Here is a 72089-nt window from a genome sequence, read left to right as displayed (position 1 = left end):
TCTACTCTTGGCTTCACTTCTCTATCCATATCCACTACAATCCTCGGAGTTTTATCGAGCCGATCGCACGTTGCAGATCGCTTGATGGAGGCCTTGTGCTGGAGAAACCGTCGGATGCGATTGAAGAAACGAAGCTTGGTGTAGGTTATGAACCAAGGAGAAGAAGAATCAGACATGTTTGGTGTTTTTGATGGAGACATGTAGAGAGAGAAATTTATATTTTGATAGAAACTTTTTTGTGCTTTTTCTTTGTCTTGCTTTTATAATTCTGTTTTTGTCTTGCTTTGAGAGAGAGAGAGAGAAATGAATCAATCCGAGAAGACGACTTTGTGGGCAAGACAGAGAGAGCCGAGAGCACATGCAGAGTAACAGAATTGTCTGAAGTTTTATGGTATGACAAACTGTGACAAGTTATATATATTAGAAATATAAATTAATTATTGGGTCGGTATCTCCATAATGGCCTACTGTTCTATACATATTTACCAAAATGCCATTTTTACACTGAATTAGTGAAGCATGACATAACGATAGGATTTATCATCACAGAGTCAAAGTAAGCTATGGATTGCGATGAACATGACCTACTTTTGGTTCACTCTATGGGACTAATACTATTATTAATGTGTGTGTAACTGTGTATAATGTTTATAGACCTAACCGTTGCAATTCCGGATATTGCTCGGAAGGATCCAAATCGGCCGGTGATGGACCCTCTGTTGACAAATCCAAAATTGAAGCCTTATTTTTAGGGCATGCCACAACGTTTGTTTTCCATATCTCGATTTTTTAATCTTAGTTGATCTTTGTAAAATATCTATAGGTTTTGAACTTTTGATGGACTATATTAATGGCATGTGGGAATCAGGAAGCATCATTTCCTATGCACCCGAGATGGAGTTCTATATTTTATCCTACACGTGGCATGCATGCAGTGGGATCCGGTTTGAATATTTTCCCATTTCTAATAAACATTCAATTACTCTTTATTGTCAGAGAATAATCACTTTTTATTTGATGATGTTGCTATATTATCAGTCGTTTTGAGGTTTTCCATAAATTTTCAATAAAACCAGTCATTAATTTATATGAGACATAAGGCACATCAATTATTATTATTATTTATTTATTTATTTTTACAATGAAAATAACACACTATTTGAAGAAAAGAGTTCAAACAAGGCACCTATTTGATGTATTTAAATGGAACCCAAATGGAAATGGACCTCACCTAAACAACCGGAAAGAGAAGAATGAGAAGTCTTGATTGGCTTTTCTCTCACACTAAGTAGAGCATTTTTAATACAAAATGTTATTTTTTCGTGTCAAAGTTATATTTTGAGAATAATTATTGTGTTAAAATGTTATATTTCAGTAATTATGTTACAATAGTGCATTTTATTCAAAATATTATTTAGCGTGTATTATTTTCATCCACTTATTATACTTTGAGAAAATACATCTTATGAGAAGAAAGTGACCTCTCAAAAATTTTTGAAAGCGGCTATACATGGCAATACTTTTGACAATTTCAAAATATGAGAGATCTTTTGAGAACCCATTAAAATATATTATTTTCCTCCACCTACTATACTTTGACTTTGAGAGAACATAGAACACACTGGGTTGATATGTGCCCTTAAATTTGGTCATAAGTTTACTTATGCCAAAAACAATTAAATAACTAAAATATTTTAACACAAATAAATAAATAACTAAAATATCTGAATATTTTTGTACAAAAGAAAGAGAGGATGATAAAGTTTAGTTTTGTATAGTTTTTATTTTTTATAGTTTGGTGACTAGTCGGGCAATATTCCGTCCAAATCTATTTAAAGCTTTTGGGATGTTTAATAAGTGTATGTCAGTATGTGTATACATAGATGCACATATATTGAAAAAGTGACACTACATTATATAAAAAGTTTGGGACGCCAAAAACTTTAGGGCCAAAAGTTTTTCTATACATACCATGAAACGAAGTTAGAATTGAATTTTCAAGTAGGTAGAAACGTCTTTCTTTAAGGTGGTGGAATCACAAGGCCAACCATTGAGGAAAAGAATGGTTGAATATATGAGTTATTTGACCACAAGTACCAAGGAGGAGATTCCTTTATAAAAAGGCTTTCCAATTTCCATGACCAAACTGCATTACGTTATCCATGCCGCCATGGGGCTCTTTTAATAAATGTTACAGATTAGGCAGGTTCAGGGTCATAGCACACCTCATTTTCATCTTCCATCTGGTAGTATGAAATGACTTGTCTATACATGTGGTATGGGATGGGGCTCTTTTATATATATATATATATATAATATTGTTAGGAGCTTTGAACTCTAGTTTTAAAGACAAACTCAGACAAAAAAAAAAACAAGGATAACTATTACCGCTTTTTCTGATAACTCTCTCAATTTGTACCGAAGGTAAGGGAAACCATTCAAAATTACACCCTTCTTCACTTTCACGATCTATTACTAATTTGGCCGTTGGAGTAGATCTGGTCAGCACCAAATCGTGCTCAATTACTATTTATTATTTTAGGTCACGTCAAAAACATTTATTAATATATATCATAAAAGAGAACTTTCACAATACTCTTGGAAAAACTTTACACCCTCCATCATTCGATTTAGAAAAGAAGATATCACTAGCAAACTTGTTTTGATATTGTGCCTCGAATATTCTAATTAGTCTTGGGAACTAAGATAGAAGGAGGGTAAAATATTTTTTGCGGAGCGATCTTCAAAATTGACCTCCCTAGCTAACATATATTATTTTGGTGAAAAAGTATAAGTGGAATTGCATTAGGGGGGTGCCTTTTGTTGGCAAAACCATTTCCATGTCAGATTCCACTACAATTTTCCATTTTGAGCCAATTTTCTCACATGTGAAATAGTTACTTGAGCATGAGGCTTGTGGACAGAAATGTGCAAGAAGTGAAGTGCTTGTGTGAGTTGTACCACAAACCATCCTCCAAGCCCAAGTACTAACATATTGATAGCAATTAACAACCATTCACCTCTACCTCTAAAGCATTTATCTTTATCTCACCTCTTCTAATGCCTCATTTGATTATTAAATTGGCTTCTAAAATACTTTCTTGAATTCTCTGATTGTGGCTTGATTTGAATCAAATTTCATGCCATAAGACAAGTTTCTCGCTTACAGTTGCATTTGATAGTTCATAAGCTTAGAGTTTATCCCACTGGCCTAGTTGGTTAAGCTTCCAACTCTCTGAAAGGGTGTGCCTATGTTTGAATCTCCTTCTCCTTAATTTATCCGAAGAAACAAAAAGGAAAAAAATATATTAATGGGACTAATTTTGAAATTATAATAAACTGCAAGCTCCGTACCCTGGATAATAATATATTTATATATTAACAATATTAAGGTTCATGTATTTGTATTTATTACGAGCGTCACCCACATTTTACATTAAAACAGATGCATGCATATTTTACTTGTAACTTTTTTATTTTACTTTAATTTTTAGAGTTCAAATCATGGTTCGTCAACTTGGCTGGTCCTCAATAAAATTGACTCTAACAAAGCTGAGTTAGGCTAACTAGACACGACACATAACCGAATTGTAGAGGAATTAAAAGTGAGTGGTTGAATTGGCGCAAATACAACTATGAACAATTTAAATTGACTTCGTTATTGAAAAAAAACAAATTATGATTTAAATTGACTTCGTCATTGAAGAAAAATAAATAAAAAACTTTTTGACTTCTCTTATCCCACACGTGAGGTGAGCATTTCTCAAGTATCAAAAATTTATTGACACTTGATTAGAGAAAATTATAAAAATGGAGCGTGTGTAGTGCCTGCATGTCATGTCCAAGGGTGAGCAAGAGCTAGAAAGATCTTTCGAGCGGCCGTGGTTACTCCTACCCAAAACACACACAGGAGGGCACCAGTTCAGACACGTGGTACGGCCGCAACCCATGGTGAAACCTGCAACACGTGAATCAGATAATGGAACTCAAAATGGACATCCCACTAAGTAAAAATAATTAAGCTGTTGTTGATCATTTTCATTTTTCAATTAGGTTATCATGTCCACAACTACCAAAAGCATTACCAAAAGTTGAAATTGATGATTTGATTGGATAAAAACCTCCACAATTACATTATGACACTGACATTTTTGTGACTTCCTCGAAAGATATTAATTATTGGTAATTTGTTCCAATCCTATGCCCATAAAGGCCCCCAACTTGCATTTTTTTGAATGGACTCTGAGGATTCTTCACAGGGGGACTTCCATAGCTGGTGGGATTTTGCAATCTTGATAGCTTTTGAATGGGCACTAAAAGTGAAAAGGCCACCATGGACCCTTTATATTTTGGAAGAAGACTTGGCATTCAGAAAGACTTCTCATCAGGAATAGCTGTTGCTTTTTCTGCCTTTAAAAACTCCACTTGAAACTTTTAATTAATTTTTATAAGGAATGCACACGCGTTATGCACGTGTACTTGTAAGAGAAATTCTAAAATTATCGATTGACAACAACCTATCAAGAGAAAGTTACATTTGCATCTCTCTCTCTCTCTTAATCCGTTGTTGCCATCAACAATTGTAGCATGATTGTAAATGTATCTACATAGTGTGTGTTAGGATGGAAATAGACGCAAAAGGCGTTTTCCATTGTGATTGACTTGAACGATGAAAAGTTTAGTGATAGATAAGGGAAAATTCGTGGGCTGCCAACTTGTGCCTAATGTTAGTTGAAATGGTTTGTGGTCAGATATGTTGCACTGCAATTTGTGTGATCGATGGACTTGCTATTTTACTTTATCATATTTTTTGCAATTAGTTTTCGTGGACTGTTTGTTTGCAAGGATTAGATCTGGATTGTTGGAAGGAATTCAACAAATAGTAAATCGTTCTCTTTTTGTACTTGTGCTACTTTATGTCCTTTGGTACTTTTTTATATTATTTTAATGCCAGCCTTCATTTTCAGATTGGTATTTGGTAAGTCGTACCATTTTTTCAGACAGTTCCATTTCCACTAAACACTTTTAAATCAGTGGCAGTACCCTTCTTTATCTCCGCTCCTATTTTACAAAGCATTCTCATTCTCTCCAAAACCGTTTTGCCTCATTTGTGTTTAACTTCTCCCTAATTATGCATAAATAGAATTAAGACTTTTAAATAACAAAATGATATATTTTAAAAGTCTATTTTTTAATTTGATTGATTTAAACAAAATAATTACAAATACATCAAAAATTATTATTAAAGTCTCAAATATCCTCTTTATAATTGACATTTTTTTTTTTTTTTATATTGTCAAGAGGTATGCCTCTTCAATTAGAGTTCGGTGCCTGTTTCATTTTTTAATAAAATTGCTTAATTATCAATATATCAAAGAAAATTTTCCCAATTATCTTTTTAAATTGATTTCATGTATATTTTGTAGTGAGACTAGATTCACAAAATTATAAAATAAAATAAATCAGTAAAATAAAATAAACATATCAACAAAAAATTATATTATTTTGCTACAAACACAAGAGGTATCACACTGATCCCAACAACAACATCTTTACTATAAAGCCCAGTAAAGAACGGAAAGAAATATTATAATACACTAATAAGTCATATGCCTAAAATCTTATTACAATTTTAATATTCCAAAGATTGTTTTGTGTCTTTAATATTATAAACAAGGATAATGACAATGATAAAGGTAACAATGGATAGAGGAGAAACCCCTTCAAGTTAAAAAGAAAAACAAGATTTAAGGTATGACTTGGACACCATAGAATCAAAGAAAGTTTTCCAGTAAAATTTTTGACGGATGATGACTATGATAAAGATTACAATGGAAAGAGGAGAAACCTCTTTCAGTTAAAATTGTCCACTCATAATTTTACACCATAATTTGGAAACTTTCTTTGATATATATATGTATAACTTTGTTGATAATTAAGTAATTTTGTTGATAATTTTTTATGTATTTGTAATTATTTTGTTTAAATCAATCAAATTGAAAAAGAGACTTTTAAAATAGATTATTACTCGTAAATCCACTCATAAGTCATTTTTACTTTAATATTCTGTTAATGAAATGAAATCCATATGAAAAATCAAAATAAGAAACCAAAAAACTCAATTATTATAGTATTTAATAAGAAACTCAATTAATACATTGTACTACTCTTCATAAAGTATTTGAGTATCATGGTAGTTGGTAACATAAACAAGACTGGGGTTACATTTCTACTTTGTCGCCAATGCCCAACTCAATTTTCAACCCAACCACGCTCAGGTTGAAAACGTGTTAGTGTTATTGAGAGGGGTTGACGGGTTTAGCAATACACTGAAGTTGGGCAATTGATTTGCCATTGGTTCTGGCTATATTATAGGGCTGGGATTAGGTTTTTTTTTTTTTTTTTTTTTCGATAATTTGATTAGGTATTTGTTGTGTGGGCCTTCATTAGTTTTTAATGACAAAAAAATAAATAAATGAGGTTCGAGGATGACATTTGATTCATACATTATTTGTTTCTAGCTTTAGTTTTTAATGACAAATACATTAATAATTTTTTTTAAAAAAAAAGAGCATTTGAATAAAAAAAATTAACAAAAATGCATGCACCAGCCGGGAATCGAACCCGGGTCTGTACCGTGGCAGGGTACTATTCTACCACTAGACCACTGGTGCTTTGCCGTTAGAGTCTTTTTTTACAAATTATTTATTGTAAACAGTTATACTACGAATATTATCCTTTTTCATTTTTTATTTAGCTTGGCATATTATCTCAAGTGGTAATATATAATCTTAAGTAGCAGTTTTGGGATGAGACCAAACCTATAGGGATAAAAACCTAATCACCATATTAGAACCACGACTAAAAATAAACTCAATCCAACTACTAATAAAAATATCAGAAATTCGACAGACTTCTTGTAGTACTTAAAATGAGGCTCAAAATGATGGAATTTAAAGAAAAAGTAACTCAATATATGGCAGGATATTTATGAACAATATAGGTCCTTAATATATGGCACGATATAGTATAAAATTAGTTACTGAATCTAAATAAATAGAATTGCAGCCAAAACTATATACTAATAACATAATTAAAAAAAAAAAAACTATATACTAATAACATACCAAATCACGTCTCATGTTAATCATTGTGAGGCTTTATTTCGAAAAATGTCAATAGAATTCCTACAAAGTTTCATCCAAACATAACATGGTTGAGGTAACAAGTAAACAATAATTTTTTTAAGCAAACAATATTAATATATATATATATATACACACACTTGTTGGTGACATTTTACAAGGTGATACTAGAGCTACACATGACAACCCACATACTCTACATGTCCATGCATATGTTATTCAAATTAATTACATGATATTTACATATTGATTAATGTAACACAAACAATCATATATCTAAATTCCTTCACGCAATCGGATAAGAAGATTCCATTGCAATCCCACATAGGCCTTCCTTGGCAGCAACATCTCTCTGCATCCTTATATATCCACCCTCTCCCCATCCACTCCCCCAAGAATTCTTCACAAGCCAATACTTAGTCCCATCAGTGGTAGCGCCATATCCAACCGCGGTGACACCATGGTCAAGGCTAGTGCCACAGGTCCCGGTGAAGACGCCACTCGAGTAGAACTGGAAGTCATATCCACCGGAATCAATGGCAACAGAGACGGGTTGTTTGGCCACGGCTTGCAGTAGAGCCTGCTCTTTGTTAGCTGGCACGTCCTGATATCCGGTTATCTTGGCTGCGGCCAATGCTGCCTTCTTGGTGTTGCAAGTGTTATCACTTCCCATGTATGGGTAATTAGCTTCTGTTGTAAGGCCTTTGTTTTGCTTGATGAATAGGAAGGCATCATCCATGAGACCTCCATTACAACCTTGGTCCTCGCCTCTAACATCGCAGTCCACCAGCTCTTGCTCAGACAGTGATACTAATTTACCAGTTGTGAGTTGGGTAATGCCTTCTATAGCTGCCACTGCTGAAAATGCCCAGCAACATCCTAAATATATGTATATGCCATTGATATTGACAAAAGGTTAGTATCAAACAAAAAAAAGAGAAAGAAAAAGAAAGTTTTCTTTAAAAAATAGTCAAAATTAGCCCAATGCACGAGACTCCTGTCATTGTATACCTACGCATATGGGAAGACTTCGTTCTTTAAGAAATGGTATCTCAATCTACTAAAAGGGTGAGCACATGGTATGCAAGTGGGACATTTCATAGAAAGCAATGATCATTTACTGATATATATATGTGTGTGTGTGTGTGTTTATGTAGATGATGGGATTTTAAGCCTATATATTGTTCTTTCATATGGTCCATTGTGATAATTTTATTAATTGATATAATAAGACGCGCAAGTCAAATTAAAAAGAGCTTGGATTAATAAATGGTACATATAGATAAAATATATATTAATGTTTACCACATTGTCCTTGGTCCTTGACAGGGGTCACTGCACCTCTCTTTCTCCAATCCATAGTAGATGGCACAGCACTTAAATTTGCGTACATAAAAGATGTTGGTTTTGAGGTGGACATCACTTGCAAGGACTGCCTCTTGTAACCATTGCGAGAAGCTGTAAACTCCTCATTTGTTAGATCAGCAAATTGATTCACACTTAGCTTGTATCCTCTATCCAGGCCAGCATTAGATGCCTCGATCCATTCCACGTTGTCCTTGAATATCTTAAAACGTCTCTGCTTCTCCTCTGCATCTGTATAAACACGCCCATGATGAGCCATCCACTGCTTGTGCCTTTCTAACATATATTGCTCGTTTAGAAGCCGCGACGAAGCTTTAGTAGCCCAAACTCCCAAGAAGAAGAGTGCCAAGTACATGAATTGGTAGTGTTTAGTAGAATCCATAACAGTAGACAGTAGTACTAGTATTGGTGGTTAATTAAGTGAATGTGTTGATAGATATAGTCCTTAGACATGCATGCAAAGGCTTTATATATAGACAAAGTTTCCCCATAATTTGTGCTCCTCTTAATAATACTAGCTAGACAGAGACCTTCCTATCAACGTGCCTTCCAAAATGTTCTGATTTAGACCGGCCTCCTAATAATTCAAACACTATACAATCAATAAGTTATCTGCTTTTTTATTTGTGTGTGTAGTTTCACCATGGTAATTCATTTATAGGTGTGGATTGGATGTTTCATCAAGAATGGTGAATGGTTTTGCAAGTTAAAACTTAATGATAGACAACACATGTAAGTCTTTTTACGACTCTGCGTTCATGAAGTGTTATATGAAGCTAGGAAAATATGTTAGAGGGGCTGGATGGAGGAAATGAAAAATGAAATTGTACAAAAAGAATAATCTTTAGATACTGAAATATGTTAAAGCAAGGTGCAGGGACGGACCTAGAAAATTATGTGAGGGGGCGAATCTTTAACAACAAGAACAAAACTTAAAACCATTGGTGAGAGCAATAGTGGTTTTTTATTATTATTTATTTATTTATTTATTTGGTAATTTCAATAAGGGCAATATTCAAAGGTATATAATTCAGAAGAAAAAAAATAAATAAAAAATTAGTAGGTATAAAATAGTGAAAAAAAATAAAATTTTAGTGAGGGCAATTGCCATCATTGGGCCTTTACTAGGTCCATGTCTGCCAAGGCTTGTGGTTTAATAAAATCTCTCCTTCTGAAACAGATGCGTGTGGTAGAGGGTTCAAGTCTTCCCGAGAGTATGTAGGAGTTATTTAGTAATAAAAAATAATGTTAATTAACACACCAATTTGGATTATTTTACCTTATTTGTTTATTTTTTGTTTTTCATTTCAATATGATACGAATTATATATATCTAAGTACAGCAATAAACTGCCCCAATGCATGCTTTGTCATCTCTTGTTATATCTTCAAGCATGAAACAGTCCTGTTTGAGGTGACTACATATATGTCTTATTTTGAATATTGCTTTCAGGTGATTTCAACTTCAATGAGACCACACCAAAGAGCCCCCATACATCCAAAAAAAAAATTTATTTCTTAATAGAGTGACATATTTTAAACATGTCAAAATCATGAAAATACTAATTAAATCAGATTCAAGAAGATTCCAATGCAGATCAAATATATATATATAGGAATCTATTGCTCAGCAAAACTTGGATTGACTCAGAAAGTCCAAATCAGAAACAGTTTCCTTAGTGATGGACTCGTACAAGTCAAGCCTTCTCTTCCCCTAATAAACACTATAATTTTTCATGTCACTTGGGGAAGCAAATTTTTCTACGCAAAAGAGATTATTAAAAGTTTGGACTACTTGTCAGTTGTCACTACATTAAGAAAGCTCAACAATTATATTTGACTGGCTGAAAATATAGCTGGTATGTTTCAGTGACATTGCATGTGTATTATATATTGGGAGTTTTTGTTTCTCAAAACATGTGGATGTTATAGTTTCTTATAATTTGGAACATTCAATTAGTAATGGCTAGTTTGTACACGGATATTGCCCCTACTGAAATTACAAAAAAATCTAAATTAAAGAGCGTAAGGGATTGTGTAAGACCATGCTATATTAATTAAATCTAGTAGAACTACGTACGGGTATAGTACTATATATACGGGATATATACTGAATTAGAATTTAAAACATGCAAGACAAATAAATTGATATCTTATATGTATTGTGATATGATATGAGGTGAATATTTGCCATTAAACAACAAATTATGAATCCAATTCGAGCTACTTTGAATGCAAGAACTGTGTTTTTAATTTGTTTATTATCTTGTCAAAACACTATCTCTAGCTGTTTCTATTTAAATTTATGTCAATTCAGCAATTCTTAGGTAAATAGTAAGACTGCAAATGAATCGCACTGTTCACGAATAGTGACGACTTGGCTCAAACTTGTTCGCTAAGCAAACAAGTCGAGTTCGAAGTCAATTTTTATATGTTTAATAAGTAAGTCGATCCCCAGCAATATCGAACTTAGCTTGTGAACATGAGCTCGTATAGGCTCCTACGTGTTTATAAACATGAGCTCATGTACACTCCTATATGTTTGTGAACATGTTCAAAAAAATAAATTTGTATAGATTCACGAGCATAGACTTGTGTAGGCTCGTATAATTAAGTTTATGAACGAAGTAAAGTGATTTTGAACAAGACCTCATATCGGGCCCAAACGAATTTCATTATTACCCAAGCCAAGCCCGGATTCTTCAGAATAATAATGAGGCGAGCCTAGGTTCAACTTTTCAAACTTGTCAAGATCCCAAACAAGTCCACAAACGACTTTTGCAGCCCTAGTGAAAGGCAATTATTCAGGCAAAACAAAATAGGAAATCCAAATGAAAAACAAGGGAACCAACAACAAAATAATGATGCTTGGTTATACACACTACCAAGATCGACTTCAATAGAAATCCAAGTGTGAACAGATGACACCAAAATGGATAATTATACGTCATCAGAAAACCATTTGATTAGCAATATATCAATTATATATATATATTAAGAGCTTACTTAGTTTGTCAAGAACATTTCTCAAAAATTCAAAAAATAGAAAACTATTTTAGAGGACTATAAAAAGACTATCTCCCGAAAATAAAAATTTATATAACTGAGTTTTCAGAGCAGAATTTTCTACAGTTTTTTGATTTTCTATTCTTTGAGAATAAAAAATTTATTTTTTGAGTGACAAACTAATCAAGCCTAAACTTTTCATTCTTTTACCATAAAAATTTCAAAATTGGAATTTTAAAGTTCTCATCCGCTATAAAAGCTATCGCCAAGATAATCCCAGGCTATCGTTGCAAGTGAGGTGTCATCCTTTGACTGACACATACATGACTTTCTAGGTTTGTTTGCACCTAACTTGATAGGTTGGAAAGCTTCTTCGAATTCAAGCACGTGTTATTTCGTTTAGGTCACTTCACTTAATATGTTTGTCGGTTTGATGGAACAGAAGTAGATGACTCCGCTCATTGCTAGTAATAGTCTCGCCCTTTCTTCAAGAATACACTGCGCTCGTCTGTCTTACTACGACTGGATTGGATATGCATCTTTCACCTTTTTGCCGACTTATACCCCTTTCTTGACGACGTTGCACTTAGGTGGACCAATTAAATGCCTAATTTGAGTTTAAAACACCTAATTGAAATAAAAAGCTCTACGACAAAAAGCTCTATTTTAATGCATAAAATTTAGACCATTATTCAACTTTGTTATCAAATAGATTAAAGAGCGTAAGGGATTGTGCTATATATCATTTTAAACTTATCTCCAAAACTTGTGGCTTAAATGACACCTCAAAACCAACCTAGCTTCGTTACTATTACGACTAGGTTCTAGTCTGCCCAAAAGTATTGTGGTAGTTTCATTCCTTGAATAAATAAATAATAAATAAATAAATAAATAATTAAATTTGATTGTCAAACCATAGGTGGTTATGGTAGCTAGCATGGTAGAAAGTAAGATTTTATTGCAAGGTAGAAGAAATAACAGAAACATGCTGCAGTAGGCAAAGCACAGGCCCTCAAAACGAGCCCAAAGAATATAGAAAGAGTACCGGCTGGAAGGCCCTAAGAAAAAAATGAGTTTATCTTCTTGATTCGAGGAACATTACAGTTTTGAAAAACCAGATATGTCTAAAACAAATTCAGTAACCGCTTCTACTTATTTTGTAATATTATGTATAATAAAGGACTAAGATCCTTTGAGTTAAAGACTCTCTACGTATTTTAAGTTGTATCACTCATACATTGATACATGACATTCTAAGTAAATCTACGATAAATATTATTATAATACATCACATCCTCTAATTTAATAAAACTTCACCAAACACTTTTGCTATCAACAAATAATTATGTATATATATATATTATTAATTATATATATATACACATTACTTATTTAAGACCTTTTGAAAAAAAAATTGAAAAAAAATAATTCAATAATGAAAGGAAAAAATAAATTAATTTTGGAAGCACAAATAAAAATACAAACAATTAAATTGATAATACATGATTATATAAACAAGTAATTTACAGAAGAAAGAAACTCTATTTTTCAATGAAGTCCATCTAATTAAGTGAAGATGAAGAAAAATAACTAATATGAGTACGATAGGAAAGTAATATTTAAAGTGCACAATTTCAATTTTTGCGAGAAAATAGATTTTCGTATATTTTGTGCGCCTAGAGAAATAACTGTGATCTAAATTTCAGAGGTATTTAATCATTTGATGGCTTGTTTTTTGTCCAGTACTGAAACTGATTCTTAATCTCCATAAAACAGTGGGTCCGGTATAACACAAGATATTCCCTTACAAATTTTTTTTGAAGTCGATCATTCCATATTCTCAAATCACCCTAAAAGGATGTAGAGAGAGAAATAGAGATGATGAATTGTGATTTGTGTGGGTATGTTTTGATAGAATGTGAGCCTTAAAAATTATGGCCATGCATAATTCCCCCGGCCTAACTCGCTTGAACCTTCCATCATGCTCCTTTACATTTGTCATTTTCTCAGTCCGGTGGTTGAGTCTTCAAGAAAGTTGTTTAGAATTGTGCTTATTGGATGATTTAGCTAGAAAGTTGTAACAACATTCTAAAAGATAAATTATAATATAGAGTTATAAATTTAAAAGAATATTCTAAAGAGTAAATCCTGATAGTTGATTGTAATGCATTATTATATAGGTGAGGAAAGGATTTCTATATAAAGGGTGATCATGAAATTAGTTACCATCCAAATAGAGATGATAAATCAAAAGGGAGTAGAAGAATGGGAGAGAGAAGAGATATTCAATGAACCTGAGAGTTATGCGACACCATTTATTACCTCTCCTTCTAAGGAGAACTTTATCTGAATTCCAATTTCCTTCCGTATTCAACATCAAGTTCTCTATTATCATCTTCATCCCATCGTCAACCATCTTTGTTCTGAATAGAGTGGCCAAGGGTTCTGAGCCTCCTAATTTTCAAATTTTGTATAACACCCCTAAAAAAGGTTAATTTACAAACAAAATTCACTTTTATTCCAAATTTTCATTCAATTGGCCCCAATTTTTTTAAAAATATATATTTACCCCAAAATAGTTAGTTTGAAAATAAAATTAACTTGTGAACTTTTAACCATACCCTTAAGAGAACAAATCTTGTGAACTTTTTTTATTCAGGTTTCTTGCCAAAAATTCAAAGTAGATGGGGTTTTATACAATTTGCCTTATATAAGTGGAATATGGGCATTTTCGTCTCTTTCTTTTTTCTTTTTCTTTTTTTCATCCACTCTGTTATCCCCTCGGATAGTTGAGGAGGGGTTTTTTGTTAAATAATTAGTCTAGGGGGGTTTATTGCAAAAGGCAAATAGTAGAGGGGTTTATTGCATTTTGCCCTTTAGTAAATAAAGACCATTATAAAGGTCAGCAAAGTCATTTCAGATAAGGAAAAAAAAAAAAAAAAAAGTCATATCAGATGGAGGGAGGGCATTTTGGTTGGATCATCCATTTTTTTTGGACATAGGGGGTAATAATAACAAGTGAGAACATTGCAAGATTTTTAAAAAGTTTCATCCGAGTGTAATTAGGTCAAATATCGGGAGAGGTCAATGTATTTAACCATTTTTATAATATTTATATTTTTTTTGTATTTTTATTTTGAACTACTTGAACCCGAAACAAAAATAAGTGTTTTGTTGTAGATTGTTTTGAATAGTAATTGGAAGTATGTTTGGTAACGTTCATTTGTTGCAAGATTTTTGGAAGCAAAAACATGAAAACAATATTTGGTAAAAAAGTATTTCAAGTTTGAATAATATAATGCTTAGTTTTAAAATGTCATTTAAGTGTTTTTTTTTTTTAAAAAAAAAAAAAAAAAATTATTGTTCATCACACTATAGTGCACAAACATATAAAAATATCAAATTGGTGTTCAATTTTTAACTACTATTTACGAAACATTTCAACACGGTATAAAATAATACAATTTTTACCAAACGCATTTTTTTCACTGTTCCTACTACAGTACTCAACAAAAATAGAACACATACCAAACATGCCCTAAATGACCATACTTGAGTCTGGATCTATGTGCAGCCAATTTATGCAAAATAATTTAAATGCACATATCCATTTTTCTTTGGTATCGATTCGAATGTTAATACCCGATGGACCAAAAATATAGATATTTTAATGCATAAAATTTAGACCATTATTTAACCATGTGTTTTTTTGGGTAGGTTTTATTTAACTATGTTATCAGATAACTTAAATCAATTTATAAATGAAAGATATAGGATTAAAGTCTCTAAAGAGTACTTTAAAGTTCCTTGCCATGAAAAATAAATTAAAAAATAAAATAAATTTAATACTTTAGAGTTCTTTGCCTTGAAAACATTCTAGCATCATAATAATATTCTTATCATAATATCGGACAGATATTCCCACTTTATTTTTGTACTCTTGTAATTTACTTATTTAAAAAATATATATATATTTGAATGACATAATTAATCCTCACATACGCACACAGATCAAGTCCTGGGTTTTGCTACCTAACTTGAATAAATTGAAATTCCTTATTGCACAATATGCAATTTAACAGATAAAGAAAATTGGTGCCTTACCCTAGTAATATCAAATTAAAAACATATATATATATATAAATGCATTCCAATAAGGGATGCCACAGCCATTTCTAAACTTGACAGATCCCAAACTAGTTAAAACTTACTGGTGTAAAAGAAAATTATTCAGTAAAATAGTGTCATCAATGGAAAAAAGAAATTTATTGTGGATCATATAAATGTTGTCCATTGTACAACTTTCAGATTAAATGAACTGAATACATTTCATAGCAGCTACAAGCTAGCAGCAATAAATGAGGAAGATTCTTGTTGTTTTTCTTGTTGCTTTAGGCTGTCTGCTACATGGGCAATCACTCCAGCTCCAGCATTATGAAGCCACTCACTCTTCACCTGTGTTAAAACAATAATAGTAAACAACTAACGAATATAAACAAGGAGTCAAAATTAAAATGGAAAATTCATAGAATTCGGTACATGAATGTTGTTGTGAGCAAAGAAGGGCCAGAATGCCGAGTGAAAGCTCACGTCAACTTTTTTCCACCCCAACTGTTGCAATCCGCGTATCATTTCCTCTGTTGACAAACAGAAACCATCATTACTGTCTTCTTGTGGGACAACAATTGAAGTTCATTTGTACGACTGTCTCATCAGCAGTTTCAGTTGGCAGGAAAATTACCTTCCATAATCTCATGATACTCTACTGTGTTCTGTGGGTTGGGTGTTTTTTGTGCTGCTTCCTTTGCTTTGGCTGCTTCTGGAGGAAAATGGGGACCCTCAGATGAGACCGGTGGGCAATACTCAACGTCTACAACATGCTTGTAACCATCCAAAGATCGCCGAGGGGGCTGCCAATTTTAGTAGGTAATATCAAAAATAAATACAATAAAATAAAAACACAGGAATTCAACAATATACTTCTGATTGGAATAGTATACTAAAATATAATATAATCTAATTTGATATTTTTAATTTCAATTCTTACTGTTTACTTTGAATAACTTCGACACTGCTATTTAAGTTGAACACAATGCAATATTGAGCCAAACCTTTTAAATTCCCAGTTCACCCAACAAATTTAATAGTTTATAAATTATAGGATCTTAAATACTAGAACTCCTCCAATTTCACTAGCAGCTGGACCACCATAAAGCCAAAAAAACAACAAAATGACTTATAGGTTCAAGAAATATCAGAAGTCCAAAAAAACACTCTTATTCAACAAGCAACAAAGAATTACACACTGGACACTCATCTTGTCATAACAGTCCGCATCATTTCCCCTAGATGACTTTAAAAAATATATATTCTTCGTTTCACTTTTTATATTCCCATTAAGGTCTAATTGTCAAGATGTTCATTAATTTGCAGCATCTTTTCATGACTCGTGCAATCAAGGCTTACACTGAGGAGAACATTATATTTTTTATTCAGAACCTTCTAATTAACTAGTAAGAGACTAGTTAGTCATTTTATAAGCTAAACAACAGGGTTGAAACTTATGCCCAAAAAAAATATCTTATAAAACAAAAGATACGAAAAAGGGAGGAGCAGCACATCTATAGAAAGTACAAGAAACCAACATAGCCACCAAGGCCACCAAAAATATAAAAAAAAAATTAAAAATAAAAAAAACACAGCAGCAGGAAATATTTTAGTTACTTCCCTCTGAAACCAAGAAAGGTCAGGAGATGAAAATTTTAGGTGCAAAAATAGAATTGAAAATAAACTCTTGAAGATGACTTCTCAAGATTATAGCAACTGTATAAACTGGGCGGTTCATTCCTGAATTTGCCGTATTAGGAATTATGAAAAACAAAATCAAATGTCTAAAATCTCTCAAATAGTGTGATGATTAAAGTATATTTTCCAAATCTCCCTTAACCATGATAAAAGGGAATTTTCTTCAGCGTATTAAATCCCCAACAGAGGAATAGATTAATCTCCCTCAACCAGTTTGTGGGAAATTCCCTTTACAGTTGTTTTTGTGTAATCTTGTGTTCTTTGGCAACTTTCTTAGATTAATATTATTAATTACATTAATCAATGTTAAGGCTATCAAAAGTGAAATGAAAATAAGTTAGTCTTTTAAAAAATTATGTGAAATAATTTAAGGATAACGTTACTTGTAAAAGGTCAATGTCTCTTAATTTTGTCCTAAATAAATAAATAAAAGGTAGCTTCTCATCTACGTATTTTTATATCTCTTTTTGATAAATTTTAACCCTCACAAATCAGGACACTAAGCAACAGTATTCATTTTCCTTCAAACACCTGAAATTATTTTTAGACCAACAGCTTGAAGACTTTAAGAGTGTAACCAAAAGTTTTATAGCCATCAAATGTTTAAATTCCACAACTCCTCCCATCTGGGGTCCAAAACACACCCAAAAAATTAACTATATAAAGGAAGATCTTTAAAAATGAATAAAATCATAAACAACTCTTCCAAACTAAAACCAAACGGGAGGTGACTGAATTAGGATTAAGACAAACACAGAGGGAGAAAAAGAGATCCACCTTCTAAATCAACCATAACACTAATCATAAAATATCTTGATCATTGATATGTGACTCGAGACCTTCTATCAGATTCTGCACACTAATCATAAAATATCTTGATCATTGATATGTGACTCTCAAGACCTTCTATCAGATTTTATATTTTGAGAAAGTCAAAACTTTAAGAAACAAAATAGTTGAACTGACCACAGTAATTGGCAAACACTCATAGAATAAAAAACCTGATCCATGTAATGAAGTTTGTTAAAGTAGAAGGGACCTGCCCACTTAATTAAAGAAGGAATTGTTTAAAGTACCCTTGCTCTTCGAAACTGGTACTACCATTTGAAGAAACAACATTCATTATTCATCATCCTTGTAAATCCCATATTTCACAGGCTTATTGCACAATTTTGAATCTCCTTCAAAATTCCTACATGTAAAAAACTCAAGGTTCTTAAAATACCTTCTAGAAAGATCAAGGCCTGTAAACGATGTGATTGATAGCATCTAAATAACTTCAAACTCTGCAATGATACTTGTTAGACCCTGCACTGGTAGTATTAAGTCTGGCTTCCCAATATATATATATTCCTAGATCTCCCTACCATTTATCATATAGGAACCTTAGACCGGGACCCAAAACTTAGTTACCAGAGGAGCAAATGACTAACAGCTCTATTTGGTGTCTTCTTACATATTTCCTCAAGTGAATGCTCATATCTAGAATACCTATTGAATGAACGTTTAATGACGACTTGGCAATTTTTTTAAAAGGAATAAATAATAGTGATAATAGAATGGTGTAACCATCCATATATACCCATTCAATTTCCCATCCGGATCCGATGTAGGACAAATCCCACTTGTAACATTCCACCCAAACTCGCAACGCCCTCATTGCGGTTGGGCCACCCTGCCTACCCGGGAGAGCTCACTCGGACGCCTCCAGCTCGGCGCTTAGCGTGGCACCAGATCAAGGACTGCGTCTGGCTCTGATACCAATTGTAACAGGCGGATGTTTCCGATCCAACACAAAAGCTTAAGCTATTAGGTGGAGCTAACAGCCAACCCATTTATACCCATTCAATTTCTCATCCGGATCCGATGTGGGAAGTCCCACTTGTAACATATGAGCATATGAAGCAGTTTAGAACAAGAAATCACTAGATCACCTTAACTAGTTCTGTCTCCCTTCTTACGGAGGATGTGCGCCAACCAACCATATCTGGATAATGTTAAGGCATCAAGAAATAAATTTACCAGAGGAACATCAAACAGCCAAATAGGAAGAAGCAAGCATGACAGGCTAGCTTTGCTACTTAAATGATAACATGTTGCAGGATACGGTCGTAAGAGACATTTGCATAAAGAACACGACACCTAAATGCACCAAGGGCCGATCTGCAAGACAACAGAAGCATGCAAGTTTAGGAGGAGTAGCAAAGAGGTGTCACCTTTGAAAATGTAAAAGAGCCTTCTTTACTCACATAAATTGTCCATCTTCACAATCAGAAGCCATTCTTAATAGAAGAGGCGGTTTGTCAGGTTTACCATCAGTGAGGAACAGCTGACTACCAGTTCGGCCAACAAATATGGGAGCAATTGGTGGAGCAAGTTTTTCTAAGATGGGAACCCCAAAGAGAATTGGAAGCTGAATCATAAAAGATAAATTAACTGTCTGAGGTCAGGTTCCACAATTCCAATCACTACCAACAAAGATGTAATCTTCATTAGAGATGTATGCTCAAGAAGCATGAGTGTCAGCAAGGGATTTCTATGTGTTAGAAAGGCCATTCCTGAAATGCCATGCAAAGTAATAATATACGGATAACCACGAAAGATGTTTTAATAAGTCGCAAATGACTGGAGTAGAAAAGTTTGCCTTTCTCCATTTTTCAGAGAAAGAAGTAAAGTTCATGTATTTTCACCAAAAGTAGGTCATTGTGGAGTTGCTGCATAATAATGGACGTTACCCATTAAAGAAGACAGATATCAGCACCTGAAATAAATAGTGCAGGAAAAAGTCTGCAATAATTATCAGTAATTTCAAATGTATGATCTTTCATTCTTACATGCAGAATCAGTTCTATAATACATTCTGGAGTCCATATATGCAATGTATGATAAGAGACCCTCCTTTTAGTTATCATTAATGTATTTCCAAGGCCAGCTTCCAATTAGTATGTCGTGTTACCAACCACTAAACTTGATGCCAAGATTCTTACATGGTCACATTTTCATTTTCTATGACAACATATAATTCATAATATTTTATCCTCTATCTAAAAGATTCTGGAAAGAATAAATGCTATTAACAATCCTCGTATTAAAGCTTAAAATGTATCATGTTTACTAATTCATTTCAATGTCACATCACCACAACTGTTGTATGTACTTTTGCATATCAGCAAGATCTTAGCCCTGACTCACACCCTCAATAGACACACATAGCAGAGGAACCTTGAGGTTTGTTCCAGGTCTGATGTCCAAAATGTCTTTCACTATCTCATCACGAATGGGACTACATGAGATGCTATTGACCTGAAAATTAATACGCACTATATCCATTTTAATAGATACCGACTTGAAAGGATCTTGTGAGAATTTTCAATCCTCTTCCTGACATTGTATATTTTCAACATTATATCCAGTCATAAGAATATTCAATAGAAAGTCAACTTAGCATCAAAGCAAACTGCAGATTAAAGTCAAGGAATTAGCAAGCCGATATTCAGTTTTTTAAATGGAAAACTAAAATATGCGGTAATTTGGTAATTACACCGATTGCCGAACATAAAGAAACTGATGCCTCTGAGTGACAACTTACCAGCAACTTTAAGTAGTTGGTAGCAGATATCCGGATGCTATACCATCAGGAAGCTTTTAAAGGAGGCATAAAGAGACTGATGCCTCAGAATAACAACTTACCACCAACTTTAAGGAAGTTGTGGGTAGCAGATATCTAGATGCTATACCATCAGGAAGCTTTTAAAGGAGGGGGGTTTGTTGTCAGAGCTAATTTCTAACATCTCACTCAAAGCAGGGGAAGACTTGGACTTATAAAAAGCACCATTTATTACATAAACATTTTATGCATAATTAATTATCTAGTAAAAACTTTGCAAAGATTTTTCCAGCTATTCCAATACGTTAGTCGATAAAAGAAAAATCACCACTATCTCCTTTCTCAAAGATATAGTGGGTGAGGGATTCTTAAATAGGTATCTTGGGGAACCACAAAAATTATAGTTTAATTAGATTGTAATAATGACAAAGAGAGGTGAAATTACAATGTAGAGACCCAATGTGAATTGGAATTATAGGAAGTGGCCCTCTCCTCGTAACACTCTTCCTCTCTCTATAGCAACACGACTCATGGATTGTTGAGTGAGGCCATCACATATTGTCCTAGATGCTACCTTGAAATCAAGTTGTAATTGCACTAGAGCAAAGCATATGGTATAGCAATGGGGATCAGGGTTTTATGAGTTGTGTGCACACACACGCATGACAGAGAGAGAGGTAAGTTTCATCAGGTTTTCAACAATGGTATTCATGATCATAATCTCCAATTTAGAAAAAAAATTCCATTGCTAGTACGCCCATGAACTTTGGCCAAGTACCAATGTACATCAATCCTTGTCTCGTTGATTGTGATTTGTGGTTTCGTTCCTTTACATTCCCTCCATATTAGGGTACATGCTTCCCCATGGTTCTCCACATTTGAATGCACAAAAGAATAACTAGTCCACAAAGAAACCTAAAAAACCCCAAAATGCCATGTAACTACAACCTTATTCAGGCAGGTCCAGACTCCAAACACATATCTGCTAATGTGTCAACATGAAAAAGAAATAGGTCCTTTTTTCATAAATTGTAACTCTACCCATATTCATGAATTAGTGCAAGTATTATCGTTGAGTTGCCGTTTCAAACCTTATTCCCTGCTCTAACTTCTCTCTTTCATTCTTCTGCCCTTCCTAATTTATTTTCTTATACCCGAACACAGTGTGTTTCGAAAGAAAACTGATACCAGCCCTTGAGTAAGTTTCTCGTGTAATTATCTATGAGAGTGATTATCTTAAACTATGGAACTATGGCTCAACCTGGATTATACTCTGCTACAAATATCATAGTTCATTACCAGTCATTTGAGAATACTTTTCACCTTAAAAAATATATATATATATGAGAATACTTTTTACCAGAGACTTATCAAAAAGAAAAAAACAAACAAAAAATAAAATAAAAAAGAATGCTCTTCACCAGAGAGCAACAGGAAGCTTTAAGACTTCATATTCCTCCTCCTAAATTTATAACCTAGCAAAATGAAGAAGCATAAAAGTACAAAAGAAAAAGATCATACAAAAGGTACAACAATAGTGGATGCCAAAAAAGCTACATCAGAGACGATTGAATAAATTTGAAAATATAAGATCTTTGACCAACTAAATCAATTAACAAGTCACAATTAGCCACGTATTGGAGGTGAGATTTTATAAGCCAATAAAAGAATTTCTGGTTAAACTACCACGCCACTCAAACCACGTTAAACCACCTTAGTTTCATTAGAGACAAAATTCACCTGGCCACTAGCTAGCAATGTCTTGAGGAGAAATATAACTCCCATCAATTTAACAGAATGGAGCCAGCAACAAACTGCAACTTTGTTTTTTTCCATTGGAAGCATTCAAGTATAATGGAACACCTATGTCAATTCGGTCAAAATATGTATTACACAGATAACTTCAAGAAAAGATGCAAAAGTGGACCCTGAATGGTGTCAATGTTAAAATAAACATAAAATAACAAATTAAGACAACAAGCTATATCGATGAGAACGAACCTGCTTCTTCCCTCTCACTCCTAGATGTGGAGTTGCCAAGGTTATAAAATTGATTGGCTCCAACCCAGCAATCAAACCTCGTCTCGAAGAGCATGCCGTTTCTGGGTTTGCATTCATAGAAATGGCTAGATCATCAAACTGATTATGACCTGAAGCATTTGGTGAATAAAGGACAGCAATTGCATATCTCGCAAACAGTCCACCAAGAGAATGGGCTAAAAAGGATATCCTTTTTAGGCTGTCTTTTTTTTTCACAACTTGCATGACCTGATCATAGCAAAAGCCAGCCAAAGTACTAACAGGATTTTAATAAATTTCTTATGAAAGCTATAAGCTACACTATAGGATTTGAAAAAAGGTCTTTGTTTAGTGAAAATCCCCCTGGAATGGGTACAGACTTAACCTCCGGCTTCCGCACGAAGTGCCTACCTCACTTCAAACCACAATTCCACATGACAGCCTAGGCTTTTGCCAGTGCGCAGGTAGTGGCAGCTAAGCAACATTATTATTGGCATACATACACATATATTTCAATACTCACTTCATCTGCTAATCGTTTTCCAGCTCCATCAATGCCGGTGAAGGTTTTAGTGTAAGTGTTGCATGAACTTGCTGCACACATAAAGCAGTTAAACGTTGAAATGAGAACAAAGTTGAGATCAGAATAAAGTAGCATATCTTAAAATTTATATCACATAAGATTCCAGAACTATAATCAATTTCACAGACTATTCCAGTTTCATATTTGAAAATTTTTAGGAGGAGGAGGAAACACGTTGCACAAGTAACAAAACTGAACTCAGAATAAAGTTACATATCTTAAAGCTTATGTCAGAAACAAAATATTGCAAAACTATTACTAATTTGACAGACTATTCCAGTTTTATATCTGAAAAATGTTTGAAGGAGGTAACGCGGTGTACAAGTATACTATCATCGTCATTTCATGTGCCTTATTTCAACTCTTTTCATGTCATCAAATGTAAACTTAACATGGCCATTGTCAATCCAAACCATGTCTTGAATTTGAGAACAAAATCAAAGGTCTTTCCTGTACACCACACCCTCCTTCCCAGCAATCCCAACTACAACTCCATGGTCCATCCTTCAAAATATTTACAAAATTACATACTTGATTGTGCTACTGTCCACCAAGAACCATGTGATTAGTCAAAGAACGAAAATGCAAGTCTTTTTTATACTAACTCCACGCTTCTCCTTCCCAACCATCTGATTCCCGAACAAAGCCCTCAACTAAACTGATTAATTATTCCAAGTTATGCTATTCTTTTGCTCTTCTTTGCAGTATTCAACTCATGTCAATCAGCTGTTCCCTACTTGATCCCAAAATTAAAGATACTCTGGTACTTTCTTTCTTTTCTTATTTGTATTACGTCAAACAGAAAAATGACATCAAACTCATATATTAGTAATAAAACGGAAGTATGTCAGTGCGTAGATGACCAAACCATGAATTAGGAAGTTTCTTCCCAAACGCCTTTTCAACTCCGCTTCCGCATATGTCCAATCACTTGGGCTGCATTAGTAAGAGAGGCTCAGTCAAAATAATATCAATTTGGATATAGAATACAATACAAAAATACTCGACAAAGCCTTTTTCCCAACTATTTGGGGTTGGCTACAATACAAAACAAGAATAATCATTGTATATTAAATACGGTCCTCATGCGATATCACAAGTGTAAGAATGAGAATCATCTATTAAGCTTTAAAATTTATCTGGAGTAACAACATACAGACAGAATGAAATCCCTACATGTTTGACAATGCAAAACAAAAATAAAATAAAATAAATAAAATGTAAAAGCAAAACAAATAGATGAAGACCGTCTCAGATTAAATAATAATGGGTTCTACACTATTCGAAAAACTCTCTGAGAATGATGAACCAGTTGAATAACTCTAAGGAAAAGCTTTGGAAAAGACGAATGATTACATCCTACCACGTGACAAAGTGCTTAAATTTTGCCACCATAACATTTCTATTTTTGACCAAGCACGTTGTACATACATATATGTATACACTCAAAAATCTTAGTCCGCATCCACTCACACACACACACACACACACACATATTTTACATCACAGTAATAACACATATAATGAGCATTTGCTTTTTCTTTCTCTTCGCTTATTTTCATGTTCACTTCCTTTCTGATGTGTAAGTCCTCTGTTATGGATATAATTTGCAGATAGTTATCAGTCCATATGTACCTAGCCAAGATGCCATGAACAAGAACAAGAAGATGATCAGGCTCATCTTTCTCACAAATAGTGCCCCTTGGTGATGTAAAACTTCCTTGAGTGGTACTCATAGCATGAGCTCTGAAGCTTTGATGTTTCCAGGTATTTTTAACACCTGCACAAGTTTAATAACAAACTCAGACGGTCAGACCAAAGGAAGGAAATGCTATAAAGGAAAATCAAAGTATCATCAACTGCTTCAGTATGATACAGTAAAGTAATAAATACAAAGCAAGCACAAAGATGTAGGACATGCGCAGTTATCCAGCATATCACTTTGGGGCAAACAAGAGTCACCTGAAACATTCTCAGTATAATAAGTTTAAAACTGTGAACAATGGAAGCAATCCACTGCATATGAAAAGAGCTTAAAGGCCCTAGTTTCAGCAATAAGGTTTTCCAACAGCATTGCAGAGATGATGCGGAGACCATAATGGTCATAAATAGCTATAAAACCCACTTGAATGAGTGTTGAATGGTACTTGATCCCTGGTTTCTCAAACAGAAGTCAGGAACTGTGACAAAGGAGCTACAGAATACAATGATTTCAGTTAGTAAGGTTCCAACTCTTCGTTAATGTGTTCAAGCTAAAACTTGAACTTTTTTAAATGAGGCACACATCTTAAAACCGACAGATTACTAAACCAATCATGCATGCGACCGTCATAGACATGTTTTCTTCTTCTTGTATCATCTGATTCCTGGTGAATGTCAGTGAATTAACATTGATTGACTTTTGTTTTTTAATCTGATTCTAAGGAATTTCCGTCTTATCATAATTTTCCTGGTGAAACTCTGCTAGCTACAGCCTACCATCGATTGGCATTTCATAGGCATGTCTTTACCAAATCAATTTCAGTAACAGTAATAAATTTTGGCAATATGAGAGATTAACACCATAAGTTAAATTCCTTCTTGGTTCACTGTTGTCAGTCATGTCTTATTTTGTCATCATATTTTCAGTGATCTGCAAAGAATGAAATTGGTACTGCCAACATTTTAACTGAGGGTAATCATGCATATCTCAACTCAATTTTATCTTTCTCAACACCTGTGACCTGCCTAGTGATCCATTGTTGAGCATCATAATTGACTTCTTCTTCATCTCATGACTCTCAACTCTAACCAAGGAATCATGTTTTACCATACAAGGTAGTTGTAGAACGCATCTGTCACAATATTTAACCTCTAAATTTGCCTCCGTAGAGAATTCATCTTTTGTAGCATTGCGTAAATACTTGAAACCAAATTCACAAGACCCTGTTACCTCTTGACATTAATTGCCAACAAAGCCATTCACATATCTGGCTTACAATCTTCGTGGCACTTATCCCCTGATTTCAACTTCAATGTCTATGGTATGTTCTGGTATCTACCCTGGACCATGAGAATTACATTGAGAAATCTCTGTTGGCATGCTAGTTGTTTCCTGCTATGTTTCACAACCGGCTTCTCTCCTGTGACGAGCAACCTCACAAGAATTTGGCATCAACTCATTAAGGTCGATAATGAGCTGAGGCCAGTTTGAGCTAACCAAATATATGTTCTACATAAAGCAAACACAAATAACTGGGAACAAGTTTTACTGTAACAGTGTAAGACATAAATGCTTCTATAATTACAATATCCATATGTCTAGATGGCAAAACATCATGAAAAGTTATGTTAGTTCTTGTAAGGAGAAAAAGAACAAGGCCCCAAGGGAATGCCATAACTAGTTGGTTATTGTGTGAACATGAATGAGTGCCATAGGCAGCTCTAGGTTAAGTTTAAAGGAGCAAGGGAGCGCAAGGAGCCAAAATGTGTATTAGGTACAGCTAGCACTTGTATGAATGTGGACAAATGCATCTTTCATCAAAGCATTTACATAGGTTATATATCTCAAGAATTTGGCAACAAGTAGAAATGTCAATTATGCAACACATTGCTTGCAAGAACAAAATTCAACTGTTCATCTTCTTAATAGTGATATAGGATAGAGATCTTCAGCTAGTATTGATGCAATCACCAGCTTGTTTAACATTACATGTCAATGCTTCTAATTAGAATTCTAAGTCATTGATAAAAATAAAGATACTAAAGGAAGAGGGGACATTCGCAGACCTAAAAAAAAGCTTCCTACATTGCCAATATCACCTCCACTTAGGAAATATTATATAATTTTATGCAAACAAAGATAGTTGATCAAGTGCTTCTGGACTGAAACGCAATAATATAATGACCACAAAAGTAAAAACACGGATTTATTAGCACAATTGTAAAATACCTTGGTAGTTCAATTACTATAATTTTAGTTAAATATGCACTTAATTCCCGATACTGAATACATTTCAAGGTCCGAATTTCAAACATAATACAATAACTTGCTCCGTCGATAAACCAATTGTGAAGTACAAAAATGAAAACCTACATAACGACATAGCTGAGTAAAGACGATAAAACAAAAACAAAAACAAAAAAAAGTACCAAATGAGTTGCAGAGGATCCAATTAAAGCTCTGGCGGCGATCGATGGAGGAACAACAAGGCGAAGACGAAGAACACGATGAAGACGGTGGTGTTGCTGATGAGGAGGATGAATGAGAAGACGAACCTAAATGTCCATTTGTGAGGTTGAATCTCGGAGAATAGTGAAGCAATGGAGCCGGTGATGCCATTTATATACAGGGCTAAATATAATACGGAGTATATCCGAGCCCGCAGCCGCAGGAACCTAGAGAGATAAAGTAGAGAGATAAACAAAGATCCCTTTTTCTCGCTGTTATGTCAGCATAATCGTCAGTCTCTGCATTATCCTGATCACTAGCCCATTCCCTGGCTATTCAATGACATGTATTATTACACAGTGACACATATATACGTATACATATAGTTGGATGATTTTCTCTCTTTAAAGGGAGGATTGGGGAACGGAGTCATGGTCTGCGGCCCGCCTAATACGATTCAACAAGGCACAAGACAAGACAAGACAAGACGAGACAAATTCGAGGGGACACCTGTGTGATTGTAGATAGCTGATATATAGAAGTTATAGGGACACTACATAGCGACGACGATCCAGATATGAGTAGTCTTCTTGGTGCAACTGGTGAAGGTAATGATTTTTCCCAAGTTGCATTTTTCGCAAGGAGTGGTTAGGTTTTTTTTTTTTTTTTTTTTTGGTTGTTGTCCAACCAAAGACACGTGTTGTCTTATCACTGGTCAAAACATTGAAAGTGTAGTGAGTAAGGTGGGGACTTTATTATTAGTACTAGTATTATTTAAAAAAAGCGAATCAAGTCGGATAATAGTGATGATAAGTCCTGACAAATTTTATTCATTAACAACTCGGATGATAAATGTCAACTATTAATTCGCCATCTACGTAATATCGTACTTTTGTTCAATATTGAAATGTGCTAAGGAAAATGTTTTTCAAAGTGAACAATCAAGCCAATCTTTTGATTATTTATAACTTTCAAGTATACTAAGTCCCAAATATAATCCATTTTTAGATATGGATGTTTAATTAGGTCAAATTATTAGGCCTTACTATGATGTTGTGTTTGGTAAGTAAGAATAGAATGTTTATTCCAAGTGTTTCCTTAATTAGTAGGAGTAGTATAAAAATTAAATTTGAAATAATTATTCACTTCACATGAAAATTCATTCAACAACTACACTTTTATTTCATTCCCAAGTTAATTTTTTTTAAAAAAAATCAAGTTCCCCAAAAAAAAATCACGTTTTTAAACCAAAAACTACCACGACAACCACTGTCTTTCACCATCGCTACTTCCACTATCTTCCACCACCGTCTTCCACAATCATTAATGTCTCTGTCACCACCATTAGTGTTACCATCACCACTGTTGCTACTGCCTTCTACCGTTACCGCACTGCCTTCATCATCACCGTATATCACCATTGTCTTCTACCACCACCACGTACACCACTGCCGCTTCCCATCACCTCTACCTCTACCTTTCACCACTAGGGCTGCAACTTGGGCGGGTTAACCCAGTCCAACTCAACCCCAACCTAGAAATTTTAAAATTATGGCTTAAAATTCACAAATCGGATTCATATTCAGGTTGGGATTTTGTAAAAACCCAGATATATTCGGGTTTGGCTTGGGCTCAACCCGAACCCAACCCAAAACCAAAAAAATTAAAATTAAAATTAAAATAAAAAATTTTCTCTTTTCTATCTCCTCTCTCTTCTTTTTCTTTTAGTTTCTCTCTCTGCCGGCGTCCCTCTGCTGCCGCCGCCGCCGGCATCCTTCACGTCAGTCGCTGATCCGCCGCCGCCGTCCCTCCGCCACCGTTACTTCCAAAAATTAAAACAAAACACATACATATAAGTAGAGAGGGGGGCAATCTTGAAAGTTGAGAAACAACTGTTGAAGCTGTCTCTCACCTGCAATACCGCCACCAAAGCTGTCTCTCACCTGCAATACCGTCGTCGTCGTCATTACCACGTCTACCTTCACTGCTTTCCACCGCTTCCCACACCATTACCACCGCCTTCTTCCACCAGTACCACTATTGTCTTCCAATGTAATACCCCTAATTTTAAAAAGGATATTCCTAGTATTTAATGGTATTTAATTTATTATTTAAGTGCATTTTATTTGATTATGTGTCATTATTTTTTTTATTAGGTGCTTAATTGTTTTCTTTTGTGGTGATTTAATTTATTTAAATGATATTTATTTTTAGTTATTTGATTGGAATTACTTGTTAGTGTTTTAATTATTTAATTGGCATTAATGGTTTAAGTGTAATTGGTTTAGTTATTTGATTGGAATTACTTGTTAGTGTTTTAATTATTTAATTGGCATTAATGGTTTAAGTGTAATTGGTTTAATTATTTTATGTGTGTCTTATTTTATGTGTGTCTTATTTGGTTTAATTGGGTTTACTAATTATTATTTTGTTCAATTAGATTATTTATTAAGTATTTAATGGTGAATAGGGTAATTAGGTAAATACATCTAACTAGGGTTTTAATTACAGTATAAATTAGGGTTTTATATTATAGCCGTCGTAGGTTTCTACGTTAATTGGATGGGCCGGTTAGGATTGTGAGTTGGACTTAAATGAACCTAGGGTTTAGGAAAACTCTATAAGTATAAGGTAGACGTCTGTGTAGTGTTTTTTTTAAACAAAGCACACGTTTTATGGAAGTGGAGAAGGAAAAACGCAGTTTTTCCATTCTGCCCAGATTTCATCAAACATTCGATCCCGCTTCGTCCGTGGTCCGATCGAGCTGAATTTTGGAGGAGAGGTTCACGACTCAGTGACGCACAATCTGAACGGTGGAGATCAGAGTTTGACCTCGGGAACAATAATTCATACTCGTGAACAGTAACCGGGTCGCACAGGTTTTTTCCCCATTCTGCCCAGATTTCATCAAACATCCGATCCTGCTTCGTCCGTGGTCCGATCGAGCTAAAATTTGGAGGATAGGTTCATGACTCAGTGTCGCACAATCTGAACGGTGGAGATCAGATTTTGAGTTCGGGAATAATGTTTCGTACCCGTGAACAGTAACCAGGTTTTGGAACTCGCTGGGATTTTTTAAGAAGACGACGTTGAAACTTTGAACAAAAGTTTCTGAGGCAAGATTCTATCCTTACTCTTTCCCTTAGGCTTCATACTCTTTGCACTCTTAAATGATTCCAGGATTAATGAAGATTAAACCAAACTAAAATGATATCTGTTTTGCTATGAAACTGGTAGTTACAGTAGTGTTGTATGCTTGTTCAACCTAGACTAAGCATGTTTGTGGATGCATTGTGGTTCTGTGGTCCACGTTTTTCCTTACCACTGCTAATTTAAATTATTGGAAGGATGGGTCTAGATGATAGCTATCTTAACTTCTGTAATAGCAACTGTTGGAACTTAAATACTAGGAGGATTTGAGTTTAACACTAGATCGGTTTTGTGGAACACTATAATTTGAGCATGTCTACATACATACTGTGAATATTGTTTCGATGCTTACATTATCACAGTTAGTATCAACTGTGGAGGTTAGGATTTTATGATACATACCCTATATATCTGTATGTCATTTGTAAGGTGTTAAATGGAAGTTTTAATTAATTCTGTCTTTATATCAGACTAAAGGGAACAACTTAAATTGGGCATGTATATGTTGTTGTTATGACCCTATTTATCAATGCTTATTTTATTACCGCTAACATTGAATGTTTGGATGTTGGAATTTAGTTGATATATACTTGATTTATTAGTATTATTGACTACTGGAGGATTGGAAAGTAGGCACCGGTATGGGACGGTGGCATACTAAGGATGGGTTTGGTTTTTAAAACAATACCATTACCCACCTACTTGGAACAAGGATGGGATTAACTAAAAGTTAAGTCCCGTGGATTTGTATTGTCATGGCAACTACTTGTTGAGCAGCAATACCAGAGATTTTGGATGGATTTTATATATGTACTGTTATGGTGCCTCGGTATGAGCTTGAGCCTCAGGACCAATGGCTAGAGAGCGTATATGCATCGGGATGTGTAGCTGGCTACGATGGTTGGAGGTGTACCCTGTTTAGGTATAGGTACATATGCCCACTTCGTGTGCATTTTGGCATGTTACCTCTATTCAGGTTGAGACCAGCCTGTAGTCCAGTGAGAGTTCTTTAGTGTGACTATATATATATTTACGGACTATTAGCTATTGTTGAATTGTTTAGGATGTACATGCATATCAGGCCTTTGTTTGGATTGTAGTAGTATAAAATTTCCGCGTGGACCTGACCCACTTCTATTTTTTAGGTACACGACAGTTCCAGGCTTAGACGTGTTCGTGCTGAGCAAAGGTCTCTATTCACTCTTCCGACGATGTAAGACTCTCTCTATAGTTTTATTTCTGGACGTTTATTACAGTTGTTCTATCTTCTGTTTGGATGTTTAATAGGGGTCCACTAGAGATGGATTCCCAAGTTGTAAACTGATGGAGTTTTGGAGTTTGGGTTTGATGGATTTTAATAATTATAATATTTTGCGGATTCTATTTTTAGTTCCTTCCAGCTTTAATTTCATTTCTTAATTTATTTTGTATTCCGTGTTCATTATAAAATATTAATTGTTTGATATTCCCTTGGGTTTGGGCCTGGGTCTGATCAACCTGTGTCTCGGATCCGAGGGGTATCACATCCAACCCCACCATCCACAGTCACCTTCCACCTCCATCACCACCACCACTTACACCAGTGCCACGACCTTCCTCCACCACCACTTACACTATTGTCACCTTTTACTTTCACCATTACCACCATTTCTTTTAAAACAATTATAGAAAAACAAAATAACATTTATTTGTCATTAAGAGGGGTATTTCAGATAATTCAATTTGAACTTCATTAAATTGTAAGTTTTAAATTGGTTTAACTAAATAGTATAATAATGATTATTATCATTTCATTCCTGCATCATTTTATATTTGCAACAAAAATTAGAATAAAAATAATCATTTCATTTCATTTTATTCTCATTTCATTCATACTTGCATTTTTCATACCAAATATAACATGAATTAGAAAGAGAGTTAAAGGAAAAAAAATAAAAAATCGATACAATATGATAAAAAAATGATATTGAGGCTAAATTAAAGAAAATCAAGTGTCAAGGTAAAGAAAAACATTATATACTTGAATGTCTTGTATAAACCGACAACGAAGTTTAAATAAAACGTCAAATTAATGCAATTTTATTGACATTAACAAACAATAAAGGAGTCTGACTGGTTCCGAAAGCGTTGATGAATTTCATGTCAGGCATAGGGAGAACTTAAAAAATATAACTAAAAAATCTTAACAATAAAAATATGTCAGAGACTTAGAGGTCAGTTACAGGAGAAATTATTAGATATAAATTATTAAATATTTTGGGTTATATTTGATATTTGATAGACTAATTTAATAGCAGCTTTCACATAGTGACACTCAATTCATGTTATTGAGCCTGAGATTGGCCAGTTGAAATTATCTGATGCTGTTATGGACATTTTGTGAACTAATTCAATTCAAACTATTTAATTAAAAATAATAGACCCACAAGAGTATATAAATAAACTTTAAAAATAGTTTGGATTGAATTAATCCACTAAATGTCAAATTGTCAAAAGACTTTCTAATAATTTCTCTAATGATAGAATATCATTTCGGTTTTGTAATCGATTCTCCTATATTACTGATCAATGCTATTCAAAGAAGATTTTCTCGATGTCAAGAATTTAAAATTTCAAGAATTCAATTTGTCCTAGAATAAATCGTTGATGTCAGCCATTTAAATTTTCAAGAATTCAATTTGCCCTTATAAATCTGGTTTTATTTGAATATTTATAATACGAGTAAAAAAAGCACGTGGAATGCTAAAATTATCAATATGGCTATTTACTCATTTAAACTTCACAGATATATTTCTATATAGAGAAAACAAATATGGAAAACAAACAAAAAAATCTCAGGTAATGCATGACAATCGACAATATATGACTTTAAGATTTTCTTGACTGTATAGATAGAAGGAAAACATCATTACTACAAGAAGTGACAAAATAAATTCGATGGTGGGATTATTGTTCATGAATCATCAACTGGTATTAAGGATTGAGTTGTGAATTTGAGGGGACATTGAATTAAGGATTGAGTTTGACTTTGTTATTAATTATAATTATTGATAGTTTATTATTTTATTTAAAATCTTAAATTATTAGGTGAGACTAACATTCGACTTATATATATTTATTTTACTTTCAATCAAAATTTTATGCACAACAAAATTATCACGATAACAATAGCTCTGCGACGAGAGTTTCTAAAGTCCAAGAGTAATCTTAGTAGGGATAGTGGTAATAAATGTTATTGCTAAAAAAATTGCATAAAATTGTATTTAAAAAATAAAAAATTTATACACTTTTTAATAAGAGTAATGTATATTAATATATATATAACACTATAGACTTTAAAAAGCGTTATAGAAATTAAAGTATTTTAAGATAAGTCAATAATTTTTTGGCATTTTTTAATGAAAAATTTAAAACAAGAGGATATATTTGTATATTTATGACAAATTAGGTGGAGAGTTGGCCATAATTTATCAAATGAAAATGATATATAAATCACTTTTTCGTCACTTTATTGCCACATCATTAATCAATCGGCTTAATCTTTGGTTTATCCCCTGTGTTGATCTAGCGTTACCCTCTATAAATGTAAAAATAATAAATAAAAAAATTAAAAAATGGCAAGGGTTTGAGTCCTCTCACGAACTTGTTTCAATCGTCTGGTTGAAATCGCAACAGAAAACAGCCACAAGAACACACTATCCGTTGGATCGAAACGTGTATCACACGTCCACCAGTTACGCGTGGGGTAAGTAAAAGCAAAAAAAAATTAGCCGGCCTGTCATGTCCCCGCGTAATTGTTTCCTCATTTTAGCCTCTTCTCCATCTATGCCCTCGACGGTCAGGGCAACCTCAATATTAAGTCCTTTCATTTTTTATATCGACAGAGAGTGGGGAGTGAGGCAAAGAAGTCCGAAGCCAAAACCCTAACTTCACAGAACGTCCATGGCTTCCACCAAAGAACGCGAGAACTTCGTCTACATCGCCAAGCTCGCCGAACAAGCCGAACGCTACGATGGTTTGTTTCTCTATCCCTTTCAACTTCTACTTTTCTAGATCTGGAATCTCAAGCTCTTTACTCTTCATTTCACTTGAACTTCTTTTTTTTATTTTGATTTTGATTTACAGAAATGGTGGATTCTATGAAGAAAGTAGCAAAGCTTGATGTGGAATTGACTATTGAGGAGCGGAATTTGCTGTCCGTTGGGTACAAGAACGTGATTGGAGCTCGGAGGGCTTCGTGGCGTATTTTATCTTCGATCGAGCAAAAGGAGGAAGCTAGAGGTCATGAATTGAATGCGAAACGGATCAAAGAGTACAGGCAAAAGGTTGAATCGGAGTTATCGAGCATTTGTAGTGATATTATGACTGTGATCGACGAGCATCTAGTTCCATCGGCTTCTACTGGTGAATCCACGGTGTTCTTCTATAAGATGTGAGTGATTTTGCTTAAATGTGTTTCAAATAGTAGAAAAAGTTGCGTGTAGTTTAGGGTTTTGATTTGGGGTGTTGCTGCAGGAAAGGGGATTATTATCGCTATCTGGCCGAATTTAAGTTTGGTGACGAGAGGAAGGAGGCAGCTGATCAGTCACTGAAAGCATATCAGGTGTGTGGCTTTTCTGTTACTCTTTGGTGTGAGTTGAAGTTTTGGTAAAGATAGCTGTTTAAAAATGCAATTAGACAAGCATGTAGTTTATGTTGGTTCCTTATCGAACTTCTATGAATCTTGAGCATTTCTTTTAGCGTATTATGTTAATTGCTATACTTGGAATATGTTTTTTTGTGTTTATTTATTACCGTCTGAAAATTACTTTGTGAGCTATGTATGATCAATGCTTTTGAAGTGCAGCTATTGGTTGTATTAATATATTTGTTACTATTAGATTTTCTTGATCCTTCATTTGGCCTCCTTGTGGGTGGATTGGTGGAAGAGTCTATGAACTTGACACACGCACTTAGAGGTAAGAACATACACCCAACACTGGCTCACTATTTACCCCGATGGGGAATTGAACCCTCAACCTCCTATGTGGGAGGAGGATGAAATACCATTAGGCTAGACCCTTGGTGGTGTGGGAGAGCCTAGTTGACTATCTGCTTCTTCTTTTTATTTTTATTTTTTTTTATTTTTTTTATTTTTGTCTCTCATTGATTTTTATCCTTTTTCTCATATATTATCAGTAGTAGAAACTTTTCGTGTAGAATTTGCTAACTTTTACTAGAATGAGGAAAGATTAACAGGATATTATAATGGTTTTAGACCATGTGTGATTACTTATTAAATATGTGGGTGTTCATTGTCTTCATTTGGTGTAGCATTTCAAGTTAACCATCCTAGATCTGGAGTAGGATGTATTCATCTGTTCATTTATTTGTGTAACTATATGCAGGCAGCTACTACAACAGCAGAGTCTGATTTATCTCCTACGCATCCCATCCGGCTGGGTTTGGCCTTGAACTTCTCTGTCTTCTATTATGAAATTATGAACTCTGCTGAAAGGTATGCATATTTTTTGTTATCATCTGGATTAGTCATATATATATATATATATATATATTTAAACCCATGTGAATTTCAGTTGTGTTGTGATTTGTATAACAGAGCCTGCCACCTCGCGAAGCAAGCTTTTGATGAAGCTATCTCAGAGCTGGATACCTTGAGTGAGGAATCTTACAAAGATAGCACATTGATCATGCAACTTCTGAGGGACAACCTCACTCTTTGGACTTCTGACATCCCAGAGGATGGAGGTAACTCATAAATCCTTCAAGAACATAGAATGTACTTAGTTCTACACCTCTGTGATATTAAAGGATTGCATCATCACCTTATTTATGTACTACCTGTGCAAGCTACTTCAACTGTGCCTATATGTTATTCAAGAGGAACTTTATTTATCTATTCTTTGTGTAATTTTTCTTTTTTGAAATTTGAGTGAGGAGCCGAGGAGATCATTCTTTAAACATGGACAGTCCCTTGGTTATAATTATATTGCATTATTTTCTTGATAAATCTTGAAACAATGTTGTGTTAGTGCGATAGATAATCATTGGAGTAAACCTTTTGTTCTTTGTGATATTGTGTTGTCTACAAGGAAGATCAATGTGATTATGGACTTCTTTATTTAGAACAAAGAAAACAAGAGCTGGTCATTGACTCAATGAAGAACAATGTTGCCTGTAATCTTGTTTGGTTTTGCTTCACAATGTGTTTTGTTGCAGAGTCATGGGTGCAGATAAAAAATGCTGATTCTCAGTAATTGCATCATGTCTATTTTAAAATTTTGTTTTTACTTATTTATTTAAAATTTGGTTATTCAAACACAGTCCAGACTTAATTAGTTATTTAGTAATTAGCATGGCGCAGATGATAAGGAGGCTGGGTTGGATCAGGGTTAGCTCAATCAAAATCCAATATCTTATATTTTTGGATCCATGACTAGCCTGCTTTACGCCTTGGTCCTCTGCTGCAACCCCCAACCCAACAACAAAACAATGCTTATTGTGTTTTGAGTCATGTTTGCAGTGGCTCAATTTAATTTTCTAAGATTATTGACAAGGATGTGTTTCCCTTGTGAGGGATTACCCACATCTTTTTCATATTGAAGCAATTTAGGAAGCTTGAGTAATGGGATATCTCATTTGGAGGGAAAAGGAGGTGAGTCGGATTGTTATCCGAATCTGTAATTTTAACGATTGGAAATTGTATTTATCTGATCACTTTGTGTAAATAATGCCAAATATTAGTGTCTCTGCTCTTGCTTTACTAGTACCTAGCGCAGACAGGACATTCACTTCTTCAAAAACTATATCTGGCAAAGCCAAAAGAAGAGGAAAGTTGTGGTGGTTTGGGAAAGAAATGAAATTGCATGCACTAGCTAAGATTCCCCACCTACCATGGTGTTTATTGAAGGGAATTTGAACTTCCCATAAAAAAATGATTAGGTGGTGCCTAGGGTGCCTGAAGCACTGACATCTTTTAGTCTGTTAGTGGTGAAGGATAATTCTGTAGTGCTCAATCATTTGTATCGAAAAGGATTGGCGCCTACTAAAGAGGTGCATCTTGTCCAAGTTGGCTGTGGAATACTTTGTATGGTCATTGGTGGCTTGAAATCTTCGGGCCTTTCTTTTTTCTCTACATGGATTTGGTTGGTGTTGCCTAGAATGACTCATGGATTGCTTGCAAGTTACGTCGGGGATTAGTTGGTATTGGAGAAAAGAGTGGAATAGAGATTAGCGATGTATGTTTCACCAATTTTTCATTGTAATAGATTGAAGGATATAAATGTTATAATATTCACAAAGACATCAATTGTTAGTTTGAGGCTTCTTTGTCCTAGTATCTTTCTACTAGAGGTTCATTTACAGATATGACGAGAGATCTTTCAATTCCTAAAGTTCAAAGAAAAAAATACATAAAGTGATATAGAGTTGTTACTTTTGTTTAGATGGAACTTGAGGGGTCCTTTACTTTGTCAAGGGAACACCTTGGGTGAGCCACTGCACCAAAGCAATTCCAATTAATTCTAATATTTTTGGAGTTGAGTCTTTTTCAATGCTGCTATATTGTTCCGCCTTTTAAATATCTATGTGAATTATATTTGATGATGGTGATGATGAAAAGAAAAGGTAGAACATGCCTTCTCTTGAGCAAATAAGAACTTCTAGATGACTTCAGGACATTGAATATCATAGCCCACTGCAACTTGTATATGTAATGTAAGCAAGCATATTGATCCTCCTTTTTTCACCATGTTGGTGTCAGCTAATACAGTCAAACTCTCAACATTGTCAGGTTCCAGCTTGTGTCTATTTGTAAAAGTGTTGCATATGTCGATACTGTATTCTTTTTTTTGGGGGGGCCATTGCACTGCATTTGTCGCTGTTGCATATGTCGATACTGTATTCTTTTTTTTTTTTTTTTTTGGGGGGGGGGGGGGATTACACTGCATTTGTCGCTGTTTAAACTCATTGGTACATTGTTTTTTATTTATTTATTTTCTGTGTAAAATGGTTGTTTCATAGTGAAAATTTTGAGGTTTTGGAGCATTTTTTGCTAGTAGCTATTCATTAGTTAGAAAAATGCTGAAAACAGAGAAATAAGTAAAGTTGGGATTATGAATTGTTATTTTACAGCTGTTGGAAAGTAACTGCAGTGTTTTTATTTATTTATTTATTTTTCTCTTTCTAAAATACTGTACTGCGAGTTATTTGGAAATTGAAGATTATGCTATGTACCACTCAAAAGTAAAGCCATGCTTGCCCAAATTAAACTCAACTCAAAGAAGTCTTTTCCTAGCCATTTAGGGTTGGTAGACATGAATTATTATTATTATTTTTTGCCATTATGCTCCATCTATAGTCATAATCTCAGTTAAATCACATGCAATTATATCTTTCCTATCCCTGATATTACCCTCGGTTAGGATAGTGCCACTTTTTCTACTCGTGGCTGCATACTATTTTAAATAGTTCTCTCATTGAGAATTTTGCCATGAATCGTCTGTAACAAGCCGTGTTCCCCCTCCCCTGGGTCCTTGTGTCTTTATTGTTCCAAACCTCTCTTTTGCATTCCTTACTATCATCTCTTTTCGTTCTATTTTCAAGTTGCTTCTCTCTTAGCCCTTAGTACCGTGCTTAAGGTATGCTGCCGTATATTTTTTAACTGCGCTAATGATGTGTTATTAATTTGTTTTGCAATTTACACATCAGAAGAAGCCCAGAAGGCAGACAGCTCTGCTAAACCAGGTGGTGGTGAAGATGCAGAGGTGGGTTATTTGCTTGTGTAACAACTGAAAGTTATAATAAAAAAGTAAAAGTAAGAACTGAATTTATGATTGTTTTTGGATACCTATCTTTTGTTCACGTGGCTTTGCATAATAATTTTTTGCAGTGAAGCAGATGGCACGAGGCCTGTTGCATATAAAAGCAGTGGAAGTTACTGCCTGCTTAACTCGAAGGGTATTCCTAAAATTTGATGAGAGAATTCAATACTACTCTTTATCATATTTTTCGTACTATCCGGGTGCTATTGTTGTGATAATAATTTTCATGTTTGGATTATGTCAAATCCAATTTGCATCCCGAAACCCTTTCCCCTCCTTTGTTGTGTACTAAATCCAGAGATCTGCCTTTGTTTTAGTAAATTGAATTGAGAGATTTGTCAAGGTTGCTTTAGCAGGCTGCCTTTTTAATGAAATTGTGATATTAATTTTCTGGAGTACTAAAGATAAATTTGTGTGTTGGTTTGTATGGTTGTTGATAAGTTAGTCTATGCAGGATTTTGCTGATTTTTGCTTTTTCTTGTTATTACTTTGGAACCGTGGTGATGCCAAGCTGGTTCAATTTTTAATTTTAATTTATTATTTTTTAACACATCTCAATTTCAATGCAAACATGTTTGATTCACAATGAGAAGAAATATATACCATAGAGTTAAAAATGGAGTCCTTTGTCTAAAGAAATGCAATGAAATTGCCTTTTGATACATGATGAAAAATGGTTTTGGTCTAAAATTAGAAATAAGGAATATAATACACAAGAGTGAGTCAAATAATATTTTCTAACCACACGAGAACCAGAGGTACATGATATCAGAAAAATAACTACCAAACAGAAATGGCAACCTCTCAAAAATAACGACCTCTTTATATAAAAGAAAGCCCTCCTTTCTAATTAACATAAAAGCTTATATATATATTATCCAAAATAACTCGGTCCTCCCCCATTCAAAACAACGATGGCAAAATCTTTTCAGGCTGCAGTTACCTTCTTTGCCGGTGCTGTTTACCTCCTCTCTCTCCTCAGCATCGCTCTCTCCGCCGATCCTAAATTCCACGTAGAGGGTGAGGTTTATTGTGACAATTGTAGAACTCAATTCGTAACCAGAATTAGCGAAGTAATTTTAGGTACACATGTTCTTATCTAAGCTTCATTTTACATATCATTCATTAGTACAATTTGTGCTGCCAAATCATTACCTTAAAGCAGCAACATCAAAGTAATTATGTCCAAATCAATAACACGCGTGCATGTAATATCAGCCTATAGGCCCTATATAGTTAAACAAAGTATCATTTCATTAGCAGCATCTTTTTATTTTATTTTATTTTATTTTATTTTTTTTTTATTTTTAAATGAGTATCATTTTTTGGTTAATTCTTATATATTAATGCATGGGTTGCATGCAGGAGCTAAGGTACGGTTGGAATGCAGAGACAGAGCAGGTGGGGAGATAAAATACAGGGTGGAGGGTGACACGAACGAGTCAGGCGTGTATCGGTTACCGGTAGAAGGAGAACACGAGGAGGAGATATGCGAGGTGTCGCTTGTGAAAAGCGGTAAGCCTGATTGTGAGGAGATCAGCAAGGATGAACCGACCAAATTTTCGTCGAGAATCAGCCTCACATCAAACAATGGCATCGCTTCTGAGGTGCGAAAAGCAAACCCTCTCGGCTTCATGACAAAAGAGAGGGTTCCTGAGTGCACTCAGGTCTTTAAGGAGTTGGGCATCTTCCCCACTGATAACATGTGAAAGAAGATATTATAAGTACTTGAATAAACAGTTTCCTTTTGGCGCTTCATTCAAAATGTATCAGTGTAATTAATTAATTATTAGGACTTAGCTAGCCTCGCACCAACGGATCGATGGGCTGATTAGTACTAGTCTATTTATTAAATATATTATTTGTTAGGTCTGCATGATTTATTTTTGTTCATGGAAGGAAGGCTGTTATATTTTGTAATTTGCCTACCACAGCAGTGATTTTATATGTAATGAATGAGTTATAATGGTTTTAGGTATTCAATTTTTAGCACTGAAAAGAGCCAATAATAATACAATTTATATTGGTGACAGGAAATGTACATAAATATTGAGTGATTTTGGTCGTATGAGGATATATATATATATTTTGAAAGTTAAAGCAAGTTGTACAAATATGTATGAAATGTTAGTTGGACATAAAGGACTATATGTGACACTTAAATGTTAGGGTCTGTTTGGTATGTAATGTGATGGTTTGTTTTGTTACAGGTCCGATACGGTATTCATTTTTGAAGCCCAAAATATGTTTGGCGTGGACTGTTTTATTTTCAACACTGCCACACAACAAAGTCAAAATTTGGGCCAATTTCTGAAACACCATTTAACTAATATTGGCCCAAAATACCACTGTGGCGGAGGGAACATTTTGCCCACCTTAAAACATACTTCCAACATAGATAAAGTATACTTATAACATATGGCCTAGTCATAATCCATTTTGGTATAAAACACAGAACAATTTAAACCAGAAAGCCCATTTGTGAACTGCAATTGTGTCTGATAGCCTACCCAAATTTTGAAATATCGGTATGTTGCAACTGTACCATTAGAGCAATGGTGTCATTGATAGCCCAAGAGTTCTCTTCTCATTTATCTACTTCATAAATTCATATTTATATATTTCAGAAAAAAAAAAAGTTCATATATATACACACATTTATCCAAGTGCAATTACAAAGGTTCAGGTGATCTAGTGTATTTCCTCTATTTCTCAAAGAGAATGGTGATAGTTGGAAGCTCTAAAGGACAAAATATGTGTGAGTCAGGTGCCAATGAAAAAAAATAATAATAAAAAAGGGAAAAAAAATTAGAGATTGGTCCTATTTTAAAATCTTTTCTTAGTCAACAAACGGTCCACCGTACACTAAACCAAATTAACACTAAACAATCTTTTGTTTTCCAGCAAGATATCATCTCTTTCTTCTCAACCTATTACCACTGATTGAGTTATGAGAAAAACATGGAGAACTCTTGCCTTTCCACTTCCACATGTAAAGTTAATTTTATGAATATTGTTCTTAGATTTCAATGAATCAATGGAGTAGCTTTTTTCATTTTTTTTAAATCGAAACCTTTGTTCCACACACAATTCTATTCAACTACAAACTGAGAATGTCTTTGTTTCTCCTTCTCGATCCTAATTTAGGTACATGTATCTTATACCCAAAAAAAAAAAAGAAGAAAGAAAAGAAATTAACACTTTTTTTTATGATGGTGAATAGTCTGTTAGAGATAGTGATCATATGATTATTCTTTGGTTCAGAGTATTCTATGGTGTTTGCAACGTCTCTTGCTAGCCAAGAAAAGAAAAAAAAAAAAAAAAAAAACCAATTTATTTTTTTGTCTTCCATAAAGTCATAGAATTAATTGAAAAAAACAATCCTCAAATATATATATATATAATGAAGCAATGGGGCCTGAAGGTTGAGAGAGAGAGAAGGGGGTATGGTTGTGATAATCCGCTCTAGGATAGTTTGGTGGAAACAAATTAGGGTTAGTTTTGGAATTTTCTGTTAAAAAAAGTTCTTTAACGTTAACATTGTTTATATGGACTGTTTGTTGATTAACAGAAATATCTAAAAATCTACTTGTTGACTACCAGAATTATCTAAAAATGGGACCGATCTCTAATATTTTTTTTTAAAAAGAGATTAATCTCAAAACATATACAAAATTATGGAACATAAGTAAAAAAAATACCCTAAATATAATCCAAGTTCAGTTACTAACTCACCCCTTTTTTTTCCGGCTTTTCTTCATAATGATAGCAATTTTCTTTTCCTACCAAACCAAAAAATCTACTCTAAGACCTCTATTTACCTCTTTTATTTTTATTATTATTTTTTTATTTTATCCACTTTTTTAAGGCAAAACACTCAAATCACGTTGTTTGACGTCTCAAAAGGACAATCAAAGCCTATATATATGTGTGTGTACACATATAATATGTTAGGTGTTCACATAAGATGTTGAATTGTTCATATTTTGAAACTTGAAAGATACATCATTGGTTGTAATCCTAATATCAGATGGTAAGTCCTTCCCTTGTGGATATCACCGGGATCATATGGTGGTTGTTAATCATGCTTACACTGATTATATATGGTCTGATCATCACATATTACATCTTACATTTGATGCATTATTAATAGCGGTTGTATCTGTTTGTGTTAAGAAAATTAAAATAAAATAAAATTGTTGCTGTATTTTCATGCTGCAACAATCTTCTATGAAGCTCCATGATACCTTAGTCATCCACCATCCATTTAATTTCCCATCACCAGAACTCATCAACAATATCGGATCATTGCTGGCTAAATTAATCATATTGATTTTAGCAGATCAGATTAATTTCTTTGTGGGACCAAGTTCTAGATTTGGATATCATCAACGAGATACTTACATCGATGATTGATTAATCATTGATCATATATATATATATATATCATTGATCATATATATATTTTTCTTAATCATTGATCAATTCAGACAGCTTGTATTTACACCATTAGACTAGCTAGACATCCACTAACAATAATTACAATACATATTTTTAAAATACTTCTTAGATTATTGGGCTAAATCAGGAAAAAAAGAAAAAGAAAAAAAAAAAGGATATATCAACAAGTTTGACCACGACCTGAGGAGGTTCGTGGCCTCTTCGCCGGAAAAACTTGCCTGAGACCATTGTGTTCCACCATGTGCCACTCTTCCACCACCCCATGATCAAAGTCAAACTGGTGCAACCCGGAAGCATCAAACAACGGACCGTCTGAAAATCCGGGAAGCCCTCGACAGGGTGCAGGCTTAGTCTTCCGACGACCGGCTCCAACAGGCACGTTGCGGAGGGCCCCACCAGCTGTCCAGTACCTCTGACAGCCCTTGCAAAAGTGTCTAGGCTGGTTAACATTGTAGTTATTGAAATAACAAAATTTGGTCTCCATGCTTTTGCACCTAGGACATGGTATGATCTTGTCCGGCCTCTTCTCTACCGTTTGATCTTGATCATCACCTTTGCTGTTTGGCTGCTCATCCTTTACTTGTCTCCCTTGAACCGCAATCGTTGCACCAAATAGCTTGATTCCCGGTGCGTCGCAACAACTCTCAGGAACATCCTCCATGAGAGATCAATTGTATGATGGATAATTTAGAGAGAAAGAGTTGATGAAAATATTGAGAATAAGTGCTAATATATAGGGTTGTATATATATGTGTGTGTATATATAGAGAGAGAATGGGTACGTCTAGAAGAGAGAGAAAATGTTCATGGTTGATGGGGGAGTCCATGGAGGTGGGTTATATATATATATTAGAGGGGGAAAAAGGTATTGCATAAACCTTAGTAGACATAACATGAGAATTTCATGTGAGAGAGAAAGCCGCCAAGAAATAGGTGGTTGGCGAAAAAAAAAGAAAAAAAAGTTGATGCTTAGCTTTTTGTCCACATCATCAATCCACGTCATCATCAGTGTAGAAAGCCACTCATTTTAATCTTTTTCAAGCCAAAAAAAGTCTCTTTTTTGGGTTCCACAACAGGTAGGTTGCGTACAAAGTGTTGAAAGTGGGAGCATAAAGGGGTAAAGCTAAAAGGCCTTTTTGTTTGAAAAATCCCAAATCCATTTGCTCTCTCTATCTTCTTTACATTTAGATTTAGATTTACATTAAGATTATGATTATGTTGCCACATCAAAGTCATGTGCTTAATCGTAATGCTCAAGCTAGCTCCAAATGTTACCTATATATATATATATATGCCAATGGTCAATCTATCAAAATTAATAATTGAGTAAAATATAAATTCATTCAATTTGTTTCTCTTTCTCACACAAACAATTAGTGTACGAAAATCTCCTCATTATAGGTTTTGAAAAGAGAATTAGATGTATCAATCTTATTTCGAGGATATATTGATCATTTTGAACCGTGAGTTTTTTTTTTAGTTAAAATTTGAACCGTGAGTTTCAAATCTCAAATGAAACAATTTTTTATCATTATGTTTTTGTCCAATCTCACATGTACACGTGACACATGATATATATATAAATTAATAAACAATATATGGTGTATTGATCTTAAAAGTTGGATGCTTTAAATGGTAATGGTATTGCTTTGTTGCTTCAAGTTTTAATTTTCAGGTGCCTTTGGGCATGATTGAAAGTTTGTGATGAATAAAAAAAGTTGGGAGTGTTTGTGGTCCGGGTAGCTTTCAGTTGGAATTGGAAGGCAAAGCATGCATGGTTGGATATTGGGATTAATTACTATGTTAAAGGGACCTTAACTAATCAATACAAAAGTAGCCTCATCTCCAACACACCTTTTTCACAATATAATGTAGACAAAGAAGCATTCTCGTTGCTTTAGTTGGAAAGAGATGCACTTTTCTTTAGCGTTCCTTGGTTGGGGAGGCCTCTTTCGAATATATATAAATAAAAGAATCTATACAGAATATATATATATATATATATATATATATATATATATATATATATAGTGATTTAGCATCCCATAATAAATGGGTGCTCCTGCTCAGTCCTCACTAACTACAGTTTAAAGACACAACTATCCTTTTCTCTTTCATTGTATTTCAATGTGATTAATTATTAAGCATAATTAAGTTTATAAAAACAAAATCGGACCGGATTGAATCGGGCGGTCTGGGCAGGTTTCATAACGGTTTGGTCTGGTCAAGGTTTTAAAATAATGGAACCGTAAATTTTTGGTTTAATCCCGGATAAGGGCCCTACAGGACCGGGCCGGCCCAGACCGAACCGTTATAATATGTATACACATATATATATACACACACACACACACATATATATATAGCTATACTTATATACTACTCTTAACTTTGGAAGAGATTTCGGCACAACAATCAAGCGGGAGCCAACATTCATCATAATCTGATTTTTTTAAAATTTACTTTTGGTTCTCCCATTGTTTTGATTTTTGGATGTGTGTCAACATTCCTCCACTATCTCATTGTTTTTCTTTACTCACGCCGTCTCATTCACTTCTTAGTTTTCATCGTGGCGGGATCCAGTTGTTGATCAATCTCTCTCAAGCAATCTTCGAAGTTCGGTCATCACTATTGATCTTTTATCGTTGCCATATCGGTGACATCCTCTTTCTCACACGCTCTCCCTTTCTCTCCCACTTCCAATCTCTAAGTCTCACGGCGTGTTGGCACCTCAAGCACAACGAATTAAGTTTCTTAGTTTTCAACCATGAATTTGTCGTCCTTTTTAGTTTCAGTAAGGTTCAACCTTATTTTAATTTCTAGGGTTTAACTTTTGAGTCTATTTCACCCACTTTGTCCTCTATTTTTATCTCTCTATTTTAGTTTTGGATTCGAGAATGTGAATGCTTTTATTGATATTTTTGTTGTATATACAATTCAAGGAGAAAAAAAAAAGGGAAATAAAATTCAACTAGAACCGTGGAACCGAACCGAACCAAATCATTTTTTCACGATTTGGGCTGGTTTGGTTCCATGGCTCAAATGGTCTGGTTCAGTTTCAGATTTTCTAGAACCGCAAGGAGCGGTTTGGTTCCAAAATTCCTCAAAATTCGACCAAACTGGACTGTGTGCACCCCTATTTATACATGCACATTTAGGCTTAGTTTGGTTGTAAATATGAAATGATAATCATCATTTTAGGTGCTGGGGTAGAAGGTGACGACAGTAGAAGGCGGTGGCGGTGGTAGAAGGCAATGGCGGTGGAAAAGGGTAACAACGGGAGACGGTAGTTGTGGTCGCGGCGATGGTGATTGTGTGGCGGTGGCACTGGCTAAGAATTTCATTCCATCACTTTAGATGTGAAATGAATTTTCATTCCAAAAAAATGGTCAGTCTCACTTTAAATGTCATACCAAATAAGAAAATGGTTGGAATGGTCATTCCATTCCATTTCATTTTGGCATACCAAATTATGCCTTAAATTTGAACAAAGTTACCCTCATGGTTCTTATTTCCTAGTTCCATTGTACCTCTCCTCAACTTTTCTTTCATTTTTTTATGACAATTCTATTACGCAAAAAAATAGAGCATCAAGAATTAAGAAATCTATATGATGTTTGGACATGCTTGGTTTAATTTTCTAGTTGGTTTGTTTAGTTTGTCACTAAAAAACGGTCCTCAAGCACTCAGAAAATGGCCAGTTATTTTAAGAGAACTATATAAGAGAGTTATGAAAATTAACATTTTTTTTAAAACTGAGTCTGTAGAAAACTGTTTGGGAAGTTTTATAATATTGTTTTTCTTATATTGGTATCCAAATTTGGAACCATATCATGTTTGGAACAGCTAATATTGGTTTGAATAGTTCAAAACGTATCAGATTTTGTTGGCCAAAACCCATATCACCATTTGGTGATATGGGTTTTGGCCAAAAAAATCTGATACGTTTTAAAATGGTGATATTGTGTACTTTGGTACTGTAGTGGAGGAACTAAAGCAAATTTTTAAAATTTTCAAAACAAATTTTAGTCACCACACATGATTCCGATTTTTACTCAAAACACCCATACAACAAAACGATTGTTTTGGTATTGACGAAAAACATAATGCTTAAAACACATCGCATTCCAAACGGGCCCTAAGTATATTGTTGTATGATTTTATAATATTCAATTCTCAAAAAATATAAAATTGTTACCATAAAACTGAATCAAGGATCCCCCCCCCCTTTATTTATAGAAATGTCTTTTATAATTATCTAAAAATAATTTTTTATTTTCTGAATTATTACATTTTGACACATTTTTGAAATATGAGTTCTTTTAGTCACAGTTTTGTTAAAACTCAATTTAAAAATATATTTACAAATAATTATCTTATATAATTTTTTTAAAACAATATTAACTTTGTTGAGTTCAAAAACATTTTTGGGTCAAAAACTTTGGATTATGTATAATTAAGGAGCTTTCAGAAACATGAAAGTAAATATAATTAATCGTGCAATTAGTAGGGGCACCATTGTCCTTTAACAATGAGGTTACAATGGCTCTTAAAAAATTGGGGTGCCCCTTTGTTGTTAATGAATAAACAAAAGTACAATGACAGAATGAGAATGAGTGGGTTGGAAAGTACTAAGTAGCATGTTGCTTGCCTTTGTGGCCCATCATGAAGTTGATAATTAACTACAATAAAGTAGAAAGTCTTCCTTTTATTCTTTATTTTATTTAAATATTATTACTTCTTCCAATCAGCACATTTTTGAGATTTTGCTCTGTAAGACCAGAACATGATCATCAACATATACATACACACACAAGACTGAAGATACATATTATTGAGTTATAAGGGTCACTTGCTTGTTCTAGATGCATGCATTACTTTTTTCCTTCACTCTTCTTTTTTCTTTTATTTAATGTCTTTTTCTTAGTTGCTGTTCTTGTTCTACACATGGCTGATGGTGGGAGAAGATGGTTTTAACTTTTAATGAATCCACCAACATGACCTAAATTAAAAGGGGATCATGGAAGCAAACAGGTCCCTTTTTAGTTACTGCTTTCTTTTTTATTCTAAAAGGTGCAACATAAACTAGTTAGAGCATCTCTAATGTTAAAAGTTAAATTCGGATATCAAATCTATATTTTGATAGGTGTTACACTGTCAAAATGTTACATTTTAGTAATTCTGCTCCAATGGTGCATTTCATGCAAAATACTATTTTTTTTGACATAACCACCATTCTTTTTAAACTACCATTCCTACCATTCATATTTGCTTCAATAATATTAATATTAGGCACATTTTAAGTTATAGATATTAGAAGGAAACTAAAATTAAATCTAGTTAAGAAAAAACAAAAATTTAAAATATTTGGTCAAAAAAGGAACAATATATATATATATATATATATATATATATAAATTTATATATTTGATTATATTATTATATAATTTTTTTTTCTTTTTTGAAATTCATATATATTATATATATATGTATATTATATATATTTGATTATATTATTATTAAAAATATATATATATTTAGGACCAATCATTTCAGCCTCCCCAATCGCCTCCATCTTTATTCTCGTTCTCAACTCTGAAATTGCCCCCTCTTTCTTTCTCTCTCTCTCTGCAACTGCAAACTACAAAGCAACGCGAATAAGAAGTTCAAAACCCATATCTTTCGGTTTCCATCGTCCGCTGTTCCAGTTCAGGTTCGTCGTTCAAATATGAGAAGATATATATATGCGGATGAGAGGGAGAGACAATAGGGCAACGCAACCACGGAATGGACTAGCTGTTCCAAACGACGTCGTACAAAAAGAGAGAAGACTCGCCAAAAATATTGGCAGCTCCTATATCTGAGAGAAAATTTGATATTCCTAAATTGGAGAGCTTATTTTTTACACTTCTCTCAAATTTTGAGTTTAGCAGCCCAAATGAAAGGTGCATTAAAGATGCTCCTAGTAGAAAATGATAGGATAAATTACGCTTGCCTCCCCTTTAGTTAGGATTTTTTATTCTTTCGTGTTTTGAATAATTATAATTAACAAATCAATCCCTCCTATTAATTGCACTAATGGTTAGAGATGGTCTGGCAATTTTTTTATATTTATTTTTTAGCCTCATATGACAAATATGTCATTCAAGTTGATGTGATATGAAAAGACAATTATAACTCACACACCCATATATATTCACGGAAGCTCAAATCCCATACCTCAATTTTGGAAAGGTGAATTTGTACTAATTGGGCTATTGCCCATTTGATAATATAATTTTCTTTACTTAAGGGTGGAATAATTATTTTTTTGCACAAGAAGCATTGAATAAAAATGTTCATATAGCAATTTGAAGAACATACTGCTCTATGAAACAAAAAAAACTTAGCCACGTTAGCGTTCTCCATCTTTGACCATTAGTTAAACCGATGGCAGGATGGGTTTGTTGTAGCTTATACACATGTAACATGGGAGATAACTGTAATTATTTAAAATATAGGGGAGGTAACTGTAATAAACCCCAACTAGAGGGGAGCTAAGTGTAACTTACCCTAAACATGCAATATTTAAATTAAAATTTTTACAAGTAATTGAGCTGATTCATATAATCAACTTTGAATAATTGAATAAGATTTTGAGGATATGTTTGGATTTCCTCTGATTTCAATTTTAAAGTGCTAATTTGGTATTCACGTAAACAACATTTGAATTGAGTAACGTGTGTGTGTGTGTGTGAGAGAGAGCCTTTGTACATAACATTTCTTGGAGGTCTTATTTCAACATTAACCAGAAACCCTTTCTACACCAACTACTTCTGTGCCAAAAACCCCAATTCAAGGGCAGATACAAGATAGAACAAGTTGTGCCGAAAATCCAAATTCATCTGCTGAATCCAAGACTAAAATGTATTAACCAACCAAAGGAAAATTCATTATAGTATTAAATTAATAGAGAATATCTGCATGTTGATCTTATTGGACAATTAGTTGATTATATGCAACACAAGCACATAATACACTTATTATAATCTGCACCTCGTTGTATTTCTGCATTGTGTAGACCGGTAGGTAAGCTGCCAGCAAGTTGCAAGAAAGTTCTTGGGATGATGATTTAGTAATTGAAGTTTTAAAAATAATTATTGAACGGTATTAATTGGTCAATTTCATTTGCTTTACATTGACCATATAATTTTATACTAATTATTTTCTTTTTGGTAGGTAGTAAATTATTATTTTCTCCTAATATTTTTTTAAGGCGATGAGAGAGTGAACAGCAAAGCAAAGCTAAGCTAGTACCAGTTTGTCAACCCATTGAAAATCTCTTGGTTAATTAATAAAATAAAATAAATGCTATTTTTCCGTTGATTCTTGCTTAGAAGCAAATGTCATGCATAGTACTAATAAATTCTACATGCCTTTGCAAATGGCAGACAATATAATAAACTATATATATATAGGATGAAATGAATGTAATACAATAAAGTCATATCAATTTTATCTGTCTTCAACGATTCTTTGGAGTCACTTCATTACTTTCTGAGCTCTCTATATTATTGCAAATTATGCAATTGAAAATACAGATTAAAAGGGAATTAAAAAAATGATCATCCAACTACGGACTACAGCTGGTGGCTCAATTACAAGACATTCTTGAAGCAACAGTTGGAATCAGAAGTTTCTGTGAAAAAAAAAAAAAAGAAAAAAAAAGAAGTTTCTGAGAGCTATATAATAATACAGGAGTGTTATTAAGCAAACACATGGTTCGGACAGTCAAGGAACGACTTCCGGTGGCTATTGACTACAGAGTCTATATATTCAAGGTGCATGTACTAAAGCAAAAAATAGATGTTGTTTGGCAAATGATTCATCAATTCTGGCTTTATCGTTCTGCTATTTGACTTACTACCACTTTCATCTGCCGGTCTACTCTTCCAATTTCAAATTTCAATACCCAAAGTTACCTTTTCATTCAAACCTATTATATATGATTATATTGAGTTTATGGACAACTTCACATGGAAGAATTGGAGAATGCTTTCCAGGACAACGGAATTGTATCTGGGAGCTTTTCATATTTGGCTAGAACTTGCACAAAAGGAAATTGTAAGGGCTTTAAGGGTAGGCTTGTCATATTGAAAGATTCATTAAATCCATAAACAGCTTCCCATGTGTATCTAGAAGAGCGTTTTGAAAAAGCTGAGGACTCCAGCTTTGACAGAAACGCTCTTCTAAGAGCTAAAAGATCTTTTATAAAAACTATCCAAACACTTTTCATAGCAGCTTCTAAGCCTAGAAAGCCAAAAGCAGCGTTTGAAAAGCCAATCCAAACATGGCCCAAGACATAACACATTATTGCGTGACTCTCCATAGAACACTTGGAAGTTTCTTTACTTGCTCTATTTTAATTGGTTTATTTAGATTTTGATCACTTATTTATTTTATAATATTTTATTTACACAATTTACATTCCGTAATGAAGAAGTGTTTTGTCTAAATTTCATTCTGTTTGTGGTACCGGAATAGAGTTATAAATTAAAATACCCAAATCGACCCAAAACCCACTCCCTTCAATTTTTCATGAGTGGGGCAAACACAAATGTATCGTGATTCCTTGTAAATTGGCAACATAGGAATGTGAAAACATTAGTATTGTATTAATTATGAATACTACTACATAGAAGAATCACCACGTAATGGAAAATGAATAGAATTATTCCATGCTCAATGTAATAATTGACAGTGGAAAGAGAAACCAAAGATTAAAAAGAATAAAATGAACATAAAACTAATAAAATAACACTATTCATAGCCTCAGGCATTATGTATGGATAACTGCCTCAAAGATTAGAATACAGGGTGGTGGAGCTCATCTCTTAACAACATAAATTGAAGACATAAAAGCAGACAGCAAATTTAAGAAATGCCCTACAAATTAATTACATAAAGGAACTGGGATTACTTACATATATATAACATAGCCTCACAGGAGGTTGGTTTCTCATAAACCACATGATAATGTCCGAATGAAATCAAATGTCACTCCAATTATCATCGTCATCGTCTTCTCCATCATCACTCCCAACAGCCTGATAAGTATTTAAGTGAAATTCAAGGGGTTTATAAATGAAGGCAAATGTATCAAGAGAAGTAAGAGACAGAAATGAAAAGAATTTAAGAGGAGATATGGAAAACCTGGCGGATTGCATTAGCTTTCTCCAAAATTGCTGTGACTTTAACATTGGTAGCAGGGCCAGGTGTTAAGGATGGCTTTGCGGTCACGGTACGTCTCAGGCTTAGTGACTGGAGTAATAAAACAAAAGTGAAAGTATAAGTCAGCTCCAATAAATCAAACTTCATTTTCCTGTAATAAATGTTAATTTTGCAAGGTTCGCCTTTTGCATGTGGATCTTATAGACTTCATCACAAAACTGCAAATCCTGCTTGGACTTCCGGAGGGAACCTCGAATGCTTTTCAAACAATTTTGGCTACATGAAAGAAGCCTAGCAGTTTAATAATGATCTCAAAATTCATGGCCTTGTAACTTTAGTTACATTCATAACCTTAAGACTGATATTTCACACGATTGATAAGGGAGAGGAGAGGGCAAGTGCAATGCCTTATTTTAACTATGTTAACAAAGGTTTTTATTTATTTATTTATTTTTATGTACGGGAGGGAAAAAACGAAAAAAGTGAACAAACAAAAAGACAACATAAATCGAAAGCCAAAATAGGAAAAAGGAGCCCAGAGTAACAATATTGGTTTTCATGGATAGATCCACACAAGGCAGTAGACATTGACTGCCATTGACTGGGTGGATGAAGAGGAGGCGTGCTTTTAGACTTTATGCGAACACCAATCATATTAGAAGGTAAAATATATATATATATATATATATATATATATGGCTGGTAGACATTCATGGAGTGAAATTTCGGCCATTATAAATACATTGTGAGTTAATGCCACTGAGATTAAACTGCTGATTAGGATGAGGACTATACTAGGAAGCGCAAAACTAGCAGATTTAGGGAACTACCATTCAAAACCCAATTTGATGAATAAGGCCTGTGCACAAAGATTAAGTAACGAGGAAAGAGTGATGTGGTGTATCAGATTGGTTCTTCCACCGGAAAGATTCTGGCGGACAAGTGGAGAACATGAAGAAAACATGGTTTACATAAGTGGGCTAAGATCTTGAAGTTCACAAAATATCAGAAAATGAATCCACATTTGACTAAAATCAGCCTGAATATTTGAGATAAATGAAGATTATGATAATTTGAAACACATCTACTTTCATCAGGGATAAGTGTGTATTACTTCAATTTAGTTAATATTAGGATGTTCATGGTGTTCAATCCTCATATTTTACCTTCAAGTATGTCCAGATTGAAAATATTATAACAGTAGGGGGCAATTATTCTAGTTCATCATAACAATTATTATTCTTTTAAATAAGTGCTTGTCAATGAAGTATTTTAAGTCGACAGATGTAGCCTAATTTTTTTAAAAGATGCAGATTGGCTTATAAAAATAACGATCAGTACTTCTCAGTGGAATTCTGAGGTAAAAAGCCAAGTAGATAGGTTCGGACAGAGTTATGCAGCTAAACTAAATGATAAGATCTTCCATCTCATGATAAATCCATATCATTTAAGTTTAATTTTTATAAATATGTTACTTATTCAGTCCTTTCCTATATCAAAGAACCCCACAATAAAGTGAAATCAAATTCACTTGGATCAATAGAAGCTACCAAATCACAACAAATAATGGCTACTCACTTTTGTTCTAATCTGATGGAGGAAATCTTCCTTTTCATCCATCTCCTTTGCATTTGCAAACTGATTAGCTTCTTTCCATCCATTTAGCTTCTGCTGCTCTGGCTGCTGCATACATAAGATACCATGGTCAGTCACATGCTATTTTTTTTTTTATCAAAAAAAACATATGTACAAAATTAGAACAGTTACCTTGCTCGTCGGTATAAATGCAACAACCTCCTCAACATCTTCTTCTTGTTTAACCCGGCTTGCTTTGGATTGTGAAGTGATGTTATATCCCAAAGGCTTCATATCAAGTGCATAGTTGATGGGTTCAGAAACGGTATCTTCTTTATCTTCTGTCACATCTGAATGCGATTTCATCCCCCGCCATTGCAAGGGAGGAAGGGGTGGAGGCGGTGGCATAGGGTCCTTTGGAAACTGCGATCCTAAGAGATCCTTTGCATCAGGACAATTTTCTATTTCCTGCTTAAATAAAGGGTTCAAAGCATCGAAACTTGGAAGATCAAGTAAATGATCAGACTGAGAAGGTTGAACACCATTTCCAGCATATTGACTTCGAAGTCCACAGTCACTATTGATGGCTGCCTGGGCTGTTCTCTCAAACTCCAGAGAGCTCGAAACAGATTCTGTTGATGAGATCCTGCATAAAGCATCATATAGCTCATGGTCCTTGCTTTGGGGAGTTTCGCCAGATTCCCACTGCTCAGAATTCGACTCAGAGTGTTCGCTAAGATCATCATCCGACATATATGGAGATGATCTACAAAATGTGTCATCATCGGAGTGTGAATTATCATCATGCAGTGGAATAGCAGGCTCTGGGACCAACTGAAATGAAGGAAACATATCTCTACCGCTTTCGCGAGAGTGACTTCGATCTGGAAACTTCAGAGTGAGTTTGGATATCTCAAATTTATTCATAGGTTGGAAAGATATCTTCATATGTTCAAGTGTTGGTGAAGATGAAGGTGAATTTACTGGAAGTTCACCTCCGAAATGCTCCTTGAAGTGTGTCTCAGAAGAAGTTCCATATGCAACACATTGGTTCCTGCTCTTCTGCTCAAAAACACCAGTATTTGCAGAGCTAGCAGGTTCATGGTTCTCATCCCGGGCAAGTGATACTTTTCGTTGGAAACTATTTAGTACTCTTTCACCGAGTCCAAGCATCTGAGATGATTTTTCACCATCCTCCAGTCTGGCTCCAGTAGTTATGGCTTTGAAACTTGGAGAGACTGACTGTTTAGTTCCAGGTGTCACTACACTAGTTTCATTTAAACCATTCTGATGGACATAATTGAATCTATCACTAAGATGTACATCACCAGATTTTTCAAGTTTGGCAATTAAATCAGCTGGTGAGAATCTCTGAGATGTCTTCTTAATGGAAATAGCATATTCCTCATCATTGTGGTATGACGTGGAGCATTTTGAACTCGAATCATGTTCGATGCTTTCAGAGCACTTCACCAACATATCTGATGTCCCTGCAAGTCCATTGCCCATAATAATATTACTTTCACTTGAAGGACCAATTATTTCATCTTTACTTCTGGCCATAGAGTCCCGACTAGCAGCATTCGATATATTGAAATCTGGAGGTTTTGATGGCTCAAGTCCAAGCAAGAAACCATTTGTCCAGAATGTAACTGATTGAACACCAGAAAGTTCGGTTGGAGACTTTTGAGACTCACAACTGCTTATGATTTTATCACTAGTTGGAGCATGTGAATTGGGTTCTGGAGAGCCAGAGTCTGATGCTGCATTACTGATAACAGATTCCACATTTGAAACATCAATAATTTCAGCATTTTCACAGAAATCAATGCCTGGCGTATTGCTGGGAATGGATGATCTGGCAGTCCTTTGCGATGACGGTTCGTGGGCATAAGACTCTGAGGAGATTGAGTTGGATTTATCCAGGGATGTTTCATTGTTTAAGGGATTGCATGCTTCAGTATGAGATCCAAAATTTGATGGATGATAATCGTCGGAATAATGAGCTCTCAGCCCATGCATTCCATCTTCTATTTCTTCATCATTAAAATTTGAATAATGCTCCACTTCTCGTTTTGTTTGGCAATCCAGATCAGTTTCACATTCTGATTCAATGGTGTTAAGTGCATCCATGTAATTGTCTGTTTCACTTTCAATATCTTCAAGCTGGTTCCCACCAGAGATTGATGTTGTCGTTATTCCATTATCAAACCGAATAGCCGTTTGATTAACACTTCCAAAGTTAACAGCATTCCTCTCCAGAGTATCTAGGTCAATGTTTGTTGGAAGCACCTCTGGACTTCCATCACTCTCAAATTGCTGACCTGTAGGGTCCACTATTTCCGTCTTTTCATCCCAAGTAACACAAGATGAACTTGGGCCAGTTTGCTCCTGAGATGAACTCTGTGGAAACTCGTCATCTAGAACTCCACTGCGTCCATTGTCGAAAACTAAATCTGGAGTATCATCATAATCCATCTTCAATTTAGAAGAGGAGATTTTCTTAGGTTCATGTTCTTCAGGTTTCATGGCGTAGCTTGGCTGGAAAACACATTCTATGTAGTCTGACCCAGGTCTTGAATCAAAAGAATTAAATTGATTTTCCAGGTCAGATTTCAATGTAGCATCAAACGTGGAAAAATCCTGAGAAGTCTGCTCATCAACGTTTGAAGAAGTAAATTGCATTCTGCATAGCCAGATTCACAAACATAACAACACAATGAGCTCAAACTAAACTACCAAAACAAGATGATAGGACTCCAATTTCAGCAACCACTTTCTATACATGTATACACACACATAGGGATACAATACCTGCCACTGTGATTGGATATTGACGCACTTCGTGAAAATTTTCCATTAGTCTTCAATGTTCTTTTCTTCTGTTCATATTTTTCATATTTTTTTATTAGAACAAATTTCAAAATGCAGCAACATAGGAAGTAATATATGAGCTTTGTTGAGACCTAAATTTGTATGCATGTGGATGAATAACGAAGAATATGAATCAATGAACCTTTGTTAAAGAAATAATTGTGAGAAATTATTTCATCTCATCAGTTTATTGAAACTATGTTATGTAGCAGGCAAAGTTATCTAAAGTACCAATAATCCAAGGAGCTACTCAGTTAAAAATTAAAATAAATCATTGTGGATCTCTCTTATCTAGCTAATATGGGTGGAATTTTCTTACAATGGCTGAAATGTTATGGTTGAGTTTCTGCACTGTATCAAGACATACCTTACTTCTGCGAACTTTCTTGTCTCTTGGGACTTTCTCTGCATATGCTTCATCAGGGCTAGCTGACGCCCTTTTAAAGAAGGTTGGATCCGAATATCTCTTCAAACAAGATCCTGGCCCACCTGTGTCAAATCTGAAAGACAAATTTCAAGGCTTAATTAGCTTAGCACTTAAGTAGGATTAGCATAACAGCTTCAAGAGTTGACTATACTTGTCAAGCAGGTGCAGACATGGAGGATCACGACATTCTTCATAGGAATCCATAATAAATCTTGGCAAGTCATTGTAGATAAAGTGATTCTGTTTATTTTGGATACAGGCATGCCAATCAAAACCTGCAAAGCAACTGCTTTCAATAAAGGACTAGAAAGAATTGGCAAAATTAATGCAGTTTTTCTTTTAAGGAAAAAAAAGAAAAGAAAAAAAAACAGAATACTTTTAAGGATGAATTACCTACAAAGCAATATAAGTATATATATATATATATATATATATATATATATATATATATATATATCCTCGAGTAAGTACTTGAATTATAAAATTAATTGAGTCTATAAAGTTGCAACATAGCACCACTTTTTATCAAATGCAATAGCACTTCTCTCAAGCTGTGAGTGTTTATGTAGATTAAAAGCAAACAAACTTTAATCACTAAAGAAAAATTGTCAGCCAAATGATTTTCGCATCGACTTATGAAGGAAATCAACAGAAAATTGACATTTACTATGTAGACATGGCGACACGCTTTGAGGAAAACCATGAGCACCGAGAAGAGAGTGTGCAAAGGGGCTAGGGTTTTTCTTGTAGAAATCAAGAAGTAAAGATTTAATATAAATATGGTATAATATATGAATTTGAGTTCTCACTGATCGGGTTAAAGAAACCAAAATTATTAAGAAACACGCTAATCTGGATTTGCGATTTTCTTCGTCGACCTGCTGTCCAGTCAGTAGTCATACAGTTCAAGCAACAAACCCAACAAATCGTATACTGTAAGAAATATTTATAAACTGCAATTCACCACCAATAAGAAATAGTTGTTCCAATGGATGATTAGAAAGTTTATTCTTGTTTGAAAATCCTCACATAGTTTCAAAAATCAATTACTATTCAAATTGAAATTCTAAATAGTTCTTTTTGTCTCATTACTTACAATACTTCTTATGTTATTTATTAGATCTGTTGTCACTTGTCTAGAAGGAAAGCGTCAAAGAGATTGACCAAAACTTACATGGAATGAAGTAATTAAAAATGATCTTAAAAAATTACATATTTGAGGAGACATGGTGTATAATAGGAAAGATTGGAAAAAGAGAATTCATGTGGCCAATCCCATTCATATGGGATTATGGCAAGGATGATGATGATGTTGTCATTTGCTGATCTGTGCTTTCGGTTGGTTATTGTTCAGCAGTGATGGCTGTACACTCAGATCCTAAACAGCCAGAACCCTGCATTACTGTTGGCATTTTGAACCAAGATCATAGGATTAGTGAATTCCTCACTAGGAAACATACTACCCATAACTGCACATCCACAGAAATCCATGTAGAGAATTTTCTAAATTATGCAAAATTTCAAATCATTGAACTATTTTTTCCTTGAATTTGCTTTTATTTTAGATGGAATAATTTCAGATGCCCATATTATTGGGGGAAAAAAAAAAACCACTAGTAGGCACTTTGAATCCTTTCGAAATTTTTAGTGCTGCTACAATCATGCTCCTCTCTCTCGCAGGATGAAAAAATATTGGCAAATAGATGAGTGTACATGCACATACATTATCCATTCTGAAAAATTCATAAGAGAGAAAGGACTTGGGTAGCTCTTCATCTCAAAACTAAATCTTGCCAAAAACTCAAACTCAACTAAGCTAGAACTTATCTGATAATTATTTCGATGAAAATAAGAATGAAAAGCCATCTCTAATCCTCATTCAAAAATAGCAAAATTCAATTTTTCAGAAGACATGTTGGAACCAATTTAGTACTAAATGTCCATAAACAGATATAGGAACACTTTGAAACATCAAAACACAAGTAAATGAGCCATACCAGCAGTATAAGCAAAATGTAAGTGGCTCCTTTGTGTCAGTATCATCTTCTCAAGTGGAGGAAGAGCAGCTTCAATGTGTCGAACACGAACCATAAGTTTATGACTTTTAGAAGATGTAGTCATTATTTGCTCCTGTAAGCCATGAAAAACCTCTGCTGCAAATCTACCAAATGTGGATTATTATCAGTATAATTTTGTAAGACTGGAAACAATTAAAGAATAGTTTGATCGGTTGAGGTTATTATAAACAAATTCCTGAGAATGGCAGATAATTAACACTATAACACAACAGTTGCTCTAGAAACTACTAAGCTTTCCACTGTTTAAATACATGCCAGGTTGTATCACACTTTACATCAGGTCAAAGCGATGTTCATAGTTGAACCTCTAGCCTCACCCATAATTCTCCATAATCTGGTCCAAAACAAATTCTCAAATAAAAGGTATATAAGCTTGAGTCTGGTCTTTATTTATTGGGGAAAAAAGAATATGAAAAAGGAAAAAAAAGTTTTAAACAAAAATAAAAAATTTACGATGACTATGCAAACCTATTATTTCACAGAAAAGACCTGAAATTTAATGAGATGCTTCCTATCTAAAACTTTTTCAGCTTTATGTACACCAAATAGCTTTAATAAAAAGCCACAGATAATTGTAAAAACAATAACCTTCATGTCTTGTATGTTTAACCTGCTCAGACACCTTTAAGAATTTATAAACTGTTGTAAAGCATAAATCGGAAGCAAAGGGAAATTAAATGAGTAGAACACACAGATATTATGTGATTCAGCCACTAGGGCCTACATCCACGGTACAAAGAGCCCAAAGGGCTACATCACTTTTATAATACTCTCTTAATTCATATACAATACAATGGTGGAGGCTCCTTTATATAGGAGAATAAATTATGAGAATGGAAAGAACTAGAAAATAGGAAACAAGGAGGATTTTTCTCCACTGATTCCTCAAGTAACACAAAATCTTCAATAATAGGAAACAACATCAATTACTGAAAGATTTTTCTCCACTGATTCCTCCATTAAATCTTCAATACTCCCCTCAAGTTGGAGCATGAATGCCCAACTTGCCATTGAGATGACGAGTAACAACAAATGTGAAATGTGAATGAAGAAGAGAGAAGAGAAAAGAGAAAAGAGAAAAGACGAAGAACAATGCTACCAACACACCGACAGCCCAAACAAGTCAACAAAAAACTGTTGGAGGCACGGCAAACGCGAGGTTAGTGCTATCGAACACACCGGCAGCCCAAACAAGTAGATAAAAACTACTGGAGACACGGCAAAGACGAAGACAATGCCACTGAACACACCAGCAACCTAAACAAGTCAACAAAAACTGCCGGAGACACGGCAAGGGTAAAGAACATTATTGCCGAACAAACCGGCAGCCCAAACAAGTCACAAATAACACTAAGAAACCCTTAGCAACATTTCAGATGCTAAGGAATACCCCAAAATAGGGGTCCGAACCTAAGAAGAGAAATCAGGCTCTGATACCATGTTATAAAGCATAAAACGGAAGCGAAGGGAAATTAAACGAGTAGAACACACAGATATTACGTGGTTCAACCACTAGGGCCTACATCCATGGTACAAAGAGCCCAAAGGGCTACATTACTTTTATAATACTCTCTCAATTCATATACAATACAATGGTGGAGGCTCCTTTATATAGGAGAATAAATTATGAGAATGGAAAGAATTAGAAAATAGGAAACATGAAGGTTTTTCTCCACTGATTCCTCTAGTAACACCAAATCTTCAATAATAGAAACAACATCAATTACTGAAAGATTTTTCTCCACAGATTCCTCCATTAAATCTTCAATATAAACAATAATCTGCCACTGTGCCCAATCAAAATAATGATGTACATAATCTGGGGATTTAATGTTTCATGCACATTTGCACCAAATACTTGTCTCAATCATTCATACGTCTCAAGAAACATTATGTTAACCTCCACAGCAGTGGCAGCTACTATTGAGGGGACTTTCTAACGAGCATGAAAGTACCATCACCACGATGGACCAAAAAGAGAACCCAAATTCAGCCACACACGCGCGCGCACACAAACAAACACCATTTTCTACTCATGCCCTCATCTACATTGACCACCTCACCAAGCTCAGAAATGTTGAAATCTGTATCTGCAGATCCAATGGCTCTGAATAAGTAAGGATACCAAGGTCCATCACAAGAAGTAATCAGATGGTTTATTATTTTCCCCTTAATTCAGAAAATCCTTCTGGTTTCAACTTTTTCCTATCTAAAAATATTTATATTCTGATAAGAAATACCATAACCACTAGCACCATCAGCTGACCACTCTACTTCAACACCACAGCTAATCCAGAATATGTAATATCACCATTGTAGGTGGTGCATTCTCAGAACCAGCCACGTAAATAGATGTGCCACGTCATACTATAAGTGCTCCGGCTAGGGGCCATCAAGGAGGTTGTGCTTTGACAGGCAACTAGTAAAAATTAAGTTAAAAGGTGAAGCCATAGGAAGGGAGAAATAACTATAGCACCTTAACACACATAACGAGGCCACTATGGCTATGCGGCTAGGCAGGTCTTGACCCTATTAATAGAACTGGGAAGAGGTCTTGGACAAGTGCCCCTGTTACAGAGGAACAATGAAATGAACATACATCCCTTGGCTTATCAGCTATTTCTACATGCTTAGGCCATCTGTGGCCTTGTCTATAATCACTTCCAACATTTGTGAGAAAAGGGCTATGTTCTGCAGTTCACATGAAAGGTAAGTTGACTAAGTTCCATCATCATGCCTTCTTCATTCCTCCTCCCTCTTCTCCTTTCCTCTCTACCTCCACCAATCACACTCTTCTAGACGCCAAACTCACCTTGTCTAATAGCCAATTTGGGCGCTTGATACCACCATCAGAAGCATCATGTTACCACCACCACTAACACCAAGCACCGATGGTATATGACTAGAATCAACAACTGAAACCTCGTAGTCACCACTTTGAGCACTATGACATTGCCACCACCACTATCACAGCTCCGGCGATATGCTGCAACCATCAAGATCTTCATGTCCAGTAAGTTACCAAGCATCAGCACCATTTTGCCTATGGTTCGACACTAATTCAAACCTCCACCACTAAAACACCACAATGTCACAATCTGTTGCACATTCTCACCGCCATGATGTAGGAAAGCACTCACAAATTTTGAATAATGCTGTGACTCAACCACCAGTCATTCGATGGGCTAAGGCTTAGAAAATTCAGATTTCATAAGAGATTTAAAGCTTGTGAAGAAAAGGGGATGTGTAATGGTTTGCAGATGGATTTTGGTTAGAATAATGAAGTTTGATGACTACAAGAAATTGTTTGAAGAAAATGGCATACATAAATTTTGGACAGCAACACGGAGAATTCTAAAGAGGAGAAGAAATAGAAAAGTAAATCCCAGAAGATAAAAAGGACAAAGAATTACCAAATTTCATCAATTAAACTCTTCAAACTTAAGTACTCATACTGGTACCATAAACCTTGCATATAGACCTTAATGAACTTCGTGAGTGAGTAAAAAACCTTCAGAAAAGGAGGGAAACTCTCTTAATCTTCGAGATGATCAATACCATCGACATGCTAAATAAAATAAACCAAGAAACTAATAACTCAGGCAACCAGCATGGCACTTCCACTATACCAAAAAGTGATCCTGAGTTTTTTGAAGCCTAAAATCTTAGTTTGGGCTCCAAAAGAGATATGTATGCTCTAACCAATAACAAACATTGCACTGCACAAGCTTCCAAATCATATGACCATTGCCACCATTACAAAGTGCCATCACCCTACACTCATTTCAGCATCGTATAATTATAGAAACATAGACTAGCGTCCATCACAGGCTCTCTGAATTACATTACACTTACGACTGAAACTAGGAGTTGGTTTTTTCACTCTAATATTGAGTTATGAAATAAAATAATCTTAAGATTGATGAAATCTTCTCAGATTCTGAGCTTCTTTCTTCACAATTAGAGGAAAATTAATATGATTAATTACTGTACCTTTGTAATGAACTACTTTCTAGTTCAAAGTTTTCCTATATGCACACATGCATACGCATATATTTGTCTAATTTCTCAAATTTCAGTTCATCTTCTCAGATTCTGAGATTCTTTCTTCACAATTAGAAGCAAATTGATATGATTACCTAGTACACCTTTGTAATGAACTGCTGTCTAGTTCAAAGTTTTCCTATATGCACACATGCATACACATATATTTGTCTAATTTCTCATATTTCAGTTTTGCCAGTCTCTTTGATTTTGTTATAACAATTAATAGACCAAGATAAACACTCAACATGAAAACTAGCTAAATTTTCAAAATTCAACAAATTTTAGCATTACAATACGAAAATAAAAATCAGGCATTTAGGAGAGACTAGAGAGTAAGCGAAGCATACTCGGCAAGATCGCCTAATTGACGCAAGATCCCAACTAGACCAGAGACAGCTACCCCATCAAGCACATCTTTAGGATCTTCTCTGTTCGCTTCTTTGTATAGCTCCGGCGATCCCAATCCATACTCGTTCCTCACCTGAACCCGCACCAGAGGCATCTCTCCTCTCTCTCTCCACTCTCCCTCTAAACTCCCTGCTCTCTCCCTCTTCTTTCTCTCTCCAAATTTCAATAATACAGAAAGAGAAATAGATAATACAGGAGATTTAATGTCCGAATATATGAATGTAGAAATGAAGAAGAGAGAGAAAGAGAATGTGTAGAGAGAGGGAGGGATTAGGTGAGGGGATGGAAGCAGCTTAACTGCCGAGAGAGCGATATATATAAATATATATATATATATATAGAGAGAGAGAGAGAGAGAGAGAGAGAGAGAGAGCAGAGTCAGAGACTGTAGTGAAATACTAGTAATTTAGCTATTCAGATCGAGCTAATCGAAGAAGACATTGCCAACTCTGCAAGCCATTCTGGGACTCGAAGGCATCATTATATTCATTTCAGTGGGAACCCTGGTGAATGTACCAGATTACCCTCAGTGTTTGGAGAGACAGACTTTTCTGTCCGGAAACAAGTGAGTTGGTCTATACTGAATGACGAGGATGTCCTCGATATTATGGTAATCCTTTGCCAACTAGCTGTCGTGGTTGTCACGACCTTATGAAATTATTTAATTCAACGCACATGACTAGTCATCATCTTCTATGCGTGGTTACATTAAATACAATTACAGAGACCCATAACAAATTTAAATTACTCGTATAATTTTTGAAAAAAGTTGTTCTTATGATCTTTTAGAAAAATAAAAAATTAGCACTTGCATTTCAAATTTTTTTTTGAATAAAAAAATTAGCACTTCGCATTTCATTTTTTTTTTTTTTTTCCACAATTGTATGAGTTAACAGAATTTTACTAATCTATCAAAAAATTATTTGAATTATTTACTAATTTATCAAAAAAAAAAAAAAAAAAAAAATCAACGCTTGATTTGCCTTAATTTGAAATAGTAACTACTTAAGTTTGGAAATATAAGTTCCATGAAATTATTTGAGGTGTACCACATAGTATTTTGATTATATTTATAACTACAAAAATTTGCACAAAAATTTAAAAAATTAAATAACCTGGTCTGTCTTATTTGAGGTGTAGCATAGTATTTTGGTCGTATATATAAGTACAAAAAAAATTGTCCATAAATTTGTCTCGGGACAATTACTTTTTAATTTGTACTTAAACTAACGGAATTTAGTATAGAAACATAATATTAGCTTATTTAATACCGCTCACATGCAGATACAGACACAATCAGCACGTCAGTAAGAAAGTTGACTTACGACCAATATATGAGGGTTTGGTGTTTTTTACTTCATTTTTCGCAGTTTGGAATCTTAGTTAGCTTTACTTAATCCAATATTTAATTATCCTATAAGAAAACAAAATCAACCAAATTTATGGCTTATTATAGTATTGATCAGGGAAGTGCCACTTGTCCCTTGCTCTGGTCTGGAGTCTCCTCCACTTCTATCCAATAATACTATGTAATCTAAAGGACTTGCATTCCCTACTGTAAACTGATCCTATTGTACCCATACTGTAATGCAAATAACATATATTACTATGTAATGTACCATCTCATACATATATATATATATATATATATATATATATATATATAGTCCTGATCTCTTATTTTCTATAGAGCAAGAAAATTAATTCATACTTTTTATATAGATCGTTAGATTAAATTTAAAGATTATTTTTCAAACCGATGGTATTTTTTTTTAACACAAAACCACTCTCACCCTATTTTTAGTTTCTATATTTAATTTTATCATTATCACCTATTAATAATAAAAGGTAATTATCAAAATAAAAATAGAAACATTTGAAAAAAAATAATACCAGTATATTTTACTTAAAAAATTATTTTTATTTAGATATTTCTTTGAAAGAAAAACAATGCTCGTATCTTTCAATTTTGCAACAACAGTATGATATTATAGCCTTTTCTTAAAAAAATCTTATTGTTCTCTGTATAAGTAAATTAATATACTTCTCTAGTATAAGTAAATTTACCAACAATTATACTGTAATATTGCATTTTGGAATATCAAATTGATTTATTGGACTTGAAATTGAATAAAATTTCATTTAAAGTTTGAACAAAAATTATTTCTATTTCAATTTGAAGTTGGGCATTTGGTGAAATTCATTATTGAATCTGTGAATTTGTGAGTTTGATTATTGGATGATGATGATGTACTGACTATGGTGGGACTGTAAAATCCACCTCAGAAACAACAAGTTAACCCAAAAAAAAAAGTGTGAAGCTCTTTTTATAACCTTATCCATGAAGAGTAATCATTTGTCTACACTTTTGTCCATGGATTTAAATTCAACGTACAAAGAAATGGAGAGAGAGTTAATAATTACCTTTTATTGTTACGTAATTGGTAATGGTAAAATTAAATATAGAAACTAAAAATAGGGTAAGAGTGGTTTTGTGTTAAAAGGAAAGGCCAAAGGTGAGTTTGAAAAATGACCGTTAGATTTAATCTAACGATCTATATAGAAAATATTGATTAATTTTCTTACTCTATGGGGAGTAAGAGATCAGGACTATATATATATATATGTATGTATGTATATTTGGTAAGTCCTGGTAACATATGTTTGACCTATTAACACTAGTTACAAATAAGGGCGGCTCAATCTAATTTGAAACCTTAGACGAAAAAAATAAAAAGTGACATTTTCAATAATATAAATAAAAATAGTTACAATTTACAAACAAAATATACGAATATATATATATATATACATACAAATTTATAATAACAAAAGTTAATAAAACTAAAAATAATTAAAGGAAAAAACCATCAAATTCAATACTCTTACAAAATTTTTAATAGAATAAAAGTGTGTTGAGAGTTTATAATGAGTATGGAGTTGAGAAGAGAGACCACTGTAAACTTGTAATGAGTAGGGGAGGAGAAGACTTGTTGAAAAAAAAAAAAAAAAAAGAGAAGACTTGTTGAAAAAAATAAAAAGGACAAAAGATAAATATATATATATATATATATATATGGAAAATTTTGGCCATTTTTCCAAACAACAATGTTAAATACATATTTTATATTTTAACTTACTGAGAAATTTTTTTAGTGCTGCTGTAAAAAAACGTGAATGAAATTATTTAATGATACAAATTTTTAGACTCAATATTAAATTTCTATATTGGTTAGGATGTATTGGAAAACGTAAATAAGGAGTAGAAAAAGAAGAAATAAAAAGTCATATAAGATGTAAATCTCTGGGCCCAATATGAAATTTATATATAAGTTATACTGTTCAACAAAACGATTTGAAGCCTAATATAAAATCCCAAAGAAGTTATTTTATGATATGATATTTGAGAACTAATATAAAATTGAAAGGAGGGAGGAGAAAGAAAAGAGAAAAAAATAAGTTATTTTAGGATATAAATCTTTGATGCCTAATATAAAATTTTTGCATTTATTGGAGTCTATTAATATTAGGAAATAATTATAATATAACGTAATATATGAAAATTTCTTATTAGCTGGGGCTTTAGGCAACTGCATGCCTAAGTCGCCTAACACTGAAGTCGGCCTTGGTTACAAAATGGTTTAATAGATAAATATTACTCTTAGTCTCACAGACTCGTGTAGGGGTGGCAAAAGTTAACACGACCCGCTAATACTACTTGAGCACGACACGAGTTAAACGGGCTTAGTTTGATCTTAAACAGGTTTGGGTCATAAACGGGTCGACACGATTAACCCATTTAGTTAATCGTTTCATGTTTGGGTTGAGAGTTTCAACCCGTGTAACCCATTTATACACGTTTAACTATATATGTAGTAAATAAATTTATATTTAAGTTCTAAAATTACTATATAAACTTGTGTCTTATAATTTAATCTTTTACAAACTATAAACTATTTAGTAATTTGGTTGATTAAAACTTATATATTTTTTAGTATTTATTTTTTTATTGAGTATTATTAATAATTTAAATATATATATATATATAGGTCATTAAACGGATTATATGTGCAATCCGTTTAATAAACAAGTCGGGTTAGTATTGAGAGGTCCTGATACGATTATTAAACAGGTTGTGTTCGAATGGAGCTATTTAATATAATATCTTTAAATTGACACGACACAATTACGATCTGCAAATACGAATTGTAACCCCTAATCTCATGATGTACATATATATATTGGCATCAGCTCTGTTGAAGCCTCACCTCAGTGATTCATACTGTGCTCTGCATTTGTATTTGTCTCTCTATGAGTCTATCTATGTTGGTTCAACAACTTGCTTAATTTAGAGAAATATTATTCTTCGCTGGTGTGCATGATATATAAGAGAGTTCATTTGGATCAAATACTGAGATTTAGTAGATAATGTTATAATCAATTTACTTCAAATATATATATATATATATATATATATATATATCAATGACTTATCAATTTAATACAAATATTTATATGAAAATTATTTTGATATAATATTTTTTAAATCTATATATAGCTTCTTTATCAAGATCATTGTTCATGGTATATTTCATTATCATTTTAAAGAGTTTGAAATATAATGCAATTTCTGGATACAGCTAATATATTCTCAGGTACAATTCAGTTTATTCTACTTAAAGAAGCTTAGTTTCTTTTAACGTGAAACACATTCAAACATAAACATTTACTCCAACACACACAACCAATTAGGATTCACCTACCCATGCATTTTTTTGCTCTTTTCTTTTGGCCGGCTATTGATGGGCATGCATCACCTTCACAACTAATACTGGTGTCCATTTGTCACCTTAATTTGGCGCTCAACTATATAACATGTGATTTTAATTAAGCACATTCGATTTGATGTCAACTCATTCCAGTGATTAAACCAACCTGCTTGCAGGATATATATATATATATATATAGCTAAAAATAGAAATAGGCTTTCGACTAAACGCGCATTAAAAAGTGGAGTATTTAAAGGTGAGCTGGTTTCAACTTTCATAGTATTGTACTAGTAGTAAAATAACAAGGGACATGACCTGCAACACATGCAGCCACACATATTTTATCACATCCCGTACAAATGGTACAATATATATACACATGGAGACACATAATCACATGCATGTATATATGAATATATACGGAAGATCAAGACTAGCATATATAGGAATAAAGTATATATTATTTTATTCCTATATATTCATATATACATGCATGTGATTATGTGTCTCCATGTGTATATATATTACATGTTCCGTTAATCTGGAGTCCAGAAAGCTTTTAGACAAATCCAGGGTGTTTGCTGCATGTGTAATCAAGGAAGTAACATTTTGCAATGGTTGCATCCCTTGTTCCCTCAATATTAGCAATTAATTTTTAATATAATCAACATACTAATATTAAAAATTAATTGCTAAATCTAGATTATATATGCACATGGATCTAGTATGAGGCCGGATTCTAGCTAACAAACTTGTGTGTGTGAAGTGGAAGCGGTAACACTTTGATTTTATATTTTCTGTTTATATGTTAAAATTTTGAAAAACGGCAACAAAAAGCCACTCGATAACCTTAGTTTTGATTTCTGACAACTTAAAAACAAAAAAAAAATTCCAAAACTGCTTGCCAATTTGTTTAAAAATTCGACATCATCAAAAAGAAAATTTGATTTTATGTTTTGGGACAGTGTACCTCTCACATAGGGAATTTGACTTAAAATGACAATCACTCTCTCAATCTGTCTCGATCTAAACAAAAGTCACCATCTATGTCTTTACAAACGAAAGTCGCCGTGGACATCAGTCAACCAATCTAAACAGGTACAAATTGGTTGATTGTATTTTATTTTTTTAACAATTAAACATATTTTCACTTCCCTTGTTGTTCACAATTTTCATTCTTCCAAATATTTCAAGTGCCATTGACCTAATTAAGGCCCATTTGGGGAAATACAGCGTAGAGCATGCGGCAGACTATTCTTGGGCCACGCTTGGTCCGAGTCTGCCATGCTCAGAGTGGAAAGCCCGTCCATGAAAATGTAAACCTAAGTTTTGGTCCTGAAGGAAACCTAGTCACTGGCCCAATACTCATGGTATGTTTTTATTGCAGACTTTTTGATCACCCAACCAATACACTTCTGGTGGGCCAAGCCCTACGATTCACCTTAGTCTCACATCAGATAAATGAATGGTATGTGGTTCTCTCTTTTTTGATCAAAACCTCGCATTCACAGCACATGCACGTGTTATCATGCATATTGGGCCGTGTCGCATCACCTTAGTCGAATGACTTCAATAGGGTAGCCCTTCCCTATTTTAATTCGTTGGTCCAAAGTTATTTTGGGCTTATGGACCCACAAACATGGTCTTTCGTTGGGCCAATTGGAAAAGATCGAAAAAGCATCCTATTGGGCCACTCGTGTTTGTTTTGTTTTGTTTTTTTTAATTTTTTTCACCCCACACTCGTTGTTTCACAGGTCCGCAAACAAAGCATCTTATCTCTTTCATTTTTCTCTCAATTTTTGCACATATCATCTGCTCCGTGTATAATAAAACTTGGGGGATAACAAATCTAAATATAATTAAATATATATAATCGGTATTATTTTTTTAAAGTCTATTTTCAGCTGTGTTGTCGTAGAGCAGCTTCGTCAAAACCATAAAGTTACTCTGTCTCAGATAAAAAAATGCAAGCTAATTTAGCCTATATATATATAGTTTCAAGTCTAAATATGGGAACCTAATTTGAGCTAAAAGCTTTAGATTTTGAATAGCGAAAATGACCCAACAAATGTAGATAACGAATATTGTTTGCTAAAAACAGACAGTTTAATGATGAGATTAAGAAATCACAGACCAACTTTTGAGCGATTATAGGTGGTGATCGTGCATGAATTAGCTCCAAATCTTTAACGTTGGTCACCTTAAATCTTGTGGGACCTTTGAACCTAGAGACAATTGGAGAAAAGTGTGGGACCGTTCACGTGGAATGACAAGTCTTTTGGTTTAGAAATGAATTTAAAGCACTGTAATAAAGTGTGTGTGTCATTCATTGTGTTCTAGCTCATTCCCTCTCTCTCTATTTATTTCAAACTGAAATATATTCCATGATATGGTGGTGAAATATATATATTGCATGTTACTGAAGTTTTCACTTTTTCTTTGAATGACTATACGTTGCCAACCAACCTGCCATTCCCGTGGCCTTTTTTTTTTTATTATTTTATTTTTTTTATCATACAAATTTATGGTCACAACAAACTTTAAAAATATTTTCATTGTATTTCTAATTGTGTATTGCACACCAATGGT

The 72089-nt window shown here is 34.1% G+C and overlaps 7 protein-coding genes and 1 non-coding gene across 12 annotated transcripts in view; 2 read left to right on the top strand and 6 right to left on the bottom strand.

The window, feature by feature from the left end:
* LOC132315190 (U-box domain-containing protein 7) overlaps positions 1-398 on the bottom strand; it is a 3190-nt gene extending 2792 nt beyond the window's left edge. Inside the window, exon 1 of the mRNA XM_059813879.1 lies at positions 1-398. This exon is cut by the window's left edge and continues 267 nt beyond it. Coding sequence (XP_059669862.1) covers positions 1-200 — 200 coding nt within the window. The 5' untranslated portion in view covers positions 201-398.
* Positions 399-6603: 6205 nt separating this feature from the next.
* Positions 6604-6674, bottom strand: TRNAG-GCC (transfer RNA glycine (anticodon GCC)). Its single transcript has one exon. It is a non-coding gene; the product is annotated as a tRNA-Gly (tRNA).
* A 295-nt stretch (positions 6675-6969) lies between these two features.
* Positions 6970-8892, bottom strand: LOC132267232 (senescence-specific cysteine protease SAG39-like). Its single transcript, XM_059768365.1, has 2 exons — positions 8451-8892; positions 6970-8024 (listed from the first exon to the last, which is right to left on the bottom strand). Exons 1-2 carry the CDS (start codon positions 8890-8892, stop codon positions 7432-7434), a joined length of 1035 nt encoding a protein of 344 aa, XP_059624348.1. The 3' UTR covers positions 6970-7431.
* A 6870-nt stretch (positions 8893-15762) lies between these two features.
* On the bottom strand, positions 15763-28272 carry LOC132315164 (uncharacterized). Of its 2 annotated transcripts, XM_059813877.1 has the most exons (11): positions 27661-28270; positions 25165-25309; positions 24398-24465; positions 23470-23540; positions 22929-23195; positions 19570-19733; positions 19428-19483; positions 19255-19307; positions 16257-16425; positions 16055-16152; positions 15763-15970 (listed from the first exon to the last, which is right to left on the bottom strand). In XM_059813877.1, the coding sequence occupies exons 1-11, from the start codon at positions 27848-27850 to the stop codon at positions 15854-15856; spliced, it is 1398 nt and encodes a 465-aa protein (XP_059669860.1). In that variant the 5' UTR covers positions 27851-28270; the 3' UTR covers positions 15763-15853. The 2 variants fall into 2 exon arrangements, with proteins under 2 accessions (XP_059669860.1, XP_059669861.1); XM_059813878.1 differs by lacking the exons at positions 19255-19307; positions 19428-19483; positions 19570-19733 and having other exon boundaries at positions 27661-28272.
* A 6382-nt stretch (positions 28273-34654) lies between these two features.
* Positions 34655-40060, top strand: LOC132315121 (14-3-3-like protein D). 2 transcript variants are annotated; one of them, XM_059813875.1, is made up of 7 exons: positions 34655-34844; positions 34955-35261; positions 35345-35432; positions 36217-36326; positions 36429-36577; positions 39542-39594; positions 39720-40060. In XM_059813875.1, exons 1-7 carry the CDS (start codon positions 34772-34774, stop codon positions 39720-39722), a joined length of 783 nt encoding a protein of 260 aa, XP_059669858.1. In that variant the 5' UTR covers positions 34655-34771; the 3' UTR covers positions 39723-40060. The 2 variants fall into 2 exon arrangements, with proteins under 2 accessions (XP_059669858.1, XP_059669857.1); XM_059813874.1 differs by having other exon boundaries at positions 34656-34844; positions 39539-39594.
* A 136-nt stretch (positions 40061-40196) lies between these two features.
* Positions 40197-41629, top strand: LOC132315148 (olee1-like protein). Its single transcript, XM_059813876.1, has 2 exons — positions 40197-40734; positions 41017-41629. Exons 1-2 carry the CDS (start codon positions 40566-40568, stop codon positions 41358-41360), a joined length of 513 nt encoding a protein of 170 aa, XP_059669859.1. The 5' UTR covers positions 40197-40565; the 3' UTR covers positions 41361-41629.
* A 2620-nt stretch (positions 41630-44249) lies between these two features.
* LOC132315115 (cyclic dof factor 4-like) lies at positions 44250-45065 on the bottom strand. The gene has a single exon (XM_059813873.1). It carries the CDS (start codon positions 44771-44773, stop codon positions 44273-44275), a length of 501 nt encoding a protein of 166 aa, XP_059669856.1. The 5' UTR covers positions 44774-45065; the 3' UTR covers positions 44250-44272.
* Positions 45066-52871: 7806 nt separating this feature from the next.
* On the bottom strand, positions 52872-65169 carry LOC132315090 (protein SCAR3). 3 transcript variants are annotated; one of them, XM_059813849.1, is made up of 9 exons: positions 64671-65169; positions 60196-60359; positions 58350-58473; positions 58139-58271; positions 57712-57779; positions 55090-57583; positions 54901-55005; positions 53305-53412; positions 52872-53198 (listed from the first exon to the last, which is right to left on the bottom strand). In XM_059813849.1, exons 1-9 carry the CDS (start codon positions 64823-64825, stop codon positions 53142-53144), a joined length of 3408 nt encoding a protein of 1135 aa, XP_059669832.1. In that variant the 5' UTR covers positions 64826-65169; the 3' UTR covers positions 52872-53141. The 3 variants fall into 3 exon arrangements, with proteins under 3 accessions (XP_059669832.1, XP_059669848.1, XP_059669840.1); XM_059813865.1 differs by having other exon boundaries at positions 54901-55002; XM_059813857.1 differs by having other exon boundaries at positions 57712-57776.
* Between the last annotated feature and the right edge of the window lie 6920 nt (positions 65170-72089).

Source organism: Cornus florida, unplaced genomic scaffold (genome assembly GCF_030987335.1).
Source record: "Cornus florida cultivar Cherokee Brave unplaced genomic scaffold, ASM3098733v1 CherokeeBrave_3.0.0_Hap2_Chr01, whole genome shotgun sequence".
Classification (NCBI taxonomy): domain Eukaryota; kingdom Viridiplantae; phylum Streptophyta; class Magnoliopsida; order Cornales; family Cornaceae; genus Cornus; species Cornus florida.
This window is presented reverse-complemented; position numbering and strand designations above follow the sequence as displayed.

What these genes read in the sequence shown, in the direction of transcription:
- LOC132267232 (XM_059768365.1), bottom strand. Translation starts at nt 8,892, where the DNA reads ATGGATTCTACTAAACACTACCAATTCATGTACTTGGCACTCTTCTTC. An exon ending in CAAGGACCAAGGACAATGTG is followed by an intron (nt 8,025 to 8,450) that starts GTAAACATTAAT and finishes ACATATATTTAG; the next exon opens with GATGTTGCTGGGCATTTTCA.
- LOC132315164 (XM_059813877.1), bottom strand. Translation starts at nt 27,850, where the DNA reads ATGGCATCACCGGCTCCATTGCTTCACTATTCTCCGAGATTCAACCTC. An exon ending in AAGAAACTTCCTAATTCATG is followed by an intron (nt 23,541 to 24,397) that starts GTTTGGTCATCT and finishes TTATGTGTGCAG; the next exon opens with CAAGTTCATGCAACACTTAC. An exon ending in GAGTGAGAGGGAAGAAGCAG is followed by an intron (nt 19,734 to 22,928) that starts GTTCGTTCTCAT and finishes TTTATGATTCAG; the next exon opens with CTTCCAATTCTCTTTGGGGT.
- LOC132315121 (XM_059813874.1), top strand. Translation starts at nt 34,772, where the DNA reads ATGGCTTCCACCAAAGAACGCGAGAACTTCGTCTACATCGCCAAGCTC. An exon ending in ACAAGCCGAACGCTACGATG is followed by an intron (nt 34,845 to 34,954) that starts GTTTGTTTCTCT and finishes TTTGATTTACAG; the next exon opens with AAATGGTGGATTCTATGAAG. An exon ending in ATTATGAACTCTGCTGAAAG is followed by an intron (nt 36,327 to 36,428) that starts GTATGCATATTT and finishes TTTGTATAACAG; the next exon opens with AGCCTGCCACCTCGCGAAGC.
- LOC132315148 (XM_059813876.1), top strand. Translation starts at nt 40,566, where the DNA reads ATGGCAAAATCTTTTCAGGCTGCAGTTACCTTCTTTGCCGGTGCTGTT. An exon ending in AATTAGCGAAGTAATTTTAG is followed by an intron (nt 40,735 to 41,016) that starts GTACACATGTTC and finishes GGTTGCATGCAG; the next exon opens with GAGCTAAGGTACGGTTGGAA.
- LOC132315115 (XM_059813873.1), bottom strand. Translation starts at nt 44,773, where the DNA reads ATGGAGGATGTTCCTGAGAGTTGTTGCGACGCACCGGGAATCAAGCTA.
- LOC132315090 (XM_059813849.1), bottom strand. Translation starts at nt 64,825, where the DNA reads ATGCCTCTGGTGCGGGTTCAGGTGAGGAACGAGTATGGATTGGGATCG. An exon ending in AGAAAGTTCGCAGAAGTAAG is followed by an intron (nt 57,780 to 58,138) that starts GTATGTCTTGAT and finishes AAATATGAACAG; the next exon opens with AAGAAAAGAACATTGAAGAC. An exon ending in ATATCCAATCACAGTGGCAG is followed by an intron (nt 57,584 to 57,711) that starts GTATTGTATCCC and finishes CTGGCTATGCAG; the next exon opens with AATGCAATTTACTTCTTCAA.